Here is a 60,948-nt window from a genome sequence, read left to right as displayed (position 1 = left end):
AAGGATCCAATCCTAGATCCCAGTTGCCTTTCGACGTCTTAGTCTCCTCATTCTGCGATGGTTCCTCAGCCTTTGTCTTTCCTAACATTTTTAAAGAGAACTGCCAGCTACCTAGGTATCCTTCAACTTGGGTTTCTCTGGTATCTGCTCTATCAGATTAAGGCCGTGCATGTTGCACAGAAATTCCAAGGAGATGCCACTCAGAATGTCCTCTGTATCCGTGGTGACTCCATGAAGTCACTGTCTTTTTTAACGACGTTGACTTTGCTCAGTGGGCTAAAGATGGTGTCGCCCCTGTAAAATTACTTTTCTCTTTGTAACTGTTATGTATCTCGGGGGGAAATACTTTGAGATAATGCAAAAATCCTCTTCCCCACCGGTTTTTAGCATGGATCCACGAATCCTGGAGTAACAATCAAAGAGTTGTTTGCTCAATGGTGATCTTCCATTTCCCTCCTTCTGCCTACATGTATTAACCTGAATTTCAGTGGTGCGCCTTAATATCCTTCATTCGTTGTACACGTACTAACTAGAAGAGTTGAAGGGTCAGTCACTTGGCTGGTGAGGGACAAATGGACCCCAAACCAAGAAACCTGTTTCAACTCCTTCAGCCCCAGAACGCTCCTGGGACTTCCAAGCCCCGCCCCAAGATGGCAGCCCGGGTAGGAGGGGCGGGGCCTTTCGGATCACGTGGTCGCGCCCGACGCCGACGTGGCCTCCGCCAGACTCCCTACGTGTCCCTCGCCGCGCTCCGTCCGCCGTTCCTGCCCCCGCGAACCTGATTCCAAGATGGCAGCGCCCAGCGGAAGAAGGAATGGCAGCGGCGGCGCGAACTTGTGGGTCTCTCTGCTCCTGGCGGCCGTGGCGCTGAGGCCGGTGGAGACGGTGTCTGAGCCCACGACGGTGGCGTTTGACGTGCGGCCTGGCGGCGTGGTGCATTCTTTCTCCCAGAACGTGGGTCCTGGGGTACGTACCTCAGACACCCCGGGGGCTTGAGGGATGGTGCTAGCCGGGGCATGGCCTGGGGAGGGGGAGCTGACCGGCGGGGTCGGGGGCGGGACCGGGGGGCGGCCCCGGCGTGGGCAGGGCCTGAGGGTAGGGGGCGGGACTTGAATTAAGAGGAGGTGAGGCCCCTGGGGGCTGGCTTCTTTGAGGGGGCTGGGTTTCTAGCCTCAGTCCCTAACTCATCTCACTTGCCCATCGTGCCCAAGCAGCCCCATCCCTCAGACCGAAGTGTTGTTCTGCAGTCGCTCAGTTGTGTCCGAGTCTCCGACCCCATGGACTGCAACACGCCAGGCTTCCCTTTCCTGCACTATCTCTCCGAGTTTGCTCAAACTCGTGTCCATTGAGTCAGTGATGCTATCCAACCATCTCGTCGTCTGTCGCCCCCTTCTCCTCCTGCCTTCTATCTTTCCCAGCATCAGGATCTTTTCTTATGAGTCGGCTCTTCACATCAGGTGGTCAAAGTACTGGAGCTTCAGCTTCAGTATCAGTCATTCGTCCTTCCAATGAGTATTCGGAGTTGATTTCCTTCAGGATTGTCCGGTTTAGACTCAAGTGAGCCTCTCCTTATTGGAGGGCAGGATGGGCCCAGAGGTAGGGAGAGGAGAGCTGGAGGCCCAGGGGCATATGCCTCCAGACCCCACAGAAAGTCGTTCTGCCTCAGCTCTGACCAGGAAGGGAGTGGACAGATGTTGCTTTTCCTTCCATTGCACAAGGTCCCCCATCTTTTTCATTGAAATCTGAGGCCAGACCCTCCTTATCTAGAGGCAGCAGGCCTAGGTCTAGTCTAGCCCATCCTCAGCTTGTTGGAGAAATTGCTTCCTCTCTCAGTCCCCCTTTCCAGTCTAACAATGATATCAATAGTCACTATTTGTTTATTACTTTCTTATAACCTGATATTTTGCCAGATTCTTTATGTGAGGCCCATTTTCTAGATGAAGAAACAGAAAGCTTTGCCCAAGGCCCACAGCGGAGCAGAGATGTGGACACAGGGACCCCAGGGGTCCCTACTTCCAGATTTCATGTTCCTAAATGGGTGGGTGCTGGAAGAGATGTGATCTCCCCCTTCTAGAAGCCACATGGGTTGTTTGTCCAGAGCCAGGAGCTTCCCAAGCGGGAAGGCTGGTGGGGGAGTTCCAGGCCTCCAGGGACATCAGCCTCCAGGGACATCAGCCAGAAAGCTCTGACTCTACCTCCTCCCCCTAAGTGTAGATACTCAAAAGCAGGATCTTGATTCTGGATCTCAGAGGGACATTCAGAGACCCTGAACCTCCAGCGCTAACAATTATCTACTACTGAGACGTTTTTTCCTTCCATTCTCTAGGACAAATATACCTGTGTGTTCACCTATGCATCTCAAGGAGGGACCAATGAGGTGAGCTGTTCAAAACTCTTGTAGTTTAGTACGATAGCATCCATTGTCATACAGACATGTTCTCTAGAGGACACTGGACTATTCTTGCCTAAGTGATAAAAGACAGTGCTCAAGTCCAATGGTGATGGCAGATTCTACTAATAATTCCCTAGAGTGAACAGACATATGGACAGAAAGAGGGATGTGAGACCTGAATCTGCCATTCTCACGAGCCTCCGTTAGCAGTATCGTGTTCATCTTCTGTGCTGAGTAACATGGACTGAACAGCTTAAAACAGTGCCCAATTATTATCGCATCATTGTTTGTTTGTTTTTTTTCCAGTTATTTGGCTACCCTGGGTCTTCGTTGGGGCACATGGGCTTCTCTAATTGTGGTGCATGGACTCTGGAGCACGAGGGCTCAGTAGTTGTGGCACGAGGGCTTAGTTACAGTATGTGAGATCTTAGTTCCCCAACCTGGGATGGAACCCAGGCTCCCTGCATTGGGAGCACAGTCTTATCCACTGGACCTCAGAGGAAGTCCCTGTCCCACGGTTCTGAAGGTCAGAAGTCCCTGTCAGCTCAGCTGGATGCTTCACAAAGCCAAGATCAAGGTGTCAGCCCAGCTGGGCTCTCACCTGCAGGCTCTGGGGAGAACCCTCTTCCAGACTGATTCAAGTTGTTGGCAGAACCTGGTTCCTTTTGGTGTGTGACTGAGGTCCCCAGTTCCTTGCTGGCTGGTTTCTCCAGCTGATGGCAGAAGATGGAGTGAGAGAGATTGGAAGCATAAGACAGGCATAGTGCACCACAGCTGACTTTGAGGAGGTAGGATGTGTGGCCTCTAGAAGCTCAGAGCAGCCCCTGGCTGGTAGCAGGGAAATCAGGGCTTCAGCCCTCCAATCACAAGGAACTGAACCGCACCACAACCAGGTGCATCGGAAGAGGACCCTAATCTCCAGATCTCTAGTTGGGAATGCAGTCTGGCTTCCACTCTTATTTCATTTATTTCATTGACCGGGCCATGCAGCACATGGGATCTCAGTTCCCCGACCAGGGATCAAACCCACGTCCCCTGCATTGCAAGGCAGAGTCTTAACCACTGGACCACCAGGGAAGCCCCTGGCTGACACTCTGATTTAGCTTGTGAGACTGAACAAACAACGCAGCCCTGCTACGCCCATGCTTCTGACCTACAGAACTGTAAGCTAATGAATGGGTGTCGCTTTCAAGCTATTAAATCTGTGGTAATTCTTCACATAATGTAGTGAGTTGAATGAGGTCCTCCAAAAAAGATGTGTCCACATCTTACTTCCTAGAACCTGTGAATTTAGACAATGTCTAAATGTCCTCCAGTATCCGCTAGAGGACAAAATTACCCCCAGGCGAAAGCCACTGGGCAAGAATGATATGAAGTTGGGGCTTCCCTGGTGGTCCAGTGACTAAGACTCTGTGCTCCGAATGCTGGAGACCTAGGTTCTATCTCTTGTCAGGGAACTAGATCCCACAAGCCCCAACTAAGACCCAGCGCAGCCAAATAAATAAATAGAAAATTAAAATTAAAAAGTGACATGAAATCCACTTTCCTGATTTTGGATACATTCGATTTATAAATAAATGTCCCCCAGCAACAGAATTGTAATGAAATGTAGTGACTGCCTGGTGACACCCTTCCCAGAGGAACCAAGGGTCGTTGCAGCCCTTCCCCCTGCCTCCAGGACCACAGGCATCCTGGGATTGTCCACTGCTCCCTCGGACACCTCCAGGCCTCGCTGCTTCTCCAAGCAGTCCAGTCCACTGTGGGGTGGTGACATGTGGTAGAACATTCTACCCCGGTCCATACCTCTTGGTAGAGCCATGCCCCTTCTTGGGCTCCTTCTCCTCATCAGCGCATTCCTTGCCTGTTTGGTTGTGAAAGTGAAACCGTTAGTTGCTCAGTCGTGTCCAATTCTTTGCAACCCCATGGACTGTAACCTGCTAGGCTCCTCTGTCTGTGGAATTCTCCAGGCAAGAATACTGGCGTGGGTTGCTGTTTCCTTCTCCAGGGCATCTTCCCGACCCCTGGAGCGAAACCCGGTTTCCTGCATTGCAGGCAGATTCTTTACCGTCTGAGCTACCGGGGAAGCCTATGGATGTGTCCATGGTCAGTTCATAGGATAATAAAATCGTGATGTCCCCAACCACCTAGCAGTTTACCAGGCGCCCCAAGCGGTGCTAAGCCAGGCACATGTCGCGTTTCATCTTCAGAACCCTGGGAGGCTGTCATTACCTCCACTTCGCACACGAGGACATGGCAGCCCCTGAGGCTGAGGACCCAGGCCCCCTCAACTGGAATGTGACCGAGGTCCCCAAGGTGCAGACCTTTGACCACTACCCTGAGGCGGGACACAGCCTGCATCACCAGCAGTGCCTCCCTGACAGGACCCTGCGGGTGGACAGTTCACGGGAGAGCCAGGCTCACTCTCGAGACAGAGGCTGGGTCACAGATTCTGAGCCAGCAACAGGCTCAGTTCTTCCATTTCGGATGAGGGAATTCTTCCCAAAGGAAATACCTCAGAGCAGACGTGTCCGGCATGACCTGTTCTAGCAGCACCAGCCAGAACTCTGGTCATCAGAGACCCCGGGCCACCAGCGGAGCATGGAAACACGACAGTGCGACCCACAGGCTCTCTGGCTGCTGGCCCACTGCCCCGGTGGCAGGAAACAGCCCACTGGATCCTCTTTATCTTCCTGTTAGAAATGAGAATTTACGTCCACACAAAACTTGCACGTGACTGTTCGGAGCAGCATGATTTGCCATAGCCAACAAGTGGAAGCTACCCAAGTGTCCCTCAACAGGTGATGAATGAACACAGCCTGGTCCCTCACACACAGGAGCATCACTCTGCAATGGAAAGGGGTGAGGCCCAGACACTTACTACCACGTGGCCAGATCCTGAGAACACGATGCTCAGTGAGAGAAGCAGGCACAGGAGGGCACACACAGTGTGACTCCACTGATGGGAAACGTCCAGAACAGGCCGATCCACAGACACAGTGGTTTCCTGGTTGTCAGGGCCTGGGGAAGAGAGTGCGGATGACTGCTCATGGGTTTAGGACTTCTTTGGGGGATGGTGAGAATTAGATAGGGGTTTCTTTTGTGGCTCAAACAGCAAAGAATCTGCCTGCAATGCAGGAGACCCGGGTTCGATCCCTGGGCAGGGAGGATCCCCGGGAAAAGAGAGTGGCTATACAGGTGATGGTTGCACAGCTTTGAAAGTACGAGGAAACACTGAAGTGTCCAATTAAAAAGAGCGTATTGTGTATTATATAAACTGTTTCTCAATAAAGCTGTTAAAGGTAAGTGAACTCTTGATACACATGCAACCACTCAGATTAATCAGACATGTGTTAGGTGGAGTCAGACTGACCGACTCAGGAGATCGTGGCCTGTGTGATTCCGCTCAGGTGGCATTGTGCAAAGGCACAGCTATGAGGACAGAGCAGATGAGTGATGACTGGGGATTTGCAGGAAGGGACTGACTGCACAGGGGTGGTGAATAGACAGCTGGGGAGACAGAACTGACCTGTGTCACAGTTGGGTAACTCAGAACAGACACAGCGACTTCCCTGGTGGTCCTGGTTAAGACTTCGCCTTCCAATACCGGGGGTGAGTGTTCAATCCCTGGTTGAGGAACTAAGATCCCACATGCCTCCTGACCAAAAAACCAAAACATAAAACAAAAGCAATATTGTAAAAAATTCAGTAAAGACTTTAAAAATGGTCTACATCCAAAAATTAAAAAAAAAATACACAAATGGGTCCATTTCACCATCTGTTACTTATCAATATATCTTAATGAAAAACAATAGCGGTGACCATTTACCTGTATTAATTACACCCGGTCGCTTATATCCTGATCTCCCCAGCCTCCCGGAGAAGGTCACAGAGGCTCTGTCTGAACGGGCTGCCCCAAAACACACCCTCATGTGAGTATCTGATGCCAAAATCTGAGCCTCACCAAGGGCACCTACCGCCCACCCTAGCCTTCAGCCTCAAGACCACAGTCAAGTTCATTTAACAAACCACTCAGAGGGAGGTTGGCCATATTGCTAAGAAACGCTTGGTTTTAATTTAGTTTGCTTTCATAGTCTTAAAAAAAAATGCTTAAAGATTTGCCTGTCATGGAACTTTTAAAAGCTATAGAAGACCATCCCAGATATATTTCACAGCATAAAACTGTGAGCCCTTGAAACTGTGGGCAGGAGTTTTTTTTCTGTTTGTTTTGTCCAGTTTTATTTTTTGGCCACACTGTGCAGCATGTGGGTTCTTAGTTCGCCGACCAGAGATCATATCCACGCCCCCTGCGCTAGAAGTGCGGAGTCTTAACCACTGGACCCCCTGGGAAGCCCCAGTAGTTTTTAAATAGAAAATAAATATATGGGTCCACTTGCCTTGCCTGCCCCACCTAAGTAATTGGCTCCGGCCTTCATGCTGCAAGCAGGAGGCTTCTAAGTGACCATTTATTCCCATCATAATTAACATAAAAACAGCCTTGTTTTTATTAGTGGAAAAGCTCTAGCGTTAAAACAGATTATCAGCAATTGGAATCCATCTTTACTCTTTCAGAAAAACAAGACACTCTCATTTTACTAGTCAAGCTCAGAAACACCTCAGGCCACCAGACGTTGCATTTGGCCAATTTTTTGGAGGCCCTGAAAATGAGAATAAACTGGTAGTGGTATGTTTTGGAACCATCTTAAAGTATGATCTTAGTTCCCTGACCAGGGGTCGAACCTGTGCCCCTGCAGTGGAAGTACAAAGACCTAACTATTGGTCCACCAGGCAAGTCCCTAAAGTATTATTTTCTTAATTTAATTTTTTAAAAAAGCTAATATGTGTCATTCAGAAAGAGAAAAAAAAACCATGAAAAGCTCTCTGGCACCTTCCATCTGCCCAGCCCCCACCACATCCGGTGTGTCGCCATGGTTATCGCAGTCTTGCATCTTCTCCAAGAACTGCTCTGCACTTACACAAGCAAGCAGGAGCATACTGTCTTTCCTTCTTTTATTTTTCCCAACAGACTTTATTTTTTACAGCAAAATTGAGGAGGAGGCACAGGAATTTCCCGTATCCCTGTCCCCCCACCCATCATCCCTGATCACGTGGATTTGTGGGGTCAGTGAACCTGCACTGACACATCAGCACCCCAAGTCTAGAGCTGACATCGGGGTTCACCCCCGGTGCGGTGCAGGTTGTGTACCATGTTAGGCTGTGTGTCCTGGGTTGACCTGTCTGTCCTCTCTCCCCAGAAGTGGCAGATGAGTCTGGGCACCAGCGAAGACCACCAGCACTTCACCTGCACCATCTGGAGGTAAGCCAGGGTCCTGGGGGTGGGATTACCCCCCTCCTCAGATGAGGCACCTTTGCTCTAGGCGGCCCACAGGCTGACAGAGTCCTACGAACCTCCGGGGTGGGGAGAGCTCCCCAGGAGATCACCATGACACTGAGGCTGAGAGGGGGTTGAGGGGGCAGGAGGCAGGGGCTGCAGCCCCCGGGAGAGGGGTCGGGCTCCCCAGACGCCGCCCCCTTCTTTGTCACCCTCAGTTACATTCATCATTCAAGGGCTTAACCTCCTGCCCTGGGGCTGACACCATGCCCACCCTTCTTGTAACCCCACGGCCTGGAGCCCAGCTCGAGGAGCCTGAGAAGGAGGCGGTCAGCCCCCTGATGGGGAGGAGGGTCTACAGTGTCATCGGATCCTGGCCCTTCTCCTCTGGGCCCTGTGGCCTGGAATGGATCACCTGAGCAGAACTGATTTTTTTTAGCTGTGTTGTGTCTCAGTTTCTGCATGTGGGATCTTTGCTGCGGTGCAGGGGCTTCTCTTCTTGTGGCACACAGGCTCAGTAGTTGCACGACGGCTCACTTGCTCCATGGCATGTAGGGTCGAACTGGCATCCCCTGCATTGGCGGGTGGATTCTTATTCACTGGACTGCCAGAGAGGTCCCATAGAACCAATTTCTCAAGCATCGACACGTGTCCAACACAGCAGAAGTCCCAGCCACGCTCTCATCATCAGGGACCGGGGTCAATCCAGGGGACAGATCAAGAAATGGGATATGATAGAGAGCAGGGAGGGTGACATTTAATCAAAGAAAACGCATGCTGGCCTCGGTGCAGTCCCTGTCTCCTGCGAGATACCTTACACACAGCAGCAGTACCCCACTCCAGGGTACCGAGTAGTGTGAGGGTGGGAGCCTCATGTCCTTAACACGCCACCACCAGCCCTGTCGAGACCCTGTCTGTGCCCCTTCCTGGCCTCAGAGGGAAGCATCTAGAGGAGAGGAGCCGGGGTGGGGCCCCCTCGTTACAGGTTAGTCATCCCAGCTGCATCCCCTTGCCTGTAGACCATCATCTCACATGGGCTTGGGAGTGCCAGCCCTCCAGCTGGGCATAGACTTGGGCCTTACCTGCAGCCTCTTAGCTGACTCACCCAGCAGCAGCCCCTAGGGACACACTCAGCTGTAGACACCCTCCTCTGCTACCTAGTTAACCCCTGTACTCTCACCCTCTGGGCATGTTGCCCCACCCCGCCCCCACTGCAAACCTGGGATGTTGTCCAGGGGATGACAAGTGTTCAGCAAATGGACGCAAGTGTTCCTGTCCTCAAACAGCTCCTGTGCAGAAAGGGAAGAGGCGTGTCCATCGTGGAGCTGAAAGAATGTTCTGGCAAAGAGCAGATCATGTTAAGGGCACCCAGTCTGTCCTTCCCCAAAATGGAATCCCCAAATAGATTCTTAGGGAGCGGGGGACACGTAGCCCCAGGCTGATCTGTCTCCCGACCTTTCTTCGCAGGCCCCAGGGCAAGTCCTACCTGTACTTCACGCAGTTCAAGGCAGAGGTGCGGGGTGCCGAGATCGAGTATGGCATGGCCTACGTGAGTGTCGCCTAGACTGGGGGCTGCCTGGCTGGCCCACCATGGACTGTGCCTTGAAGACCCCCAGGTGGGGGGTGGGGAGGCGGCAATAATGAGGAGATGGATACCAAGCCCTTAGAGGGAGGCCTGGGGGTCGCAGGTTGCAGTACCCAGAGGGGATCCCAGTTGGCCCCTAGAGACCGGCCTTCCTCCAGTAAGGCTTTACCAGCCTCCCGCTTATGTCCCCTGCTAGCCAAGCTGGCAGGAAGTGAGGAGGCAGGAGGGCTCAGCCCTGGGGATGGGGCGGAAGTGGGCCCAGGGGGCAGGCTCACTAGGATTGGAAGGGTCCCACGTCCTTTGGCCCCAGTGAGCTGTGGTTCACAGCTCAGCCAGCACCTTCCGCCATGCTCCTGATCCACACAACCCCCTTCAGGGCCCGGCCACTCTGCAGAGCCCATGACTGCTTCTGCATCCGAGTTGGGAACAGTTTGAAAACCACTTTATCAGCCCGAGAAGCAGAACCAACAAGAGACAGACATGAGAGATTCACTTTAGGAACTGGCTTCTGCTGTGGGGGCCTGGCTGTTGGCGGGGATTCGTCCAGGGAAGCCTCAGCTCTTCCCCTAGGCATCCCCAGGTAATCAAGGACTGTCCCTTTGACTTAAAGTTAGCTCAGGATAAACCTCTGTCAGAGCAGTGCCCCCCGCCCCAGCAGCCCCCACCAGGGTCTGATTGCCTAACACTACCACGGCTCCTCCCAGTTGACACATCAGACTGACCATCAGTCTGTTAACTCATCACTCTCTTGGGTCTCTTCTCACTGTGCATGCATTCATGCTCAGTCACGTCCAAATCTTTTGGAACCCCACGGACTGTAGCCTGCCAGGCCCCTCCGTCCATGAGGAGTCTCCAGGCAAGAATACTGGAGTGGGTTGCCATGCCCTCCTCCAGGGGATCTTCCCGACCCAGGGAATTGAACCCACATCTCTTACCTCTCCTGCATTGGCAGGTGGAGTCTTTACCACTCCGCCACCTGGGAAACTCCACTTCTTAAAGAACAGGCGCCTGGCAGGCTACAGTCTATGGGGTCGCAAGAGTCAGACACGACTTAGCGACTAAACAACCACAAAATTGTGTCTAAAGTAATCTATTCTTACTATAAAACTCCATTATTCTAACTGATCTGAGAAAGACACAGTTCTGATTTTTAAAAATTACATTCAAGAGACTGCCATGCTTGTATGCCATTTCCATACATCAGCTAAAGGGAAAAACTGAATTAGATGCCTCCCTCCTTGGATTTGCAGCAAGGCATGAGGTTTGAAGCCAGTTGACGATCTCGTAAGTGGATTAACCCGCCACTTCCACCGGATTCTCTTTTCTGTGCTTAAAAAAGCATCTCGAGTCTGTCGTTTCTGCTGCTCCAGGAAGCAAACCGAGCCGTGTTCTTTTCTGATTAGAAAAGTTTCCACTTGTTCTCTTTCAGTCGAAAGCTGCTTTTGAGAAAGAGAGCGATGTTCCCTTGAAAAATGAGGAGTTTGAGGTGACCAAAACAGCAGGTAGGTGGAGGGGTTTGTGGGGCTGGAACCCAGGTTCTCCAGCAGGGAAGGTGAGAGAGGGGACAAGACCCCCATGAGGGGTCGATCCAGGGACCACTGGTGAGAGGAGGCTGCTATCCCTCCTGTAAAAAGGGCCGTCTGGTAAATATTTTCGGTTTTAGGGGCAGACACCCCCCTTTGAAATAACTTGATCTGCCCCCGCAGGGCCAAGTCAGGCATGAACCACTAGTCAGTGCATGTGGGTGGCTGCATGCTAATAAGACCTTGTTTTGTGAACACTGACATGTGAATGTCATACTACATTCCCATACCACAGGATGCCGTGTTCCCTTTGATTTCTGTTTATAAATGTAGAAGCCACTGTTTGCTCACAGGTGGCAGGCACGCTTGGCCCGTCCCTTGCAGAGAACAGAGGGTGTAAAAGTCTGCTCAGCTCCACAGTGGGGTATGGGGGAGGGGGCATCCTGGGCCCTGTGACAGGTTCAGGTATTGAAGTTGGGACCTCGTGTGCACCGCATGACTGGAGAGGCAAGGGGGTCACATCCTGAGGCTCCGAGACCCCTGTGACCTCTGACCCCTGTTCAGCTATAGCCATGCAGGCCAAATGCAGAACAGAAAGAGTGGGTGCTAGACTTGGGGCTCGGAGGGGTGAGAGCAATGGGGGATGAGTGAGTGAGACAGTAGACATGGAGTTGAGCTGAGTCAGGGAGCCTGAGAGTCCTGAGGGACAGGGGAGAAGTGAGATGAGGAACCCATGTGGCCATGGGTGTCACCAGGCAGCAAAGTGGAGAGTGGGAGGGGAGGGAATGTGGTGGTGTGATTGGGGGTTTTAGGAGGGCCCGGAAGGAGGCCCGCCCTGCCCTCAGGTCCTCCAGGGCACAGGGCCTGTTCAGAGTGGAGATCAAGGACAGAGGGGCCTGGGATGCTGGCAGACCCTGAGCCCCAGGGAGCACCAATGGGGAGGATAGACAGGGAATGGGAGGCAGGCTGGGGCTGCAGAGCAGGGCATGGCCAGCTGTTCTCAACGTGGCAGAAGTGATCACAGCTCTTTCCACCTCAGCCTCTCCCATGGCCTCTCGTTTCCCTCCAGTCAGGCCCTCGACTTCCCCACCTTTCCCTGTCCATCACCCATAAGCCTCTCAGGGCCAGGAGCCTTTCCTTATGGAGTCCACTTGGAGGCCCCTCCACTGCCCTGCCCACATAGTTGCCCCCACCCCACCCCCCAGCTCAGGACCCAGAGGACTTGCAGAGGCGAGTGCCGACCCAGGGTCTCTTCCTTTGCAGTGTTCCACAGGCCTGGGGCCTTCAAGGCTGAGCTGTCCAAGCTGGTGATCGTGGCCAAGGCAACACGCAGCGAACTGTGACCTGAAGCCCCTCTGAGGGTAGCTTTTCCTCCTCTCCCTGCAAGGAGCTGGACCCCAAGAAGGCCCAGTATTTGTTTTCTAGGTTGGATGGGGGGGCTCTTGGTTTTCTGTCCCAGCTGATGTTGCCCTGTTTGGAGGACAGCTAAGGCCCCAGAATGGAGTCTGGAGGGCTAGGACTCACCTGGCTCCCACCTTCCCTCACCCCGAAGATTGTGGGTCTGAGACCCACTGCTCTTCTCATCAGAAGAGACATCAGAACACATGGCCAGGGGAACAGGGGGGCGTCTCCCTGGAATCATGGCTTTTGTGAAGCCAGGGCATCCCCTCCTCCCCGCTGGGATCAGGCCAGGCTCCAGGATGTTCTGCGGGGGAGCCCCCCGCCACCAGAGACCCCACACCAGCCGCCTTCTTCTCACTCCCCAGGGGACCAACTTTCACACTGGGCAGAAATGAAATGTTCTTTCATATTTAAATAAATAAGACAACTAAAGAGCACCCACAGTCTTGGCATCCGGTGCTGGTGCCCCCCCCACCGGCTGGGCTTGCAGGACTGGGGTCCCCTACTTTCCTTTGCTGCTAAAGACGGGCGAACTGAGTCACCCCCAGGCAGAGGGAACCTCCTGGTAGGACTTTCCTGCAGGTGCAGATGTGCTGGACCCGAGGCAGCCTCACCAAGGCTCACATGGCCTCACCTGTGGGGCCACTCCTAGCTGAAGGGGAATGCACCGGGGAAGACTGGCTCTTCTTTTTTTTTTTGGCATGGCATGTGGGATCTTACTTTCCCAGCCAGGGATTGAACCAGCGTCCCCTGCTTTGGATGTGTGGAGTCTTAACCACTGGGCCACCAGGGAAGTTCCCAGACCAACTGTTCTGTGCCCTATAGTTGGCTCTGCTTATTTTTTTGGAAGCTGGATTGCAAACTCAGTGACTTAAAAAAAATAACAAAACACCCACAGGCAAACAAAAATAAATAAATGAAATCCCCAAATGCCTCAGCCAGTCCTAGCAGCAGGGCCTGGGAGTCTGACCCCCACTGGACTGTCTGCCTGGCCTCTGACCAGGAGGAAAGAAACCTGTGGCTGTGAATCGGGTCCTTGATAATCAGAATCACCGCACTGGGCTGGCTGAGGCCTCTCTGGGTCTGTCAGTCACCTGGCCCGCCCCTCGTGCTGCTGAGGAGCCAGGCGCTGCTGGGACCCCGCCCGCCAGAGAAGAAGCTGGCTGACCGAGGGCATGGGGTCCAGCCCCAGGGCTCCAGCACTACTGGTGTAGGAGCCGTCCCAAGGGAGCTGCAGCAAGAAGAACAGCTGCACTCAGAACCAGTAATGACTGACAGGGACCTTGGGCCCACAGGACTTGAGGAAAGAACCAGCAGCCGCAGTGGTCAAGTGCACATGCCCTGTGCTACTTCGGGAGCAGCTCTTTTTTTGTTCAGTTGCTCAGTTATGTCTGACTCTTTGTGACTCCATGTTCCACAGCATGACAGGCTTCCCTGTTCTTCACCATCTTGTGGAGCTTGCTCAAACTCCTGTCCATTGATTCGGTGATGCCATCCAACCATCTCGTCCTCTGTCCTGTCGCCCCCTGGACAGCACAACAGAGCAGCTCTGGACGCACACAAGTCCTAGGGGATGCTCGCTTCACCGAGCACAGCACCCTGCAGGTCTCAACAGGGCCAGGAGACGCTTGCCTGGGGCTGCCTGCAGAAGCTAGGCAGCAGGACAGAGGCAGAGGCAACGGTGGTCCCTGGGCCTAAGCTACATGAGGAGACCCCAGCCAAGAGGGGTACTGAGTTTTGTACGGTCAGTTGGGAATCACTTACCACTTCCACATCCCGGGTGCTGGCAGAGAGGCAGAGCGCTGGGTGCGATGCAGCGGGGCAGGGCAGAGCATCTCTGGACACAAAGAAGCCTCCCCTTTACCCCAAGGGCCTGGTAAGCAGAGCCGCCCCGCCGCAGGTCACAATGAGGAGTGGTACCAAGCCCCCTCTGTGCTGCCAGAGCCAAGCTCTGCCACCTCTGCTAGGGTGTCAAGCCCAGCGGGAATTCAGCCTGCTAGCAGGCTGTGAACCTATGACATTTATGTGCAATCTGGAGTTATTTTTTTTTATTTTGGCTGTGCTGTGTCTTCATTGCCATGCTCAAGCTTAAGTTGCCCTGTGGCAGGTGGGATCTTAGTTCCTGGACCGCGGATGGAGGCTGTGTTCCCTGCATTGGAAGGCAGATTCTCAACCACTGGACCACCAGGGAAGTCCCCAAACTTGATTTTTAATAGGTAGAAACCCCGGGCAGGTGAGAGAAGGCTATCAGATGCTTTTATTTACATAGTTCTCTTTGGTTCTTTTTTAAATTCTTTTTATTTATTTGGCTGCACCAGGTCTTTGCTGTGGTACGTGGGATCTAGTACCCTGACCAGGGACTGAACCCGGGCCCCCTGCGTTGGAAGTGTGGAGTCTTAGCCACTGGACCACCAGGGAAGTCCTGGTTCTTTTTTTTTTTTTCTAAATTAAATCTCAAGTGTATGAAAAGAGTGAAGACAAGTCCAAAGCCTTGTCACGTGGATGTCCTTCAGCCAGCAGAGCAGAGGGCAAAGAATTTCATCTGGGGCTTCTCGGTGTAATCAAAATACCCGTTTGCTCTTGAATTGAGGATCTGTCTCTTGGCACACAAAGGGGGGAAGTTGCTTTGGAAGTCGAAGGTGGAGAGGGGACAGCTGACCGTTGGGTGGAAGCCTTTGGCTTTTTCAGGGCAGCCGAAACCAAACAGAAATGCTGCCCTGGATCTGGGGTCCTAATCTAGCAGCCAGCCCAGCAGGCCATGGAGAGACAAAAGGGAGTGGTGAGGACTGTGGCAGAGCAGACAGGCCGCCTCTGCAGCGTCACCAACCGGCAGTGCAGGCGAGTTTTCTAGAGTTTTCAAGATCCACTGATAGATTGGGACATGCAATTTCCTTGGTTTCAAGTGTTGGCAACTAATTCCAAATGTCTCAAACACTGAATGAGGCTAAGCAAACCCATCTTCTCACCTAATACGGCCTGCAGCCCTCCTGTTGGCAGTGTTTCCCCTAAACAGACCAGGTTCTACAGAAACGGACACTGTTCCCCCTCCCTCGGGGTGCTCAAAACAACCCGACACAGCCAGACCTGCAGGGGGCTTCACGATCTTTTACAACCTGTGCCCACTGCAATTTGACCAACAAATTGCAGATACACCCCCCATACCCCCACGTGTCCATCCACGCCCCAAGTTAAGCATTGTCCCACCTGCTGGGTGTTGCCAAAGCCAAGGTTTGTTGAGCTTTGTCTCTGAGGCCTGTCTTATAAAAACAAGTGTTTATGTGTATTTGTTTTCCAAATATGAAATGATCCTTTAAAAACAGGCATGTGTCTCAGATGGCTTTCCCAACGGCCTTCATTGGAGGTGCACTCTGACCACTCCCTCCTGGGAGTCAGGGCCACGATGCCAAGCAGACAGAGGGGCATCCTCACCAGTAGGCCTGAGCCCACCACAGCCCTCACCACGGCTCCCTGGCCTCATTTCCTGAGCTGCGGAGCAAAGTGCCCAGCCTGGGAAGCTGAGACAACGGAAGCTTGTTTGCTTAGCTCAGGAGGCCCGACATCAAGGTGTGGGCTGGGCCGGTGTCCCAGGCTCTCTCCCAGCTTTTGGTGCTGGCTTGCAGCTCTTGGCATTCCTTGTCTTATAGACACATCCGCCCAGTCTCTGCTTCCACCTTCACATGGCATTCTCCCTCTTGACTCTGTGCACATGTCCCCTTCTCAAAAGGACCCCAAGTCATGGTGGATTAGGGGCTGCCCGGCTCCAATATTAACTCATTGCAACCAATTACATCAGCAATCACCTGATTTTCAGATCAGGTCACATTCACAGGTCCCAGGGGTTAGGACTTCCATCCGGGAAATGGGAGGTGGGGTGGGGTGAGACAGTTCACTCTGTAACACCCCCTTTCTCCTGGTTCCCTGTGACCCTCTCTGCGGGAATGAAAAAGCCCAAGTAACACTGAAGTGAGAAGCCCCCAGCTGTCAGAGACACCTAGTGATTTGAGGGGTACAGACGGTGGCTTAAGGGGCATAGTTCAGATGGTGCCAGAGCAGGCAGGGGTCTCCAGGTGCCTGGGAGAGGCCGCAGGCACAGGCAGACTGAGCCGGGCTCTAAGCCTGGTGAGATTGGGCCCGAGGACAGGGGACCCGGGTCTTTGGAGCTGCACAGTCACCTGTGTGTGTGTGTGTGTTGTGGGAGGGGTGGTTGGCCAGAGTCAGACAGGAAGGAAAGGGTTAGCTCCGTCCCACTTCAAGCTGCGCCCCCTGCAAGCAACCGCAGCGGTGTCGGAAGTCGTCATATGCTGTCCTCATCCAGCATCCGGGTGAGGCCGTCGCAGATCCGGCGCAGGTGGGAGCGGTAGGGCTCAGCGGGGCCGTAGAGCGCCGCCAGGAAGTCGCAGTCGGCCAGGTGGCCGAACACGTGGTTGATGCGGCTGTGGGACTTGGCGGTCAGGTGCGCGCCAGCCGCCTGGTGCAGCAGGTCCCGGCACTCGAGCAGGGCGGCGGCCAGCACGCGCCGGTCGAAGGTGAAGTCCACCTGGTGGAAGCTGACAGCGGTCATGGCCAGGCGGCGCGCCTGCTGCCGCAAGCGCTGCAGCCGCGCCAGCTCCTCGGCGCCCAGCTGCCCGGCGCGCAGCAGGACGCCCAGCTTCACCGCCACCTTGACCAGGTTTTTGACCAGCTTCTGGGCCTCCTTGCGGCTGCGGGTGAACTCCTTGGTGGCGCGGTACAACTCGTCCAGCACCTCACTGCTGGTGTCGTCGATGAAGGCGGACGCCACTGCCCGGGAGGCCATCTTGCTCAGGAGCTTCTTCTGGGCCTGGAGGGCCAGGCTCTTGGTGCTGAAGGTGTCCATCTTCCCTGAGAGGGGAGACACACAGACCTGCCGTCAGCCCGCGGGGCCCAGCTGTGTGGGACTTTCAGGGGCAGGCAGCTAATGCTGGAGATCTGTCTTCCCCATCCGAGAAATGGGCGCGCGCCACCAGCCTATCCCCAGGGGAGCCCATGTACCCACACCACAGAGGTACTGGGTGTGCAGAGCTGACTGGGAGACCTTTCCTCCCCCCTGCACCAAACACAGCAAGTGCCGCCATCTGCGATGCTGCAAGAGCCCTTAGCAGGGGCTCCCCAGCAGGTCAAGAAGGTCCTGGACAAAGGGACAGGTAACAAGATGGGGAGGAAATCCCAGGCAGGAAGATTACGGAGCTCCAAGGCCTGGGGAAGAGAAATTCAGAGTTGTTGGAGAACCGGATGCAGAAACTTGTGAACAAATAGCAAAAGCTATTTTTAGGAAAAGCTTGTAAAAACAAACAACATTCACACTGAAGAGATAATGACCCAAGGGACCCTAAGGGACCTAAGGGAATTTGTTTCTTAAAGGAATTAATGTGTAGTGGTGAAATCTGGGCAGGGCCTTCTGTTATGGTTTATTACAGAATATAGATCCCTGTGTTATACCCTAGGACCTGTGGTTTAGCCATTTCTGTATACAATACTTTGCACCTGCCTTTCCCAAACTCCCAACTAATCCCAGACTTGCAAGTGCAAGTCTGTTGTCTGTGTCTTTATTTTTGGCTGTTCTGGGTCTTTGTTGCTTCGTGGGCTTTCTCTAGTTGTAGAAGGTAGGGGCTACTCTAGTTGCAGGTCACAGACTTCTCATTGTGATGGCTTCTTTTTTTTCTGAGCTTGGGCTCTAGGCACATAGGGTTCAGTAGTTGTGACAGACAGGCTTAGTTGCTCCATGGCATGTGGGATCTTCCAAGATCAGGGATTGAACTTGTGTCTCCTGCATTGGCAGGCAGATTCTTAAACTGCTCCACCAGGGAAGTCCTGTTCTCTATGTCTGTGGGTCTGTTTCTGTTTCGTTCAGTTCAGTTCCTTCACTCACTCATGCCCCATCTTTGCGACCCCATGGACTGCAGCACTGCCAGGCTTCCTTGTCCATCACCAACTCCCAGAGCTTGCTCAGACTCATGTCCATCGAGTTGGTGATGCCATCCAACCATCTAATCCTCTGTCATCCCCTTCTCCTCCTGCCTTCGATCTTTCCCACATCAGGGTCTTTTCCAGTGAGTTAGTTCTTGCATCAGGTGGCCAAAGTATTGGAGTTTCAGCTTCAGCATGAGTCCTTCCAGTGAATATTCAGGACTGATCTCCTTTAGGATGGACTGGTTGGATCTCCTTGCAATCCAAGGGACTCTCAAGAGTCTTCTCCAACACCACAGTTCAAAGACATCAATTCTTCCACGCTCAGCTTTCTTTATAGTCCAACTCTCACATCCATACATGACTACTAAAAAAACCATAGCTTTAACTAGACAGACCTTTGTAGGCATAGTAATGTCTCTGCTTTTTAATATGCTGTCTAGGTTGGTCATAGCTTTTCTTCCAAGGAGCAAGCGTCTTTTAATTTCCTGGCTGCAGTCGCCATCTGCAGTGATTTTGGAGCCCCCAAAAATAGTCTGTCACTGTTTCCATGTTCCCCATATATTTGCCATAAAGTGATGGGACGAGATGCCACGATCCTAGTTTTCTGAATGTTGAGTTTTAAGCCAGCTTTTTCACTCTCCTCTTTCACTTTCATCAAGAGGCTCTTGAGTTCTTCATTTTCTGCCATAAGGGTGGTGGTATCTGCGTATCTGAGGTTATTGATATTTCTTCCGGCAATCTTGATTCCAGCTTGTGCTTCTTCCAGCCCAGCATTTCTCATGATATACTCTGCATATAAGTTAAATAGGCAGGGTAACAATATACAGCCTTAACGTACTCCTTTCCAGATTTGGAACCAATCTGTTGTTCCATGTCCAGTTCTACTTGATGCTTTTTGACCTGCATACAAGATTTCTCAGGAAGCCAGGTAGGGTGATCTGGTGTTCCCATCTCCTGAAGTATTTTCCACAGTTTGTTCTGATCCACACAGTCAAAGCATAGTCAATAATAGCAGTAGTAGATGTTTTTCTGGAACTCTCTTGCTTTTTCGATGATCCAGTGTATGTTGGCAATTTGATCTCTGGTTCCTCTGCCTTTTCTAAATCCAGCCTGAACATCTGGAAGTTCACAGTTCACATACTGTTGAACCCTGGCTTGGAGAATTTTGAGCATTACTTTACTAGCATGTGAGATGAATGCAACTGTGTGGTAGTTTGAACATTCTTTGGCATTGCCTTTCTTTGGGATTGGAATGAAAACTGATCTTTTCCAGTCCTGTGGCCACTGCTGAGTTTTCCAAATTTGCTGGCATACTGAGTGCAGTACTTTCATAGCATCATCTTTTAGGATTTGAAATAGCTCAACTGGAATTCCATCACCTCCACTAGCTTTGTTTGTAGTGATGCTTCCTAAGGCCCACTTGACTTCACATTCCAGGATGTCTGGCTCTAGGTGAGTGATCACACCGTGATTATCTGGGTAATAAAGATCTTTTTTGTATAGCTCTCCTGTGTATTCTTGCCACCTCTTCTTAACATCTTCTGCTTCTGTTAGGTCCATACCGTTTCTGTCCTTTTTTGTGCCCATCTTTGCATGAAATGTCCCCTTGGTATCTCTAAATGTTCCCTTGGTATCTTTGTTTTGTAGATAAGTTCATTTGTGCCATAGGTTCCACATATAAGTGATATTGTACATGGTATTTGTCTTTCTCTGACTTAGTCCTCTTAGTAGGAGAACCTCTAGGTCTGTCCATGTTGCTGCATATGGCATTATTTCATTCTTTTTATGGCTGAGTGATAGTCCATTGTATATGTCCACCACATCTTTATCCACTCATCTATTGATGGACATTTGGTGGCTCCCATGTCCTGGCTGCTATGAACATTGGGGTGCATGTATCTTTTCGAGTTATAGTTTTGTCCAGATATGTGCCCAGGAGTGGGATTGCTAGATCATATGGCAGCGCTATTTTTAGATTTTTGAGGAACCTGCATACTGTTCTCCATAGTGACTGCACCAATGTCCATTTTCACTAATAGTATGGAAAGGTTCCCTGTTCTCCACACCCTGTCCAGCATTTGCTATTGACCTTTAACGATGGCCATTCTAAGAGGATGACAGAGGCTGAGATGGCTGGATGGCACCACTGACTCGAAGGACATGAGTTTGAGCAAGCTCCGGGAGTTGGTGATGGACAGGGAGGCCTGGCGTGCTGCAGTCCATGGGGTCACGAAGAGTTGGACAGGACCGAGCAACTGAACTGAACTGATTCTAAGAGGTGTGGGGTGATACCTCATTGTATTTTTGGTTTGCATTTCTCTTCTACAGCGATGTTGAGCATCTTTTCTTGTGCCTATTGGCCATCTGAATGTCTTTGAAGAAATGTCTATTTAGGTCTGTCCATTTTCTGATTGGGATGTTTGTTTTTTCTGTTACTGAGTTGTATGAACTGATTATATATTTTGGATATTAATGAGTAGGGCCTTCTGAATCCCACTACACGTGGGCCCTGGCTCCAGCCTCACAAACCCACTGTAGCCTTGCTGTGAGCTGAGAAGGGCTCAGGATGAGTGAGTACACGGGGTCCTGGCCTCATTGCACAACTCCATGAAACAGGGTCCCAGCCCCAGCCTCAGGCTGTTCAGGGAGGAGGAGGAGCGCAGTTAGCAACCCCCATCTCCCCAACCCCGTGAGTTTACAGCAGACATCCCTGAGGCCTTAGTCAGGCCCTGGATGAGTCAGAGGGCAGCAGCTGGCTGGGGGTTCCCCAGGGCCATTTGTGGGGTTTTTGGAAGCACAGCGTTCTGATGACTCCTCTGATACAGAAACACTGACATGCATCAGCTTCCGCCCAGGAAAGGACCGGGCAGGTGGCTGAGGTGAGTGGCAGGCTGGTGCTCTTGGAACAGCAGCCACGCCTCTGACTGCAGAAGCCTGGATTTCTGCCTGTCCCTTATGTCCTGCCTGCCATGGCCATCTTCCAGATTTCTCAGGCTCTGAAGCCTCCCCCTCAGCACCAGAATTCTTCCTAAACTGAACATCTGAGCATAGTCCTTTCCTTCTAAGAACCAGCTGGAAGCTCCTCATGGCTTTTGAGACCAAGCCCCACACTCCATTTGGGTCCCTGCCTCTTCCCTGGTGAACTCCTATACATCCCTCAATACCTTAGCCCCCAAACCCCTGCCTCTTCCTTGATGGACTCATATATATGCCCCAAAGCCCTGGCCTCCAAGCCCCTGCCTCTTCCCCTGGCAGCTTCATCCCTCAGCTCAGCCTGGACACCACCTCTAGGAAGCCATCCCTGAACAGCCAAACTGACAGTGAGGCCTCTCCTATGAGTCACCCAGTACCCAGGCATCCCGTCTCTGCTGCACACCCTGGCTTTGCTGCCTCAGTGATCTGCCTCACCACAGGTCCCAGGGGACATAATGGCGTGATTCCCTATCCACTCTGTTTCTGGAGACTCCAGAAACATCTGCCCAATGAATGAGGTAGCCTGAGACCCACCCCCAACCCTCCCCCGCTGCTGCCCCAGGCTCTGGTCAGAATCCACCCCCACCCCAGCTGCAGGCCAGCCAGACCAGGAATGCCATGTGGGTGCCCACTCAGCCACGGGAGCCCCCACAAAGCCCCTCTTTGTGTGAGCTCAGACGCCGGGAGGAGTCCAACCCTCGGCCGCCCTCTTGCTGCCCACAGAGGTCAGGATAGGCCTGGTGATGAATGACCTGGGCCTCCCTGCCCCCTACACCAGTTTCAGACCCTGTCCACAGGCTGGGGCCAGAGAGGGGTGCGAGTGACTCAGCATCACATGGCAGGCCCTGAGCAGTGGCTGGTGCCTGTCTCACAACTTCTGCCTGGTATTCTACTGAGCTTGCCCATTTGCAGAAGAAACCAGGCTCAGGGAGGCTTAGCCATTTCCCCAAGGCCACACAGCAACACAGGGACCACCTGCCCCACCCTCTCTGCACCCCAGCTACCTCTGCCTTCCCTCGTTGGTGCCTGGGAGTCAGCCTCAGCCTTGGGGCGCTGGGAGATATCCCCTGTGACAAAACCAGCCCTGATATCTGAGGCCTGCTCCTGGCTCTGACCATGTGGCCAAGCAACATAACTGCCCTATGCTTCCGTTTCCTCTGTAAAATGGAAGATGGTGACTGTCAGGATGGAGAACTGACTCCATCCCAGGGCAGAAACTTGTGGCCAACCTGAGAGCCCCCCCCCAACCCCCAGGCTGTAAGCTTTCCCTGGGCAAGAGGCTCGACCACTGTCCTGACTTCTGACCTTCACGCTCTGTGTCCTTTAGCTCTCTGAACAGACCTATTTCTCTATATTCTCAGCAAGGATGCCTTCTCAACAATTTCTCTAGAACAGTCTATTCTTTTTCTTTTTGATCACACTAGGTGGCATATGGGATCTTAGTTCCTGGGATCAAATCCACACCCCCTGCATTGCAAGCACAGAGTCTTAACCACTGGACTGCCTGGGAAGTCCCTAGGGCATTCTGTTCTGTTCCCTCTATGGGGACCCCTCCTGCTCTCATCACCTGTAAACTCCTGCTCCCCATTCAAGTCTCAGAGTTACTGTCACCTCCTCCTGGAAGACTCCCGGATGTCCCAGGCTGTGCCGGGTGCCCCGTTGGCGCCCATGGTTCCCTGGGCATCCGTCCTCCATTGCAGCCCTGAGCGCTTGGTTTCAGTGTCCATCACGCCAGGCCTGAGGGTGTGGGCAGGGGCTGTATGTTTCTTGCTCTGGCGGCCAGCCTGGGGCCTAGTACCCAGCAGGCACCCTGTAAGTGTTTGTTGAATGAATAAGGGGAGGGATGTCTGCAGACATTGGAACCCAGAGGGAACTCCCAACACCCTGGGTCCCCCAGTTTACAAATGAACAAACTGAGTCTCAGAGACAGGAGAAGGCCTTTCCCCAGATCCCAAGAACCCTGGCCCTCAGGTCTTCCTGCCCTATTCCTTTACTGTGTGACCCCAGGCAGGGCTCTGCCCCTCTCTGGGCCTTGACCTTCCAGTCTGCAAGTCCTGAGCTTGTGCATGTTGGTTCAGAGGGGAGGCTGGTCCTATTTACTGGCTTCGCCCCACCCCACCCTGCCAAGCATAGGAGGAAGAGGGGTGGGGGGTGGAGTGGGAGACCCCATACTCTTAGCCCCTCCGGCCAGTCCCCAGATCTGTGACACCTGGACCAGCCCAGCTGCATGGTAGCCCCCCCGTTCTCCTCCATCCATTGTTCTATCAGAAACGCCACCCCCTCCAAGCAGCCAGACAGGGAGATGACTACTCTCCCGGGGGAGCACTCTGGGGACCAAAATAGACCCCAGCCTTCCTTCCTGCCAGCTGTGCTCATCCAGGTCCAAGGGCAGGCCAGCCGGGAGGGGCCTGGCGGGGGCAGGGCCTTCCCAGGGTCTGCCCAGCGGACCCAATGCCAGATCACCCCACTACCATCATGAGCCAGAAATGCCCAATGAAGCCAGGGCTCTACTGGAACGCTCATTCAGGTCCTTAGTGAGTGTTTATTCAGCACCAGCTGTGTCCCAGGGCTGGGGATATGTGTGCTAAGTCGCTTCAGTCCTGTCTGACTCTTTGTGACCCCGTGGACTGTAACCCTCCAGGCTCCTCTGTCCATGGGATTTCACAGGCAAGAATACTGGAATGGGTTGCCATTTCCTCCTTTAGGGGATCTTCCTGACCCAGGAATTGAATCCGGTTCTCCTGCTCGTCAGGCAGATTCTATAGCTGGACCAGAAGAGACTGGGTCCCTGCCTCCCCAGGGGTCCTGGCCTGCTAGATCCCATGCCACCTCCTTGTTCCAAAATAATGTGGGTGCCCTCACTTCCCTGAAACAGAGTCCACAGGCAGCATTGTCCACCCACCAGTATAAAAATAAAATTAATAGGTGGTGAGAACAGTGAGCAGGATTGTACAGGCGAACTCTGGAATATTTCATTAAAAAAAAATTTATTTTTTTTTTTTTTGGCCATGCTGCACAGGATGCGGGATCTTAGTTCCCCAAACAGGGATTGAACCTGTGCCCCCAGCATTTGGAGTTGGGAATCTTAGCCACTGGACCACCAGGGAAGTCCCGGGAGTGTTTCAGGTTCTGTGCCTCCATCTGGGTTTACACGAATGTAAAAAGTCATTACAGTGGGTGGTTGCAAAGCAATGTGAATACACTAAAACCCAGCAAATTGTAAACTTTCAAGGGGTGAATTTTATGGGGTATGAATTAGATCTCGATTTAAAAAAACCCAACATTTCTCCAAAGAAGGTATATAAATGGCCAATAAGCAGGTGAAAAGATGCTTAACATCACTGGCTAGGAGGAAAATGGAAGTCGAGCTCATAATATAATACCTCACCCCATAAGAACGGCTACTGCCAGAAATACAGACAATACACAGGGCTGGCGAGGTTGGGAGAAACAAGCCCTCATCCAAGGCTGGTAGAAACAGAAGACGGCGCAGCTACCATGGGAAACCGTTTTCTGGCAGGTCCTCGAACAAACAGTCACCACATGACCCAGCGATTCTGCTCCTAAGCATCAACCCCGCCCAAGAAGTGAAAATATATGTTCGCATAGAAACGTACACACACGTGGGCATAGATAGCAGCACATTTGTACTAGCCAAAACACGGAAATGACACAAACACCCACCCACATACAGATGGACAATCAAATGTGGTCCCTCCACACATGGGAGCATCACTCAGCCCTGAAAAGGGGTGAAGCCATGACACTCGCTACCACGTGGATGGACCCTGGGAACACGGTGCTCAGTGAGAGACGCAGACACAGAAGGACGCACAGGGTGTGACTCCACTGACGGGAAACGTGCAGAGCAGGCCGATCCGCAGACACAGTGGGTCCCTGTTGTCAGGGGCTGGGAGCACAGAATGGAGAGTGATTGCTAATGGAGACAGGATGTCTTTTGGGGGTAGAAGAATGTTTTGGAATGTGAACACTTTAGTGAATTTTACAATACGTGAATTATGCATCATCAAGCTGAACACTCACTGCACCTGTATCCAGTGGACATATTTTATACCTTTGTGCCCCTTACTATATACTTGTTGTTGTTTAGTCACTAAGTCGTGTCTGACTCTTTGTGACACCCTGGACTGTAACCCGCCAGGTGTCTCTGTCCATGGGATTTCCCAAGCAAGAATACTGGAGTGGATTGCCAGGAATCAAACTGGCATCTCCTGCATTGACAGGCGGATTCTTTACCGCTGAGCCACCAGGGAAGCCTATATAGATATAATGCCTCACTTTAAAAATGTTAAATAGGGTTTTCCTGATGTCTCAGTGGTAAAGAATCTGCTTGCCAATGCAGGAGAAATGGGTTTGATCCCTGATGTGGGAGCAACTAGGCCCACGTGCCACAACTACTGAGCCTGTGTTCCAGAGCCTGGGAGCTGCGACTACTGAGCCCACGAGCCACAGCTACTGAAGCCCATGCGCCCTAGGGCCCGTGCTCTGCATCGAGAAGCCGCCGCAATGAGCAGCCTGCGCCTCAACTAGAGAGTAGCCCCTGCTTGCCCCAACTAGAGAAAGCCCACACAGCAACAAAGGCCCAACACAGCCAAAAATAATAAATAATTTTAAAAAAATGTTAAATAAATTGGGACTTCCCTGATGGTCCAGTGGTTAAGACTCTGTGCTTCTAATCCTGGAGGTGTGGGTTCAGTCTCTAGCTGGAGAACTAAGATCCCACATGTCTCATGGCCAAAAAAAACCCCCCAAAACATAAAATAGAAACAATATTGTAACAAAATTCCAACAAAGACTTTAAGGGCTTCCCCTGGTGGCTCAGTAATAATAAATCTGCCTGCCAATGCAGGAAACATGGGTTTGATCCCTGATGTGGGAAGACCCCACATGCCGCGAAGCAACTAAGCCCGTGAGCCACGACCATCGAGCCTGTGCTCTGGAGCCTGGGAACTGCAACTTCTGAAGCCCGAGCGCCCTACAGCCCAACCTCCACAACAGGGGAAGTCACTGCAATGAGAAGCCCAAGCACTAGAGCAACTAGAGAAAAGCCCACGCAGCAACGAAGACCCAGCACAGCCAAAAATAAACAAAATTATAAAATAAATAGATAAATGAAAATGGTCCACATAAGAAAACAAAAATCTTCAAAAAAGAAAACCTCAGGCCCACTGCACTCAAGGATGGAGTGAATCTGTCAGAGGTTTGCCCCTTAATGAAGCATCGCAGTGAACATGTAGATACAAATTTCTATCAAAAAAAGAACTCCAAAGGTACCATCTGTTTGTAGGACATATGGCAGGTTAACCTTAAAAATGCATTCTAGTATACATCAGGTGCAGACAAATACTGTTTGACTTCACTTATACCTAGAATAGTCAAATTCATAGAAAGTACATTGGTAGATGCCAGGACGTGAGGAAGTTGTGAGCTGAGGGGCCGCCCTGAGCATGGCTGGATGCCTAGTGTCCCTGGTCCCTGCCTCCGAAATGCAAGCACATCCTGTTATTATCACAAGTGGGGGGAAAAGCCCTCCGAATTTCCAAAACAGCCATCTAAGAGGGGTCACCGCTGCTGGAAGGAGGAGACAGCAGGAACCAACGAACGTGGAATAAACAGGATAATTTCAGACAAATAAGGCCTGGGTGGGAAGCAGTGACAGCCAGGGATGGCAGGTGACCTAGGCCAGCGGTCAGGAAGTTTTCCTGGAGGAGGAGCCCCTGCAGCTGGGACTGGAAGGGCGGGGTCTGAGGAAAGGTGAGCCAGGCAGAGGGAACAGCAGGTGCAAAGGCCCTGGGGCAGGGCAGTGCACAGAGGAGACGGAAGGCTGGTCCCCAGCATCTTAGGAGCCCACTGTCCAAGTCCTCCCACAGCTCTGAGGTCTCCCCACCAAGACCCCAGACTAGCCCCAGCCCCTGAGGGCAGCTTTCCCATCTGTGAAATGAGTGTCCAGTCCCTGACTCTGTCAACTCCTGTTCTCCATGTTCTTCTCAGAACCCTGGCCTTCCATCCCTACCTCAGACTTTTGCCCTCTGCCAACCCCACTTTGTCTCTTTGGCTCTGACCTTTGTCCTTGCCCCCATTTTGGACACTCCAGCTCCTAAACTGACCAGACATTGACCTGGAGCCTCGGGCTGCTCTAGACATGCAGCATCCTTTCCTTGCCCAGGCAGGGGCGGGAAGGCAGGACTTGGTGAGCCCTCCCAGAGGGGAAGGGCACCCGTCCCGGCAGATCTGTTCCTCCCAATCCTCTTAGTCCCCAAACTCTGCAGGAGGGCCAGCCCCAACCCCTGCCCCATCAGTGACCTTCCCCAGTTCATCTCCTCTCTCACTGTCCCTGCAACATGCTAGGCACGGTCCAGCCTTAGGGTCTCCACCAGGTGGGGAGACTCTCCCCACGGCCCTCCCTCCAACCTGAACTGAGCACGCTGCGGGTGGCCTCTCCATGCACACATTCCCAGTGCTGGACGCTGGGCATGGGGATGATAGGGATTCCGCCCCAACTCCCAGGGGCCCACTCTGCTCCCCGGGCGCACTGGGAATGCTACATCTCAACCCATTCACCACCTGCTGGAAAGTTCTTAGCCACCAGCTCTCCGGGGTGGGGGGCGGGGGGTGATGTAGGCATGTAGGTCATACGTATGTTTTCCATAAACCTTCCTGACATAAGGGATGTGTACCATGCAACTTAAGAAAATAGCAAACCTCGCTGTAAATTTCATGCAGCCAGTTGATACTCGATAAACACTCTCAGTGAGTTTTGCCTAATGTGGTGGTGGTGGTGGTGGTAAGTCGCTAAGTCACGTCTATTTTGTGACTCCATGGACTACAGCCCATCAGGCTCCTCTGTCCATGGGATTTCCCAGGCAAGAATACTGGAGTGGGTTGCTGTTTCCTCCTCCAGGGGATCTTCCTGACCCAGGGATCGAACCCATGTCTCCTGCATTGGCAGACGGGTTCTTTACCACTGAGCCACCAGGGAACCCCAATTGTAAAACTGGTACCAATAGCCAATCTATGGCTGCTGTGGATAAATGAAAGCAGTTCTGACATGGATGTCGCTGGATCTTCTCTTTCATACAAACAGAGAAAACTTGGACTTCACTTACTCATCGGCCAGGTGACAGACTTTTTTGCAGAATCCAACAGTGGTTTTCCTATAGTGAGGGAATATCCCTTCAAGGTTTTTTGTGCTATTTGAAAGCAAGCAACTAGAGACACACCACCCTTTAATTTTCATTATTGACATTACCTGGAATTATACCAGGGGTGGCAAACTCTGGCCAGCTGCCTGTTTTTGTAAAGTTTTATTGGCACTCAGCCATGCCCATTTGTGTACACATTAAAGCACAGCTTTGAATAGAGGCAACAGAGGCTGTACGGCTCGCAAAGCCAAAAATATTTACTATCTGGCCCTTTATAGAAAAAGGCTGGCCAACCTCTGGATTAGATGATGACTGAACAATACATCAAACCCTGATTTGTAGCATCTGCCAATATCCATGGTGTAAATTCTCTTGCCATGGCCAGTTTCAAGCTTCCAACTTGACCACAGAGTTGGAACAAACTGCTCACCATTTCCACCAAACAGAAATAACCTCGAGAGCATAGAGGTCATTGCACAATGCAGTAAAATAATTAGAAAGGATATATTTTTTCTTTTTTTGGCTGCACTGCCTGGCATGAGGGATCTTAGTTTCCAGACCAGAGATGGAACCTGTGCCCCCTTCACTGGAAGGTCGGAGTCTTAAGCACTGGACCACCAAGGAAGTCCTGAAAGTATTTTTGACCATTTATGACCTTTGCTTTTTTATAAGTTATTTTGAAGTATTTAAGTCACATACCATAAACTCCATGCTTTTAAAGTGTACAATTCAGTGGGTTTTATATATTCACTGACCTGGGTAACTATCATCACTATTTAATTCCGAAACATTCTCATCCCTCCAGAAAGAAACCCCAGCCCTTGAGCTTCCCTGGTTGTCCAGTGGCTAAGATTCCAAGAATGGGACCTAGTTCGATCCCTGCTCAGGGAACTGGATCCCGCATGCATGGCATATAAGAGTTTGTAAGCCACAGCAAAGTTCAAAGATCCCAGTGCAACCCAGTAAATAAAATACATCTATATCTATATATTTTATTTATTATTCTTTGTTGGGGGAAGGAATGATGGGTCTGCATTGTTGCACCTGGGCTTTAGTTGCGCCAAGTGGGGCCTACCCTTGGTTGCAGGGTGTGGGTTTCTCATTGCAGCGGCTTCTCTTGGTGCACAGAGGCTCTAGGTGCTTGGGCTTCAGTAGTTGCAGCACATGGGCTCAGTATTCGCAGCTCACAGGCTCTAGAGAGCAGGCTCAGTAGCTGTGGTGCACAGGTTTAGTTGCCCTGAGACATACGGATCGTCCTGGACCAGAGATCAAACCAGTGTCCTCTGCATTGCAAGGCAGATTCTTAACCACTGGATCACCAGGGAAGTCCCTTTTTTTTTAAATAAAGAAATCCCATCCCCATCAGAAGTCACTCCCCATCCCCTCCCCCAGGCCCTGGCAACCACTAATTTACTTTCCATCTCCATGAATTTGCCTATTTTTTCATATAAATGGAATCACACATTCTGTGTCTGGCTTCTCTCACTGGGCATCCCATTTTCAAGGTTTATTTGCCTTGTAACAAGTGTCAGGCCTTCACTCCTTTTTATGGCTGGATAGTATTCTGTAGCCCTGTGGGTGTTTTTCTTCTTTTTGGCAGTGCCATGCAGCTTGTGCCATTAATTTATCCACCAGGGATGGAACCTGGGTCCCCTGCAGTGAAAGCTGGGAGTCCTAACCACTGGACTGCCAGGGAATTCCCATCCATACCTTTGTTTTAAATATAATGTATTTGTAAGTTCACAGCCTGTCATTATTTAAAATTTATTTTTTCTTCCAGTTTTATTGACAGTCTGTCATTTTTAATAACGACTGGGTGGCAAAATTGGGATATTAACAACTGGGTGGCAAAATTCCCAACAGTACAGCAAGTGACTCCGATGATTGGGGTGAGGCTGGCTCCGGCATGCCACAGGTCCACGGAGCAGCCTGCCCTCCACATGAATTCTTCATGTCCCAACAAAGGGCATCAATAATTGATGGGCCTGCTCACTGGGGCCAGGGCTGCCGCCCCACCTCTCTCCCTCAGCCCCCCACTGCAGGGGCCCAGGGCAGCCTGGGGTTGGGGTAGGGGCTCCGGGCCTCCGCCCTCCATGGTAAACGCCCCCACGGTCCTTGTTCCCATTCCATACCCTCCACCAACACCAGAGCACCTGCTGTTTCCAGCCAACACCAGGGTACCCGCTGCTTCCAGCCCTTTATCAACCATCACTCAGACCTCACATTTGGCGCCCATTTGGATATGTAGAAAGCGGGGTTGGGGGCTACCTGTTTGAGGTGGGGGTTGGGGAGGGGATACCAGTGGTTCTCAAACCGGGTTTCCCAGAGCCTTCGGGGGCCACCCCAAGGATGGGCAGGCTCTGCCTGCCTGCCAGGCTGCGGCAAAAACTGAGACACTTTCCACAGTGGTCAGATCTCCACTGAAGAAAGAGCTGGGATTGGGCGAGGGACGGGGGTTGGGGGTAAAGAATGGATGGGCAAAAATGAATGTTGGGAGACCGAAGCCCACCCCACTGCAGAGAAGGACAGGATAGACTGGGACTCAGTCTGATTTTTAACAGCAAGTGGCAGAGGTTCGAGGGTCACCCACCGGGAAGGACTGTGGACACAGCCCTTTAGAGTCCGGCTCCACCCACTTCTCACCTCTCCGCAGCCTCCATCCTGTCTCTGGTCCCCGTCCCCTGTCCCGGGTTCCTCTCCGGAGAGGCCGCCAGATGGCGCCAGTGAACACCCGAGTCCCTCTCCTTTGCCCACAGCCCTTCAGGGCTCCCACCTCCCTCAAAGTAAAATCCCAAGTCCTCCCGTGGCCCACAAGGCCATGCACGACCTTCTCCGTCCCCTCCCTGTGCTCCCCTCCTTCCTCTCTCCCCCTCACTCACTTTGCTCCGGACACAAAGGCCTCCTGGTTGTTCCACCAGCACATGGAGCCTGGTGCTGCCCCAGGGCCTTTGCATGGGTTGTGCCCTCTGCCTGGATTGCTCCTCGTCTCTGCATGGCTATTTCTTTCTTGCCATTGAGCTTCAATTCAAATGTCACTTTCTCAGGAGTCCCTCCCAAATTCCCCACCTCAACTAACTTCCCCATCCATCTGTCTCTCCAGTCCTTCATGCAATTACAGCTATGGCTAATGACTTTCTCTGGATGAATGTCTGTGAGCTGAATCCGGGTGGGAGGGAGGGGTGCACCACATGGACTTGGGTCATTGTTGGGTCCTAGGCACCCTGCACCAGGCTTGGCTCACAGTAGGCACCCAGAACCAGTTTGTTCAATGAATAGATGGCTTTCAGTGCCAGAAAGGAAGTCAGAGATGTTGTCCAAGGGCCCCACTATCCAGCCAGGGAAACTGAGGCAAAGAGAAAGACAGATATCCTAAGGTCACATAGAAGCAAAACACGAACCCTTCTGGAAGGGTCTCTTCCAGGTGGACACTCCCCAACCTCCACCGCCCCTTTGGACAGAAGGGGAAAGTGAGGCCGGGAGGATGGAGCCTTGGAAGATCCCAAGGACTTGGCCAGAGGTGCCTCCTGAATGCCTCACGTGGTGAGATTCTGGAGGAAGTCGTCTGATGGAGGGGTATACGTGGGGGATTCCGGGGTGAAAGCCCGAGTTCTCTGTAAGGCCAAGTCCTGCCTGTCTCTAGGTCATCTCAGTCTGTAACACCTGGGGCTGAACCTGCACAAGCATGAGTCATTTCTTCAGCACCTGCCTCTGGAGCTATTTCCATGACAATAGCAGGAGTTCTGTTCTAGGCACCCATTTGACAGACAGGGACATTGAGGCCTTCTGAATCCATCACATCAGATCACCAAGCAACCAAAAGGCCCCTCCCGTCCCCAGGCCTCAGCTGAGGAAACAGGCTCAGGCAGCCCCTGACCTGCCCAAGGCCACACAGCAGAAAGGGGTACCACAGGGCCTCCAATCTGTACCTGCCTGACTGGTCTTTTAACTTAGGGACCCCCACCCTCCATCAGAGTGGGGTTCGAGTCCCCAGTTTGCCTCCCCTCAAGAGATCTAGGCACTCACCCACCACTGGCGTCCCAGGCCACTGGGCCTGCCAAGTGGGAGAAGCTCAGCCCAGGTGTTCCTGTGGCTGGGACAACAGTTCTTTGTTCTGGTTTCCATAGGTACAGCGTCCCTGGATCGGCTCCTCCTCCGCCCCTCCCAGCCACCCAGCTGCCCAGCCCTGGCCCCGCCGGCCCTTGGCCCGGCCCATCTAGGCAACTTGTTATGTTTTAAAGTTGGCTCCTGGGCACCTGGCATTCAGGTAGAGGGAACAGCTCCTGCAAAGGCCCTGAGGCAGGAGGATGCCTGGTGCGTTGGTGGAGTGTGGCTGGCGGCTGTGTGGCTGGAGCAGAGTGAGTGAGGGGGGTGAGAAGGCGGAGGTGGGGACCAGGGGAGAGACATGCAGGGCCCATGTTCCTGCATTTAATCCTGCAAGCTGCCCTCACCCCTGGGGGGGTTATTATGTCCCTCAGACAGGAAACTGAAGCTGGGAGAATGGAATCAACTTGTTCAAGGTACTGGTGGTGAGTGGCAGAGCAGGAAGTCCGGTTTGTCTTATTCCAAAATCTGAGCTCCCCAACCACTGGGCTGAACTGCCCTCGCCCTGCTATGCTACCCACCCACCCCCAAACCCAGGATGTTCACCTCCCCCAGCTGGGCTGAGACCTGCTCAGGAAGTAACCTCAGAGGCCTGTTTACAGATGGGGCTGCCCCTCCTCCAGATGAGCCCCCTCAGATAGAGGGAGTGGTGATGCACACAGATCTGGGTCAGGTCAACTGCCAATTACCTCAATGACGAAGCCCCAATTCACAGCTGACAAAACTGAGACCAAGGCTTCAGGCTATTGGGGAACTCCCAGGTGGCCAGTCTGGGTGGGCCTGGCTCCGGACTCCCTCAGCTGCCTGGATCAGCCAGAAGTCACACACATCCTCACCTCCACGTCTTTGGCCTGGCTGCCCACACCTGGAATGCCCTCCTGGCTCTGGAGTCTGGCCCTGGGACCTGGCACCCTGCACTGGGAAACGGGCAGAGTCCATCAGAGTCCTTGTTGTTGGGTGTGCTCTGGTCTCAGAGCACTACCCATGCGGGGGGTGGGGAGGAGGCAGATCAGATCTGCCTCCCCTGACCCACACAGCAAGAGAGACAGAGGGAAAGAGAGAAGAGAGAGGGAGATGGAAACAGAGGCAGGAATACTGATCGAAGGGGGATTGTCAGGGCAGAGGGAGCGAGAGAAACAGAGAGACCGACCACGTGGCCCCCGAGATATGCTGAGATGCGGGGCGGCCCAGCACCGCTCGCTTACCTGTTCTCTGGGATTCAGTCGTTGGTTCGACCGTCGAAGTTCTGTCCGGCCGCCTCGGAGAGGCTGTTGCTGTGGCTGCGAGACTCGTGCCTGAGAACTGGGACCCGGCGGGGCGGGGCAGGAAGCTCGGTCCCGCCCTCCAATTGCCCCGCCCTTCTGTGCGGCCCCGCCTCGCCCCCGCCCTCCCGAAAAGGGCCGCAGTGGGGCCGACGGAGGTGGGGGCGAGCGAGGACATAGGCTCAGCCAATGGCAGCGCGGGCGGTGTACGAAGAGCCCAATGGGAGAAGGTCGCCGCGCGGGAGGGGTGGGGCCTGGGGCGGGGCCAGGCGGCTCGGGGGATTCCTCCGGAATCTCGAAAGGGGCCGGATGCCAGCGGAGAGGCCAACCCCGGGCCAGTCCAAGAAAGGAGAGGAAGGAGACTTGAGTCAAAAACAGAGATATGAGGGCCATGGAGACAAAGCGAGCCAAAAAGAAAAACAGAACAACTCTGTGGCTCTGGGACTGCCCCTTTCTCCCACTGGGACTCCGTTTAAAGAACGGCCCCGGGGAACCCTTTACTACAGAATGACCAGGGAGGGAGCCCATTAAAAATGTAGATTGTTGTACCTTCCAGACGGGCTGAATCTAACCCAAGGTTGAAGATACATCTTTCTGGGTTGCAGATAAATTCTCCAGGTTAGGTTTCATGCAGTCGCTACGCGGATGGACCCTGGAGATCCCACCAGGGGACTTCCCAGACCCAGGCACGATGTCCGTGGGAATGAGCCAGGGAGATCTGCAGGAGCCTCCAGGCCGCTGGCGGGTGGGGCGGTGGGGCCAGCTGGGGCCCCCGGAGGATGCAGCTGTGAGTCCTGGGAACTGGACCCAGGAGCAGCTCCCAGAGTCCCTGCCGCTCCATTTCCTCCCGGAATCTCCAACCCTGGGTCCCAGTTGCAGCTAGGACCAGGGGGAGCCAGAGCAGGCTGCACAACCTGTGCAGGTTGAGTCCTGTCCTCTACATGGGGCACACACAACCCTGGCACAGACTTCAGGAGGCAAAAAGAGATGAAATGTCTCTTTATCCCATCCTTTTTTTGTTGTTTGTTTTTTTAAAATCAGGGGACTGTGACCCAGAGAGTGGAAGTGACTTGCCTGAGGACCTGCAAGCGAAAGTGGCAGGTCCAGGATTTTAACCCAGTAATTTTTGTCCCACATCCTCCCATTCACAGCCAGGTACTAGTTTCTCATCCGGGACACTGTGTATTGGCATACCTATGCACTGACATGGAAATAATAATAGAATTTGCATCCTACTGTTGTGTGGAAATTGTATAAATCTTAATTATGTTGAATTGGTTCATAGTGATTTTCAGGTCTACTATATCTTTCTACAGGGGCTTCCCTGGTGGCTCAGACGGTAAAGCGTCTGCCTGCAATGCGGGCGACCCAGGTTCGATCCCTGGATTGGGAAGATCCCCTGGCGAAGGAAATGGTGACCCACTCCAGTACTCTTGCCTGGAAAATTCCATGGACAGAGGAGCCTTGTAGGCTACAGTCCATGGGGTCGCAAAGAGTCGGACACAACTGAGCAACTTCACTTCTTCACTTCATATCCTTCTACTCTTCTGTATATTCATTCTATTAATTTTTGAGAGTTTGATATTGAAACTCCAACTAAAATTCTTTATCTACTTAAAAAAATTGTAATATATAGTGGAACTATACGTAACCTTGTTCTGCATTTTCCAAGTCTCCTATAAATGTGTCATCATACTTTTGTAATTTAAAACAATAAAATTTTAAAAAATAAAGCCTACAAGCCCACAAATAAGAATGAATAAAAGGAATTCCTTGGTGGTCCAGTGACTAGGACTCCATGCTTTCACCAGGGAGGACACAGGTTAAATCCCTGGTCAGGAAACTAGGATCCCACAAGACACGAGGCCAAAAAGTAAAAGAATGAATAAGAAGTGCCCAGGAGGGACTTCCCTGGTGGTACAGTAGGTAAGACTCCATACTTTAACTGCAGGGGGCATGGGTTCGATCTTGGGAAACTAAGATTCCACATGCTGGGCAGTGCAGCCAAAAAAGAAAAGTGTCCTGGAGGATATGAAGAAATTAGAACCTTCACACTTTGTGGTAGGGATACAAAATGGTGAAACTTCTGTGGAAAATAGCTTGGTCATTTCTCAGAAAACTAAACCTAGAATTACCATATCATCCAGGAATTCCACTCCTAGGTATATACCCCAAGGAGTTGAAAGAAAGGACTTCAACAAGTATATTTTTTCATAACAATTTTAATAGCAGTATGATTTACACTAGCCTAAAGACGCTTTTGAACTGTGGTGTTGGAGAAGACTCTTGAGAGTCCCTTGGACTGCAAGGAGATCCAACCAGTCCATCCTAAAGGAGATCAGCCCTGGGATTTCTTCGGAAGGAATGATGCTAAAGCTGAAACTCCAGTACTTTGGCCACCTCATTCGAAGAATTGACTCATTGGAAAAGACTCTGATGCTGGGAGGGATTGGGGGCAGGAGGAGAAGGGGACGACAGAGGATGAGATGGCTGGATGGCATCACTGACTTGATGGACATGAGTCTCAGTCAACTCCGGGAGTTGGTGATGGACAGGGAGGCCTGGCGTGCTGCGATTCATGGGGTCGCAAAGAGTCGGACACGACTGAGCAACTGAACTGAACTGAACTGAAAGACAAAATAATCCAAATGTCCATCGACAGAGGAAGGGGTAACAAAATGTTATCCATCCATATGTTGTTGTTCAGTTGCTAAGCCTTTGCGACCCCATGGACTATAGCTTACCAAGCTCCTCTGTCCATGGACTTTCCCAGGGAAGAATGCTGGAGAGGGTTGCCATTTCCTTCCCCAGGAGATCTTCCCTGCCCAGGGATCAAACCCACGTCTCTTGCATTGGCAGGCAGGTTCTTTACCACTGAGTCACCTGGGAAACCCAATCCACCCATACAGCGAAATGTGGTGGTGGTGGTTTAGTCACTAAGTCGTGTCCGACTCTAGCAACCCCGTGGACTGTAGCTAGCCAGGCTCCTCTGCCCATAGGATTCTCCAGGCAAGAATACTGGAGTGGGTTGTCATTTCCTTCTCCAAACAGTGAAATATAATTCAGTCATAAAAAGGAAGGAAGTTATTCATGCTAACACGCTGCTGCTGCTAAGTCGCTTCAGTCATGTCTGACTCTGTGCAACCCCAGAGATGGCAGCCCACCAGGCTCCCCCATCCCTGGGATTCTCCAGGCAAGAACACTGGAGTGGGTTGCCATTTTCTTCTCCAATGCATGAAAGTGGAAAGTGAAAGTGAAGTCGCTCAGTCGTGTCCAACTCTTAGCGACCCCATGGACTGCAGCCTACTAGGCTCCTCCGTCCATGGGATGTTCCAGGCAAGAGTACTGGAGTGGGGTGCCATTGCCTTCTGAACCTTAAAAATAGGTTTAAGGACATCTGCTACTGGAACACATGTTGTATTTCTTTCTTGTTTGGAAATATTAAAAATATTACCATAACAAAGATTTCAGACAAATAAAAAAAAATAGGTTTAAGATGCCGATCGTAAGATGATCAACATTCGGTACTTCCTTGGTGGTCTAGTGGTTAAGACTCCTCGCTTTCACTACATGGGGCACAGGTTCGATCCCTGGTCAGGGAAGATCTGCATGCCGTGAGGTGCAGTCACAATTTAAGAAAAAAAATAGATGATAAATATTATGTGATCCACTTATATGAGGGACCTCGAATGAGAGAATCCACAGACAGAAAGTAGAATAGAGGTGACCAGAGGCTGGAGGGACAGGAATGGGGACTTAGTGTTTCATGAGGACAGAGTTTGTGTCAGGGTTGATGGAAAAGTTCTGGAGATGATGGTGGGGATTCACGACATTGTGAAGGTACTTCATGCCACTGAATTGTGCATTTAAAAAGGCTTACATTGGTAATTTTTATTATATATTTGCCATAATTTTAGAAAATGAATACTGTAACATACCAAACCACTGAATTGTATGCTGTAAGTGGGTTAATTGTGTGGTATATAAATTATGTCTCGACAAAATTATTTTTCTTTTAAAGTGCCCAGCAGTATATCTGGCAATAATAACAATACTATAGTTGATGACTTCCATGGTGGCTCAGACCATGGAGAATCTGCCTGCCATGCAGGATACCTGAGTTTGATCCCTGGATCAGGAAGATCTGCTGGAGAGGGAATGTCTACCCACTCCAGTATTCTTGCCTGGAGAATTCCATAGACAGAGGAGTCTAGTGGGCTACAGTCCATGGAGTCGCAAAGAGTCGGATAGGACTGAGCGACTGACACTATTACTACTATAGTTAATATTTACTGAGTACCTACTATGTTCCAGTCCCTAAGCACTTTACATACATTAACTCACCAAATTTTCAAGGCAACCCTACAATACTGTGACACCCTACAGGTGTTTCATTTCACAGATGATGAAACTGAGGCTCAGAGGAAACAAGTAACCTGTCCCAGGGCACTCAGCCAGGTCATGGCAGAGGTGGGATTAGTGAGTCGGGAGTAATGGATACAGCTCCTCTAGGTGGTCGGACATCCTTAGGGGTCTCGCTAGGGAGTGAGGGTCTCAACAGACCAGGGGCTCTATCCCGGGTTGGAGGCTAAGCCTGAAACCAGTGACTTGGGGTCTAGAGCTTAGCTCAGAGTTGGGGCTCAGTGCAGCGTCGGGAGCTCTGTATCAGGGGTCAGTTTCAGCCGGGGAGCGGGGAGCTGGGTGGGTGTTCAATTTTGAGTGGGGGGTTCCATCCAGGGTACCAATGTTCGTAGCTGCGCGGATTCCGGCCGTGCCCAGCAGGGGGCGTGCTCCGCCCACAGCCAGGGCCGGCTGAGCCCTGGCTTTCCTGGGAATGGTCGCCCTGGTGGGCGGGATACGCAATGCACGACACAGGGTCCCCAAGTCTAAGTCAGCCCAGATCCTAGACCCACCCAGCGTCATCTGCACCCCGAGATCAGACCTCGCACTCGGCGGTGCTGTGTGTCTCGCGACGGCCGACCCCCTTCTCTGGGGTCTCTTCCTCGCGCCTGCGCAATGGGACCACAGTAGTGGCGGCCGCGAGGCTGATGGAAGGATGGGAGGTAGGAAAGCCTGTTTTCCAGGAACCTCCGGGAGCCCCTTCTCCTCCTCCTGGCGGCTTCCTCGCAGCCGGAGCGCTCCAGGGCCCGATGGTAGCGGTGACCAGCGCGCCACCCTCCCCCACTCCAAGTCCAGGCGTAACTCCCACGTGCCGCGATCCATCTGTCCCCAGCCCATCAATCTGTCCCGCAAGACCCCTCCCAAGGCCACTTAGGAAAGGGAGTGGGTGGTTGGACACAGATGGAGGACGGGAGGAGGGGCGGACCTTACTTGAGCCTCCTGGCCAGGCCAGGAAGTCCCGTGGAACTTTTCCAAGGGCACTGAGTGTGGAGAGCTGTCTTCATCCCAGGGTCACGGGCTCAGCAGGGAGTGGGGGCTCAGGGCCCGTCGACCCCATCCCCCCCGCCTCCCCGCCCAATCAGGGAAGCAGAAGGAAAGTGGGACCGCAAGGTCCTAAGAGCCAATATTACAGCCCTCTGCCTGCGTCTCCCCCCCCCCCCCTCCCCGCCCTCCGCATTCCCCACATCTCCCTCCCCGTGGCAGTGAAGGAGCGCAGGAGCGAGTCGGTCCCAGCGCTAGAATGTGTTTACAAGCGTCCGCCGCACAGACGCCAGTCGGCCGCCTGCGTGTGGGAGGCGGGCGTCTGCGGAGATAAACGGTCAGGTGTGGGTCTGTGGGTTCGCGTGTAGTGGGGGAGGGGCGGGCCGGATCTGCTGCTGCTTCTGAGGGTAGTGAGCCCCACTCTCCCTCCGTTACTCCCGGCTGGAGGAAGCTTCACTTCTTACCAGAGTCTCAGTTGCTCCATCTGGAAGATGGGTGCACAGAGTCACAGCAACGGGCCATCATGTCAGAGCTGTGATGGGGAAAGCACAGGCAGCTTTGGGGGCCCAGAGGAGATACCTGACCCCATCTGGCAACCAGGGTGGCTTCCAGGGGGAGGTGGCCGCTGAGCTGAAACTTAAAGAGCAGAAGTCAGTCACAGGGAAGAAACTGGAAGGAGGGTCTCTTTTATTCTTGGCTTACTGATTTTGGGCATCTCATAGGTCCACTCTGAGCCTCTGTTTCTTTTATTTTCTTCCCACCGCCCCCGTTTTTGTTTTTGTTTTACTATTCATTCATTTGTTTGGCTGCTTGGGTTCTTAGTCCCAGCCTGAGCGATCTTCATTGCCCCATGCAGGATCTTTTGTTGGGGAACAGGACTCTAGTGGTGGCCTGAGGGCATAGTAATTGTGGTGTGCAGGCTTAGTTCTTCTGCACGTAGGATCTTAGTTCCCCAACATCCCCCGCATTGCAAGGCAGATTCTTAACCACTGGACCACCATGGAAGTCCCTGAGCCACTGTGTCTTCATCTGTGAATCAGACTCATGATACCCACCTTGCAGGACAGTTGCAAAGACTGTCCTGAGAGGATGTAGGGAAGTGCTCAGCCCAGTGTGAGGATGGGTTATTATCATCTGCCCCCAGGAACTCCCAGGCTCTGGAGGAATAAGGACAGTAGAAGGAGCTGAAGTGCTGATGATGGAAAGCTCCCCAGGCGTGAACAAGGGCGAGGGGGTTGGGAAGGTCTAGGGGATGACAGGGAAAAGTGTCTGTGCTGATGGGACCACAGAGACCTTCAGGACATCAAACGTTGGATATAAAAATCCAGAATTCAGGTCTTCCCTGGCAGTCCAGTAGTTAAGACTCCTCGCTGCCAAGGAAGAGAGCACATGTTCGATCCCTGGTCCGGAAACTAAGATCCCACATGCCACGTGGATGGCCAAAAGATAAAAAATAATAAGAAGAATCCAGAATTCATCCTGAGGGCAATGGGGAGCCTCAGAAGATGTCAGAGCTTGGATGAGATGAGAATATTGGAATATCTCTCCACTGGCCAGTGTGGGTAGACAGCAGTGTGCAAGGCTGGAGTTGGGACGCCAGGGAGGAGGGGGTGTAGGGAAGGAGGGGGCAGCCCTGGGATGCCCTGCCCCCATTGCACCCCAGAGGGGAGGAGGAGAAGCTGTTGGAGATCTTGAGGAGGGTAGCCGGCAGGCAGCACCAGGGTGCGGAGGCCAGTCTGAGATGTCTCTCCTGGGAGAGATAGTTGGGGTGAGGGACAGTTGGGAGGTCATTGGCAAGATTTGGAATCCAGATGTTTGAGGACATGACTGGAAGTGAGGATATGGTAAAGGCAGAGAGAGGTGGGTAAAGAGTGGAGTTTAGGGCTCAGCCTGTTTCCTCTGTGATTTCCGCTCCCCGCCCCCCAACACTCCTGGTCCCAGACTCTAGGGATCCCAGATTCCACAGTCTCCCCAGGATTTACCTCTTCCGGATTGTCGCAGGCCACCTACTTCCCTCCTGGGGCTGTGTCAACCCCACATCCAAAGAATCTGCCTCCCCGCCCTCCCTTTACCCCCTCCTCCCACAGATCTAGACTGGCCCTGATCATCGAGAAGATAAACTCCCAAGATACCCCGCTCTCGTTCAGACCATCACCTGCAGCGGATCTAACGGGGTCCTACAGACCTTATCCCGGAGTGCCCGGCGCATCGCCTCCCCTCCCCCCACCCGCCACCCCATCACCCTGCCGCCTGATAGTGTTCTCCTGGTTTGTCGAGGACACACTGCTACACCAGTGTTCATGCGGTTCTCTCCACCTTCAGAACCCTCCTCGCACCCTTCTCAGCGGGTGAGATAGCTCCGCAAGGGAGCAGGTGTAGCTCCTGAATCATCACACAGACCCAGCTGTTTCTGGCTCAGACTGGAGTGACTGCCTATCTGTCGACCAGCTTCAGTTTCTTTCTTTTCCTTTTTTTCCAGTGGCGTGGGGAGGGGGAGGGTGGCCATGGAGAACTTCTATGACTAGGGATGGAACCCGTGTTTCCTACATTGGCAATGTGGAGTCTTAACCACTGGACCCCTGGGGAAGTCCCATCAGCCTCGGTTTCTTTTATCCACCGCCTTCACAAAGCTGACTTCCCAGAGGGGCTTGAAACAGCGATAATGCAAATCATTTCAAAACTGCAATCGTAGGCTTCACTGGTGGTCTAGTGCTTAAGAATTCACCTGCCAGTGTAGGTGACACGGGTTCAATCCCTGGTCCAGGAAGATCCCACTTGCTGGTGCAACTAATCCCGTGCCACAATAAGAGAAGCCACTGCAACGAGAAGCCTGCGCATTGCTCAGAAAATAGTCCCCAATCTCTGCAACTAGAGAAAGCCCGTGGGCAATAAGGAAGACCTAGCACAGCCAAAAATATAAATAAATATATCTTAAATAAAAAAACTGCATCGTGCAATTCTAAAAGGGAGTGAACATTCAGTGTGATGTGGGATCCTGGATTGGAACCTGGAACAGAAAAAAGGGCACTCATGGAATAAAGGGAGACATCCAAAGGACATCGGGAGCATCTGTGCATCTTAGCGTGCCCAGGCTGCTTTGTTCATTGGGACAGATGTTAAGGTTTTAACATTAGGGAAAGCTGAGTGAAGAGTAGAAACTGTCTGTACTATCACTACAACTTTCCCGTAAATCAAAATTACGCCAAAAGAGAAAAAGAAAGGCAAAGAGCAGGGGGCCGTGGGTGCTATTAGCAGAGCACTGGTGTGGTTGGGGTGGGGAGGTAGGTGTGACTCTGAAATTCATCAGATGATCTCTCTCCTGTCCTGGCACAGCCTCAGCTTTCAATGTCAGCTGCTCCTCTGGGACCTCCGAGCCTCCCCACATCCCCTGATCTGACCAGTCCATGTCCTGACATGTCTCTGGAATGGGCTGGATATGAGGCTGGAAGTGGCCTGTGTGCACACACGAGGGAGTGTCACATAGCTGGTGTGTATGTCCCCGTGTCCATGCCCTGCCTCCAAGCTGACTTCTGCACTTGTTGGCAGGAGGGCCTCAATTCTTTGCCACTTGCCCATCATCACGCGCTGCTTGAGTGTCCTTTCAACATGGCAGCTGGCTTTCCCCAGAATGGATGATCAGAAAGAGAGCAAGAGAGAGCCAAGAGAAAGCTCTGGCTTTCTGTGTGTATGACCTCATCTCAGAAGTCACACTGTCACTTCTGCCATGTTCTAGAAGTGAGTCACTCAATGCAGCCTACACTCAAGAGGAGGGGAATTAGGCTTCCCTTTCTGAAGGGAGGTGTGTTAAAGAATTCCAGGGCATTTTTAATTTATTTTAAAAGTAACTGTGTATTTTAATATGTTTATTTATTTATTTGGCTGCACCGGGTCTTAGTTGCAGCATGTGGGATCTTCAGTTGTGCCATGCGAACTCTTAGATGTGGCTTGCAGGATCTAGTTCTCCCACCAGGGGTAGACCCTGGGCCCCCTGCATTGGGAGTGTGGAGTCTTAGCCACTGGATCACCAGGGAAGTCCTTGTGTGCATATTTTTAAAACACCACCATCTCCCAGATAAACTACACGTGGCCTTGTCTTGGTGTCTATTCAGCACTAGTAGGAGAGTAGAAAATTAGATAGAGAGGTCAGTTGACATATGATTTGTCATGACCCACTTGAGGTTCAGTCGTGCTGAGCTTCTGGAAGACAGTGTAGACTACCCCACAGAGTTGTTCCACCCCAAGAGCGAAGGAGCTGGGATAGTCATCCTCCAGCCCTAAACCAGCATTGCCTGAGGCTGCTCCCAGGAATGATGGCTCTGGGCAGAGTGAAAACTCCAAGATGAGTCTTATAAGTGTTTGCCAGTGCCGCGGAGACACAGGGCTCCAAGGGCATCTGCTGTAGCACACAGCTCAGTATCAGTCAAGGGGAACCCGCCCTGGGACGTGATTGATAATTATAAGACAGGAATCTCTAAACTGGGGAAACAAGAGCTGGGAGCTGCTAAAGATCAGCTGAGAGGTCGGTCTGCTGGACACAGAAGTCAATGGAGGACAGCAGAACCAAGGCAGAGAAGGAAACTGAGTTCTGAGGCTCTCGATCAAACTATGCCTGAAGCCCCTGGACTTTCTAGCATCTAGAACCTGTAGATCCAGCCAAGGACATCTTCTTGGCACTTCATAGGATGTATGTATAGGGTAGAGGGCAGGAGCTGTGAATCAGGGGAAAAGTTCGTAGCACTATAGACCTCCAGAAAAGAAAACCTTAAAACTGTCTTTATTCATTTCATTTTCACACTGTAAACTCCCTTTCTCTTTATGTGCCCAGCCTTGTACTAGGAGATCACAGAGCCAGAGTGGCTTCATTCTCCAGACATAGGCCTCAAAGATTCCCCACTCTTGGGGAAAACAGAGCTCTACTCAGACTCTTCCTGCAGAGGGAGGCTCCAGAGCTCAGGCAGTAGAAGGGAGAAAGAGTTTGCCTGTGAAGGTCCTAGTGGGCTGCATGGAAGCAGGGGCATGGGAGCTAGGGTTTTGATGGTTGAATAGGAGTTTTTGAAGATAAACTAGAAGCAGAAAAGGAGAGTGTTCCAGGAAGAGGGGCCATCCCAGGCAAAAGGCTTAAAGGTGTGAAAACAGCAATTCACTCACAATGGTTGAGTTAAAGGATCCACAGGAACCATAGAAATCTTGACCTGAGATTTAATCTTCACATTAGGTGACCAAAGCATTCAAGCTTCAGCATCAGTCCTTTCAATGAATAGTCAGGATGGATTTGCTTTAGGATTGACTGGTTTATCTCCTTGCAGTCCATGGGACTCTCAAAAGTCTTCTCCAACACCACAGTTCAAAAGCATCAAAGCTTCGGTGTTCAGCCTTCTTTAGGGTTCAACTCTCCCATCCATACATGACTACTGGAAAAACCATAGCTTTGACTATATAGACCTTTGTCAGCAAAGTAATGTCTCTGCTTTTTAAAATGATGTCTAGGTTGGTCATAGCTTTTCTTCCAAGGAGCAAGTGTCTTTTAATTTCGTGGCTGCAGTCACCATAAGCAGTGATTTTGGAGCCCAAGAAAATAAAGTTTGTCACTGTTTCCATTGTTTCCCCATCTATTTGCCATGAAGTGATGGGGTTGGATGCCATGATCTTTGGTTTTTGAATGCTGAGTTTTAAGCTAGCTTTTTCACTCTCATATTTCACCTTCATCCAGTAGCTTTATAGTTCCTCATCACTTTCTGCCATAAGGGTGGTGTCATCTGCATATCTGAGGTTATTGATACTTCTCCTGGCAATCTTGATTCCAGTTTGTGCATCATCCAATCCAGCATTTTGCATGATGTACTCTGCATGTAAGTTAAATAAGCAGAGTGACAATATACGGCCTATCATACTCTCTAACACAAAAGGGAGCCTCAAAGGAGTTCCAATGGAAGTAGAGCCCATAATCATTTAGAGGCTCTAAATGGACATCAAGTACCTCCCATAATCACCATGAACTCATTATCATTTCTTCACTGAACAAACCGTCTTTCAGTTCAGTTCAGTTCAGTCGCTCAGTCGTGTCCGACTCTTTGCGACCCCATGAATCACAGCACGCCAGGCCTCCCTGTCCATCACCAACTCCCAGAGTTCACTCAGACTCACGTCCATCGAGTCAGTGATGCCATCCAGCCATCTCATCCTCTGTCATCCCCTTCTCCTCCTGCCCCCAATCCCTCCCAGCATCAGACTCTTTTCCAATGAGTCAACTCTTTGCATGGGGTGGCCAAAGTATTGGAGTTTCAGCTTTAGTATCAGTCCTTCCAAAGAACACCTGGGACTGATCTCCTTCAGAATGGACTGGTTGGATCTCCTTGCAGTCCAAGGGACTCTCAAGAGTCTTCTCCAACACCACAGTTCAAAAGCATCAATTCTTTGGCGCTCAGCCTTCTTCAGAGTCCAACTCTCACATCCATACATGACCACTGGAAAATTATAGCCTTGACTAGATGGACCTTTGTTGGCAAAGTAATGTCTCTGCTTTTGAATATGCTATCTAGGTTGGTCATAACTTTGCTTCCAAGGAGTAAGCGTCTTTTAATTTCATGGCTGCAATCACCATCTGCAGTGATTTTGGGGCCCAAAAAGTTAAAGTCTGACACTGTTTCCACTGTTTTCCCATCTATTTGCCATGAAGTGATGGGACCAGATGCCATGATCTTTGTTTTCTGAATGTTGAGCTTTAAGCCAACTTTTTCACTCTCCACTTTCACTTTCATCAAGAGGCTTTTGAGTTCCTCTTCACTTTCTGCCATAAGGATGGTGTCATCTGCATATCTGAGGTTATTGATATTTCTCCCGGCAATCTTGATTCCAGCTTGTGTTTCTTCCAGCCCAACATTTCTCATGATGTATTCTGCATATAATTTAAATTAGCAGGGTGACAATATACAGCCTTGACGTCCTCCTTCTCCTATTTGGAACCAGTCTGTTGTTCCATGTCCAGTTCTAACTGTTGGTTCCTGACCTGCATACAGGTTTCTCAAGAGGCAGGTCAGGTGGTCTAGTATTCCCATCTCTTTCAGAATTTTCCACAGTTTATTGTGATCCACACAGTCAAAGGCTTTGGCATAGTCAATAAAGCAGAAGTAGATGTTTTTCTGGAACTCTCTTGCTTTTTCCATGATCCAGCAGATGTTGGCAATTTGATCTCTGGTTCCTCTGCCTTTTCTAAAACCAGCTTGAAAAATAAATAAATAAATAAATAAAACCAGCTTGAACATCTGCAAGTTCATGGTTCACATATTGCTGAAGCCTGGCTTGGAGAATTTTGAGCATTACTTTACAAGCGTGTGAAGTGAGTGCAATTGTGCGGTAGTTTGAGCATTCTTTGGCATTGCCTTTCTTTGGGACTGGAATGAAAACTGACCTTTTCCAGTCTTGTGGCCACTGCTGAGTTTTCCAAATTTGCTGGCATATTGAGTGCAGCACTTTCACAGCATCATCTTTTAGGATTTGAAATAGCTCAACTGGAGTTCCATCACCTCCACTAGCTTTGTTCGTAGTGATGCTTTCTAAGGCCCACTTGACTTCACATTCCAGGATGTCTGGCTCTAGGTGAATGATCACACCACCGAGGTTATCTTGGTCATGAAGATCTTTTTTGTACAGTTCTTCTGTGTATTCTTGCCACCTCTTCTTAATATCTTCTGCTTCTGTTAGGTCCATACCATTTCTGTCCTTTATCGAGCCCATCTTTGCATGAAATGTTCCCTTGGTGTCTCTAATTTTCTTGAAGAGATCTCTAGTCTTTCCCATTCTGTTGTTTTCCTCTATTTCTTTGCATTGATCGCTGAGGAAAGCTTTCTTATCTCTCCTTGCTATTCTTTGGAATTCTGCATTCAGATGCTTATATCTTTCCTTTTCTCCTTTGCTTTTCGCTTCTCTTCTTTTCACAGCTATTTGTAAGGCCTCCCCAGACAGCCATTTTGCTTTTTTGCATTTCTTTTCCATGGGGATGGTCTTGATCCCTGTCTCCTGTACAATGTCACGAACCTCCATCCATAATTCATCAGGCACTCTAACAGATCTAGTCCCTTAAATCTATTTCTCACTTCCACTGTATAATCATAAGGAATTTGATTTAGGTCATACCTGAATGGTCTAGTGGTTTTCCCTATGTTCTTCAATTTAAGTCTGATTTTGGCAATAAGGAGTTCATGATCTGAGCCACAGTTAGCTCCCAGTCTTGTTTTTGCTGACTGTATAGAGCTTCTCCATCTTTGGCCGCAAAGAATATAATCAATCTAATTTCAGTGTGGACCATCTGGTGATGTCCATGTGTAGAGTCTTCTCTTGTGTTGTTGGAAGAGGGTGTTTGCTATGACCAGTGCGTTCTCTTGGCAAAACTCTATTAGCCTTTGCCCTGCTTCATTCTGTATTCCAAGGCCAAATTTGCTTGTTACTCCAGGTGTTTCTTGACTTCCTACTTTTGCATTCCAGTCCCCTATAATGAAAAGGTCATCTTTTTTGGGTGTAGTTCTAAAAGGTCTTGGAGGTCTTCATAGAACCATTCAACTTCAGTTTCTTCAGCATTACCAGTTAGGGCATAGACTTGGATTACTGTGATATTGAATGGTTTGCCTTGGAAATGAACAGAGATCATTCTGTCGTTTTTGAGATTGCATCCAAGTACTGCATTTTGGACTCTTTTGTTGACCATGATGGCTACTGCATTTCTTGTAAAGGATTCCTGTCCACAGTAGTAGATATAAGGGTCATCTGAGTTAAGTTCACCCATTCCAGTCCATTTTAGTTTGCTGATTCCTAGAATGTTGATGTTCACTCTTGCCATCTCCTGTTTGACCACTTCCAATTTGCCTTGATTCATGGACCTGACATTCCAGGTTCCTATGCAATATTGCTCTTTACAGCATTGGACCTTGCTTCTGTCACCAGTCACCTCCACAACTGGGTATTGTTTTTGTTTTGGCTCCATCCCTTCATTCTTTCTGGGGATTTCTCCACTGATCTCCAGTAGCATATTGGGCACCTACTGACCTGGGGAGTTCCTCTTTCAGTATCCTATCATTTTGCCTTTTCATACTGTTCATGGGGTTCTCAAGGCAAGAATACTGAAGTGGTTTGCCATTCCCTTCTCCAGTGGACCACATTCTGTCAGACCTCTCCACCATGACCCGCCCATTTTGGGTGGCCCCACAGGGCATGGCTTAGTTTCATTGAGTTAGACAAGGCTGTGGTCTGTGTGATTAGATTGACTAGTTTTCTGTGAATATGGTTTGTGTGTCTGCCCTCTGATGCCTCTCGCAACACCTACCATCTTACTTGGGTTTCTCTTACCTTGGACGTGGGGTATCTCCTCACTGCCGCCCCTCCTGACCTTGAAAGTGGAGTAGCTCCTCTCGGCCCTCTTGCACCCGTGCAGCCACCCCTCCTTGGACGTGGGGTAGCTCCTCTCAGCCGCCGCCCCTGACCTTGGGCGAGGGGTATCTCCTCTGGGCCATGCTTAGGGCAGCTGAGGGGAAACCGTCATTAGATGGTTCAAATCCCTGCTCTGCCAGCTACTTGCTGTATGACTCCAGACAAATCATTTGTACTCTCTGAGCCTCACTTTTGTCATCTGTACAATGAGCACTTAGTGTGCTAGGCCTGGTATTGGCTGGAAATAGTCTCTGGGGACAGAGCTGGGGACAGTCCCTGTCCTTGGCAAGCTCACAGCCTAGAAACCAGGGCTGCTGCTGTAAGCTGGGGACTTGAGGATGATCTTGTTTAATCTGCCCCGTGAGGACTTCCCTGGTGATCCAGAGGTCAAGAATCCACCTTCCAAGCCAGAGGATGTGGGTTTGATTCCTGGTCTAAGGAACTAAGATCCCACATGCCATGGGATGTGCCCCAACGAAGACCCAGTACAGTCCAAATATGTATATATATATCTGTCCATGACCAGGCACAACTTCATCCACTTCTCTTCCAGGTACGTTCACATCACCACATCATGCAGAACTTCTCTCTCTTCTCCAGGCCTTTGCCCATGCTGAGCCTGGTGCCAGATACCCTCTTCTGCACCCTTGGCCTGGAGAACTGTTCACTCCCCAGGGGTCATCTCAGAAGGAGCTTTCCCCCCGATCTCCCTCCCCAAGCTGAATCTGGTCCTCCTCTGGGCTTCACAGAACCCTAGGTGCCCCCCACCACAACCATAGTCCCCCTGTATTTTAGCAGCCCAGTGACATGTCTGTCTCTGCCAGCCTGAGAGCCCTGGGAAGGCAGAGCTGGGTCTATCTTGTTCACTGCTGTGTTTCTGGTGCCCAAAACAGGGCTAAGTACACAGTAGGCACTCACTAAATATTTGTTAAGCTCCTTAAGGAGGCTTTTCTCTCCACTTTGTGGCTGAGAAAGCAAGAGTCCAGAAAGGACTGGTCTAGAGTTTCAAAGCGAATGAGTCTGAACTAGGATTCTAACTCAAACCTGCCTAACTTCCGATCCTGCTTTCCCGCACATTCTGGACACTTCTCGCGGTCCTCTGACTATCCTTTCCCCCATCTGACCAGCCTCTGGGTCCCTACTGTTTCTCTAAGATCCTCCCCCTAACAGCTCTCTGCAAGACCCCTGAGAGTCAGGACAACTGGGAAGGCTTCCTGCAGGAGGGGTCTCCTGGGCAGCGAAGTGTGCTGAGTGTTGCGTCTCACAGCCTGTGGAGTGTGATGTTCCCCTTGGTTTGCTCATCCTCACCTCTCCGGCAGACACAGGGCGCAGGTGGGGAATCTATTTCCGCCGCTGTCCTTACACCCACCCGTCTCTCTTGGTGACTTCATCGGGGCCTGAGCCTGGGGTGCCGCTGACCTCATCCTCCCACCTTCGGGAGGGTGTGTGAGCCTAACCTTGACACCCTAAAATAACTCAGCGGCAGCACACTCAGCCAGAATCTGGGGCAACAGGCACCTTCTGCGCGTTATCTGAGTCCCTGCCGCAGCCCCAGGAAGGAGGAGTTGTTATGGTCCATCGTTAGCAGATAAAAACTGAGCCCAGAGAGGGATTTCACTCCCCTGGGGATACAGAGCAAATGAGAGACAAAGCTGGGACTGGTCTCCCCTCGGCCGTTGCGCTCCCTCTTCAATGCATTTTCCCCGCGCCTGCTAGAGGGCGCCCATGAGCACCTGAGTGAGGCCGCACCCCTCCTCTGCCCACAGCCCTTCAGGTCTTCCACCTCCCAGAGATCAAAGCCCAAGCTTTCTGCTCCTTCACCCCTCCCCTCCTGGAGAAAAGACCTTCAGCCCACCAGTGGGTTGTGATCATAGGAAGTCCTTCTTCTTTCTCAGGACTCTCTTTTTCAACCTGTAAAATGGACAGGTTGTTGTTCAGTCGCTCAGCTGTGTCCGACTCATTGCGATCTCATAGACTGCAGCACACCAGGCTTCCCTGTCCTTCACCATCTCCTGGAGTTTGCTCAAACTCATGTCCATTGAGTCAATGATGTCATCCAACCATCTCGTCCTCTGTCATCCCCTTCTCTTCCTACTTTCAGTCTTTCCCACCATCAGGGTTTTTTCCAGTGGCCAAAGTATTGGATCTGTGATAGGGTTAAAGCAAAGTGAAGTCGCTCAGTCGTGTCCAACTCGTTGCAACCCCATGGAAAGTAGCCTGTCAGTTTCCTGCATCCATAGGATTTTCCAGGCAAGAATGCTGGAGTGAGTTGCCATTTCCTTCTCCAGGGCATCTTCCCAAGCCAGGGATCGACCTGGGTCTCCAGCACTGCAGGCAGACTCTTTACCGTCTGAGCTATCAGGGAACCCCTAATATCAGATCAGATCAGATCAGTCGCTCAGTAGTGCCCGACTCTTTGCGACCCCATGAATCAGAGCACACCAGGCCTCCCTGTCCATCACCAACTCCCAGAGTTCACTCAGACTCACATCCATCGAGTCAGTGATGCCATCCAGCCATCTCCTCCTCTGTCGTCCCCTTATCCTCCTGCCCCCAATCCCTCCCAGCATCAGAGTCTTTTCCAATGAGTCAACTCTTCGCATGAGGTGCCAAAATACTGGAGTTTCAGCTTTAGCATCATTCCTTCCAAAGAAATCCCAGGGCTGATCTCCTTTAGGATGGACTGGTTGGATCTCCTTGCAGTCCAAGGGACTCTCAAGAGTCTTCTCCAACACCACAGTTCAAAAGCATCAATTCTTTGGCGCTCAGCTTTCTTCACAGTCCAACTCTCACATCCATACATGACCACAGGAAAAACCATAGCCTTGACTAGATGAACCTTTGTTGGCAAAGTAATGTCTCTGCTTTTGAATATGCTATCTAGGTTGGTCATAACTTTCCTTCCAGGGAGTAAGCAGCTTTTAATTTCACTGCTGCAGTCACCATCTGCAGTGATTTTGGAGCCCAGAAAAAGAAAGTCTGACACTGTTTCCACTGTTTCCCCATCTATTTCCCATGAAGTGATGGGACCGGATGCCATGATCTTCATTTTCTGAATATTGAGCTTTAAGCCAACTTTTTCACTCTCCACTTTCACTTTCATCAAGAGGCTTTTGAGTTCCTCTTCACTTTCTGCCATAAGGGTGGTGTTATCTGCATATCTGAGGTTATTGATATTTCTCCCGGCAATCTTGATTCCAGCTTGTGTTTCTTCCAGTCCAGCATTTCTCATGATGTACTCTGCATAGAAGTTAAATAAGCAGGGTGACAATATACAGCCTTGACGTACTCCTTTTCCTATTTGGAACCAGTCTGTTGTTCCATGTCCAGTTCTAACTGTTGGTTCCTGACCTGCATACAGATTTCTCAAGAGGCAAGTCAGGTGGTCTGGTATTCCCATCTCTTTCAGAATTCTCCACAGTTTATTGTGATCCACAGAGTCAAAGGCTTTGGCATAGTCAATAAAGCAGAAATAGATGTTTTTCTGGAACTCTCTTGCTTTTTCCATGATCCAGCGGATGTTGGCAATTTGATCTCTGGTTCCTCTGCCTTTTCTAAAACCAGCTGGAACATCAGGAAGTTCACGGTTCACATATTGCTGAAGCCTGGCTTGGAGAATTTTGAGCATTACTTTACTAGCGTGTGAAATGAATGCAATTGTGCGGTAGTTTGAGCATTGTTTGGCATTGCCTTTCTTTGGGATTGGAATGAAAACTGACCTTTTCCAGTCCTGTGGCCACTGCTGAGTTTTCCAAATTTGCTGGCATATTGAGCGCAGCTATGGACAGGTAACATTTCGCAAACCTACGCCAATGACTTCTTACATATTCAATTTTCCCTACACCCATAAGTGTTTGATTAAGATTTTCCTTTACACCTGCTCACATCGAAACATCAATACCTGTATGGATTTTTTTAAGGTTTCTTTTTTTAAAAATGTGTTTGTTTAATTTGTTACAGTATTGCTTCTATTTTATGTTTTGGGTTTTTGGCTAGGAGGCATGTGGGGTCTTAGCTCCCTAACCAAGGATCGAACCAGCACTCCCTGCATTGGAAGGCAAAGTTTTAACCACGGGACTGCCAAGAAATTCCCTGTATGAGTTTTTCAAAGTCCTTTTCTCTTAATCACAAACATAAAAGAAAGATCAGCATTTCTCATCATATCTAGAAGGTAACTGAAAATCCAGTTTAATCTGAATCTCATTGGTTACCGATGCCTGCAGGAGCACTGATCCTGTGGCAGAATTAGCAGGTAGAAAATGTGTAACAGACACCCTCTCCCCCAGGACCCAACTAAGACTTGGGGAAGATGGAAATGACATTTAAGAAGAGTCTCTTTGCAGCTGGAGTTTGAGGTTATTTCTGCTGAGCACCCTCTGAAGTCATGTTGTTCTCGAACAAGGGGCATGCAGCTCTGGGCAACACTGACTCCCCATTCTAGGGTCAGGTGCCAAGATATCACTCCCTCGGGCAGACTCATCCTGGTAGCAAACATCAGATATTCTGTCTGCTTTCTTGACTGTGTTTTCTGTCTCTCTCAGTGAGCTTATGTTTCATGAAGGCCAGAATGGTTGTCTGCCTTGTTGCCTGCTGTCTTCAGTACCTAAGACAGCTTGGCATACAGTAGGTGCTCAATAATGTTGGTGGAAGCAATGAATGTATCCACATCTACATCTCTTTGTGGTTGGCAGGATAATAACTCCCCCTCAAAAAAAGAGGTCCCCATCTTAATCCCCACAGCCTCTGCATATATCAACTTATGTGGCAAAAGTGACTTTTTGAAGATGCAATTAAGTTAAGAATCTTGAGATGGGGAGGTGATCCCGGATTACCTGGGTGAGTTCAGTGTCACCCCAGGAGGGAGGCAGAAATGCCAGAGTCTCAGAACGAGATGTGATAACAGAAGCAACAAAGGCAAAGTGAGAAAGAGAGCAATAGTTTGAGAGAGACATGATCAGTCTTGGCTGGCTTTGAAAATGGAGAAAGAGGCCATGGACCAAGGAATGCAGGCAGTCTCTAGAAGTTGGGAAAGCCAGAAAGTGGGTTCTTTCCTAGAGCCTCCAGAAGGAGTAAAATCCTTAATATCAGCTCAGGGGAGCTCAGGATGGATCCCAGTGGAAAGAGAAGAGGAGTCAGGACCGGGGAGAGCTCCACCCAGATCTGGTGTCCACTCAGCCAGTGTTTACTCCCAGGCGTTGTTCTGGATGCTGGGGCTGCAGCAGTGGAGGAAACAGAGATAAATCCCTGCCCTCAAAGGGCTGACCTTGCAGTGGGGAAGACATATAATCAACAGTCCAATAAAACACATAATACAATGGCAAGTTCTTTCATCAAACATGAAGCCGATTGCTGGAGGGACAGGGTGATTATGGAAGGCTTCTCTGAGGAGATGACATTTGAGCAGAGACCTAAAGGAAGTGAGGAGGAAGCTGTGTAGATATCTGGGCAGAGGCAACACATGTGCAAAGGCCCTAAGGCATTAACGCTGGTGAGCCGTGGATTTGGAAAATGATGGAGGAGAGTTGATGTTGCCAAGTGCATCCACCCAATGACCTGCTGATTCCATATTTAATCATAGTCCTCGGGGAAACACTTTGCCTAATACATAAAGAGATATGTGTGTGCTAAGTCATTTCAGTTGTGACTGACTCTTTGCAACTCTGTGGACTGTAGCCACCAGGCTCCTCTGTCCATGGGATTCTCCAGGCAAGAATACTGGAGTGGGTTGCCATTTCCTTCTCCATTAATCAGCTATACTCCAATAGAAAAATAAAAGCTTTAATAATAATAATAATAAGGGAACTTCATATAATTAAAACAACAACAACAGAAAAGCAGGAATTGACCTAAAAAAATCCATAGTGTAAATTAGGGCATATTCTAACAATGCAATAGTGTAGAATATTCAAAAAGGACATAATTAAATCCATACAATAATGATTTCTAGGGACTTCCCTGGTGGTCCAATGGCTAAGACTCCATGCTCCCAGTGCAGGAGGCCTGGGTTCAATCCCCGGTCAGGAAACTAAGAGCCCATATGGCACGGCAAAGACCTGGCACAGCCAAATAAATTCATTAAATAAATAAAAAGAATTTTTAAAAAATAATGATTTCTAACATTTATTGAGCACCTACTATGTACCAGGTACTGTGCTAAGCACTCTATGTGTGATAACACACAGCAACTCTTAGAACGCAATCCTAAAACGACTACTAAAGAGTACCCACTGCAAAGGAGAGAGTATCAGTATCTGTATTTTCCCAAATGTGGCAATTTTAAAAGAAGTCCCTGAATTCTTTGACAGTTTATTCAACAGGTGGAGCCCAGTTCTCCTCTTTCTGAGGGTGAGTGGACTCAGCGACTGGTTTTTCACGCATAAAATAAGGCAGGAGTGACTAGGAAGTAAAAGGCTCTCTGGCTTCCTTCTTGGTGTCTTTCTTGGATCACTCAGTTGATGGGGGCAGGGAGGGAGGAGCCAGCCACCATACTGTGAGGATGCTCAAGCAGCACTATAGCAAGGTCGAGGTGGAGAGGAACTGAGGCCTCCTGCCAGCAGTGGGGTGCATGGACTGTCTTGAAAGTGGCTCCTTCAGCCCCAGTTGAGCCTTCAGATGATCCAGCCCCAATCAGTGTCTTGACTGCAACCTCATGAGGGACCCCGACCCAGAACCATCTGTCTAAACCACTTTCAGATTGCTGACCCTTAGAAATGAGACAATAATAAGTGTTTATTGTTTTAAACTGTTATGTTTCAGAATATTTCATTATTCTGCAATAGATGGTGAGGAAACTGAGACACAGAGAGGTTAAGGAACTTTCCCAAAGTCACAGAGTCTTCACATGGCAGAGCTTGAATTCGAACCCAGGCAGTCAAAAATACAATGTTAGTAAAATAATAATAATAAGTTGCACAATTATATATGCCATGAGTACATTAATGTCTTTTTTTTTTCCTGCAGCACTGCACAATTTGTGGGATCTTAGTTTCAGCCAAAGACTGAACCCAGGCCCTTGGCAGTGAAAACGCAGAGTCCTAACCACTGGACCCCCAGGGAATTCCCTGCATTTTTTAATGCACAAAATAATCCTATTCACTGTTCCTGGATATGATTGTGCTTGAGAGAACATACAGATATAAGCACTCCCACATTTTGTTTGTTTCTTAAAAAATGAAAAACAACCTGAAGCAGATATGGCAAACGTTAACCATTCATTGTCAGCCCTGGGTGGGAGATACACAGGTGTTTGCTATATTCATCTTTGCACTTTTCTCAAAATGAGAAATAAATGATTATAAGGAAGAGAAAAAGTTAGTGGTGGAGGACTTAAATGGGAGGGGAGGATGTTCCAGGCAGAGGCAGCAGCTGAAGCTGGTGAAGACCTGAAGGCAGCGGTGAGCTCGGTCTTTTGGGGAAATGAGGAAACCAGAACCTCTCATTCTACACCCTGGTGGCACCTTTGGATCATGTATGCAGCCCCCACTTCCGACCAATTAACTCAGAACCTGAGGGCAAGCAGGGACGGGGTGGAGGACAGTGGCAGGGTTTAGTATGTCCCAGGTGATTCTAGCATGCACACATTGTTGGGAACCATTGAATACACTGTCTAGGGCAGTAGCCACTTAGCACCTGTTTGCTGAGCGTCATAGAGAAGCTGAGGGGGATGGACAGGCCTCTGCCAGCCTGTCATTTGGACTTGGGGGAGACCATCATCAGCCTAAGAGAATCCCAGGTGACAACGCGTGCTGTAAAGGAAATGCAGATAATAATGAAATTAATTATATCTTCTTCAGTGTCTGTTGATAACATTTTTAATAATAAATTGTTCTTGTTAAATTGTTTGACAAAAGAAATAAAGAAAATGCAAGAAGATGATGAGCTAGGAAGCAGCCAAGCAGCCTTTTGAGCCAGCTGGTCAGGGAGGGCTTCTCGGAGGAGGTGACACTTGAGCTGAGACCTGAAGGGGGAGCTGGCCCTGGAGGTGGGAAATGTGTGCCAGGCAGAGGGAACAGCAAGGGCAGAGGCCCTGGGGAAGCAACAAACATATAAACAGGTGGTTTGCAGCACAGGGTGAGCAGGGCCGTGCTGGGGGTCTCTAGGGGTGGCAATTCAGCCCACCACAGCAAAAATGCCCCCCTCCCACTTCCCCACATCCTTGAGAGAAATAGCACCTGAATAGAAGCGCTTATTTTTTTTCCCCCAAAGGAGAGCAAGCGTGAACATGCTCACCCTATATCCATCTGATTTTAAATTTAGCCCAGTGCACATGGAACGCAGTTCAGGGGAAAAACAAGGAGTTACAAAAATATAATTCCATTTTCCGTCATGGGCAGCGGCAGAGGGAGTGGAGCAGGGAGAGATGGGGGTGGGGTGGGGTGGAGGATGAGGAAGATGCAAAACTCCCAGAGCAGCTACACGATATGGCCTGCTGGGACGGAAGGCTTCTGGGGTCCCATTCTGGGTTCCCCACCTTCTCCAGTGCTGCCCCCCGACAGCTCTGTCCCTGCACAGACATAACGAGTAATGAGAATGGCCAAGTTAAAATCCAGCTCCATCCCATCCCACGCTGCCCCCAAACGCCCATGGGTCCCCACTGCCCTGCCAGCAAGACACAGAGTCCTCTCTCCTTGCCCCATGCTGTGTTCCTGCCCGGGTTGGGAAAACCGCCTTCCAGCCTAAAGAAACCACACATGCTGGCGACCAAGAAATGACCCCAAATGTAAAGACTGTAAGCAACGCACGTCACTGCCCATCGTTTCTGTGGGTCAGGAACCCAGCTCGGCTTAGCCAGATGCCTTTCTTCAGGGTCTGGTGAGACTTGGTTCAAGGAGACACCTGAGGACCCCATCTCATCCGCAGCACAACCGGGGCAGGCTCAGCCCTACAGGCTGGCCGCATGCTGCTAGTGGCGCTCGGAGTCCTGCCGGGTGGCCTTCTCTGTCGGGGCAGGCTTGTGGGGAGACAGAAAGAAATAGCAAAGCTGAATTTACAATCTCATGTAATTTAATGAACTTCAGAAGTACCATCCCATCATATTTTGCTATACTCTGTTGTTTAAAAGTGGCTAAGACTCCCACTCTCCCAATGCAGGGAGCACAGGTTTGATCCCTGATCAGGGAACTAGATCCCGCATGCTACAACTAAGTGTTTGCATGCAGCCAAAAAAGATCCTGCATGCTACACTTAAAACCCAGCACAGCCTAATTAATTAATTATAAAAAAAAGAAGCATCAGAGACCCCGTTAACACCCAGTTGGAGGGAACTGAACAAAGTGTGATAAAGGAGGAGGTGGGGATCCTTGGAGGGCCATTCTAGAACTGGGGCTTCATTAAGGGTATCACTTCAGGCTCATGCTGTGGAACCCTACACAGCTGTTAAAAGTGATAGGGGAGTTTTGAGTTAGAATGTTATTCTGTTGGACTTTCCTAATGGTACAATGGATAAGAATCTGCCCATCAATTCAGGGGACACAGGTTCGATCCCTGGTCCAGGAAGATCCCACATGCTGCCAGGCAGCTAAGCCCAGGTGCCATAACTACTGGAGCCTATGCACCTAGATTCCATGCTCTGCAGCAAGAGAAGCCACTGCAGTGAGAAGCCTGTGCCCCACGATGAAAAGCAGCCCTCGCTGTCAGCGACTAGAGAAAGCCTGTGTGCAGCAGTGAAGACCCGGCACAACCGAAAATAAATAAATAAAACTAGAGAGAAGAGAAGAGAGGTGAAAAATCTGCAGAAAAGAAGAAAAAAGGAATATTACGCTGTTACTATTACCCTGTTACTATCCGTCATAATCTAGTGATGGTCCTGCCTCAGGGCCTTTGCAAGTGCTTTGCCCTCTCCCTGGAATGCCCTCTCCTTCATATCTTTGTATGGCTCCCTCCTTTATCTCTTTCAGATCTGTGCTCAAACTTGGAGAGGCCCTCCCTGATCACCCTCTGTTAAAATAGCACCGTTCCATCCCCTATCCCCCTACTTTGTTCAGTCCACAGCTCAGCTCACCATTTGACTTTACATATTTATCTTGCTAGTTCTCCACTTCCCACCAGAATAAATATCAGCTCCACAGAAGCGGGGACTTCTGTCTGTTCTGTTCACTGCTGTGTTCCCATCACCTGGCACACAGTAGGTGCTCAATAAAAATGGATTGAACAAATGAATTTAGACAAACATGCCCCTTGCCCACAGATTCTTTGCTTAATGTCTTCTGCCTGATGAAAATCCTGAATGTCAACTCTTTTCTTATATGCCACCTCCACCCCCAGCCTCAGACTCTGGGACATCAGTGGTCTTGATCCTGTCTGTCAGCTTCATCTTTGTTGCTAGGCAACCCAATGCTCTTGACTTCCCCACCCCCAGCCCCTTGATCCACATTCTTTTCTTGGAATAGAACAGACTAGCTTGTCCCACCAGCCCACCTCCTCCCCACTAGCCCCTATATCCCTGGCCACCCTTTCTGAACCAAATCAGCTTCTGAATGAGGGTCCCAGTGCAAACCAGCCCTTCCCTCATCTCTCTCCACTTTCCCAGGATCATCCAAGTCTATAGTGATCCCTCTGACTCCATCTTTCATGTGTTCTAAGCGCTTTCTCTGCGCAGATTTGCTTAATCATCACCCACTGAGATGACACCCTCATCTTCCCCCATACAGATGAGAGAGCTGAACTGTCAAAGAGCGGGCACAGCAAGCAAGAACCAGTGGGACTCACATCTGAGGCTTCAGGGGGTCCCAGGCGAGGTACTGTGTGACCTTGGGGAAGTCTCTTTCCCTTTATTGTCCCCCACCCCGACTCCTAGCCAGGCAGTGAGGAGAGAGGAGGCTCTGGTTTAGGTGGGAGAATTAAGGCTGCACCAAAGAGGGACTTGGAACAGGGGCACTAAAAGATAAATTGGTGACCAATCACTAGGAAGAAAAGATTTTGGGGGACAGGCATCCTAGCAGACAGCACAGCAGGTGCAAAGGCCCTGGGGCAGGACCCTGCTTGGTGTGTTAGAGGAACAGGGAGGAGACCTGTGTGGCTGGAGCAAAGTGAGAGAGAGGAGAGAGGGAAGAGGGGAGGGAGGGGATGGGGCAGGTCACCCAGGGCCCTGTGGGCCATGGAGAAGACTTGGGTTTTTTATCTCAAGGGAGGTGGGAGCCCTGAAGGGCTGTGGGCAGAGGGAGGATGGATCTGACTTAGATTTTAAATTGATCATTCTGAATTATTTCACAGAAGAAAAACAAAAATCTCAGGCAAAAGTAACAAATTGGGAGAGTAATATTGACATATGTACTCTGCTGCTGCTGCTAAGTTGCTTCAGTCGTGTCCGACTCTGTGCGACCCCATAGACAGCAGCCCACCAGGCTCCCCCATCCCTGGGATTCTCCAGGAAAGAACACTGGAGTGGGTTCATATGTACTCTACTACGTGTGAAATAGTTAGTGGAGACCTGCTGCATAGCTCAGGAAGCTCAGCTCAGGGCTCTGTGACGACCTAGAGGGGAAGAATGGGGTGGGGAAGGGAGATTCAAGAGGAAGAGGATCTATGTGTACATACATAATAGCTGATTCACCATGTTTCACAGCAGAGCCTAACACAACATTGTAAAACAGTTATACTACAATAAAAAAATACTGACTCAGTGAACATAGAATTTTATCAAACTTTAGGAGATAGCAGAGGACGGAGGAGCCTGGCGTGCTACAGTCCACGGGTTGCAAAGAGTTAGACATGGATTAGTGACTGAACACAACAAAAGCAAAATAATAGGTGAAAAAGAAAAGTGACGAAACAGTAACTTCGATCCTTAATTGAGGTCGGTTCTTATGCAATAGTATTCTCTGGACTTTATGTTTAAAAAGAGAGAAAAAAAGTCCCCAAATATAAACCAACTATTAATAATACATGAACAACGACAAGTTGAATTTGATTGGTGGGTCTTCACCTCCAGGCCCAGCTGGAGCCACTAACCGGGACGTCCAAGGCCTCCCTCTGGCACAGTTGGCCATTTCCTGGGGCTGGGCACCCATGCCACTGCCCACGCACCTTAGTCTTTCTGGCGGGGAGCCTAGCTTCTTCTCTGAACTTGACGACGAATTCCTCAGCTCTGAAGGCCTAATTGTGCGTAAATCCAATCGAGTTATCAGGCCCTGATGAGCAATTCCGGAGATTATTTAGCTCAGTGAAGTAAATAATGACATTAGCATCTCCTGCGAGTTCCTGGAGCCCCCGTCCCCCACTTCAGTCTTGTATTCATTTTCTGCATGGTCTTTTGAGTGGTGGAAATAAAGATGTGGAGGTGAGGGTAGAATCTTCAGATGTTAGCATAGGAGGGACTCAACACTTTCCTACAAATGGGGAAATTAAGGCCCAAAATAGGACATGTCACACAGAAAGTTAGGGCCTCTGGAATCCATCTGCACCTCTTCAGCCACGGCTGCAGACACTGACAACCCACATGGGCATCTCCCAGCTCACTTCCATCCTTGGGTGTGCCAAGGCAGGACTCAA

General features: G+C 50.7%; 2 protein-coding genes and 1 long non-coding RNA gene across 3 annotated transcripts; 1 reads left to right on the top strand and 2 right to left on the bottom strand.

Moving 5' to 3' along the window:
- The first annotated feature begins 730 nt into the window (after nucleotides 1-730).
- Nucleotides 731-12,667, top strand: MYDGF (myeloid derived growth factor). The gene is made up of 6 exons (XM_006067115.3): nucleotides 731-966; nucleotides 2,327-2,377; nucleotides 7,645-7,706; nucleotides 9,189-9,270; nucleotides 10,736-10,808; nucleotides 12,093-12,667. The coding sequence occupies exons 1-6, from the start codon at nucleotides 790-792 to the stop codon at nucleotides 12,170-12,172; spliced, it is 525 nt and encodes a 174-aa protein (XP_006067177.1). The 5' UTR covers nucleotides 731-789; the 3' UTR covers nucleotides 12,173-12,667.
- LOC102399928 lies at nucleotides 3,935-6,054 on the bottom strand. The gene is made up of 3 exons (XR_328321.3): nucleotides 5,919-6,054; nucleotides 4,905-5,410; nucleotides 3,935-4,253 (listed from the first exon to the last, which is right to left on the bottom strand). It is a non-coding gene; the product is annotated as an uncharacterized LOC102399928 (long non-coding RNA).
- Nucleotides 12,668-13,767: 1,100 nt separating the features above from the next.
- TNFAIP8L1 (TNF alpha induced protein 8 like 1) lies at nucleotides 13,768-33,751 on the bottom strand. The gene is made up of 2 exons (XM_006067116.4): nucleotides 33,601-33,751; nucleotides 13,768-17,090 (listed from the first exon to the last, which is right to left on the bottom strand). Exon 2 carries the CDS (start codon nucleotides 17,083-17,085, stop codon nucleotides 16,525-16,527), a length of 561 nt encoding a protein of 186 aa, XP_006067178.1. The 5' UTR covers nucleotides 17,086-17,090; nucleotides 33,601-33,751; the 3' UTR covers nucleotides 13,768-16,524.
- Between the last annotated feature and the right edge of the window lie 27,197 nt (nucleotides 33,752-60,948).

Source organism: Bubalus bubalis, chromosome 9 (assembly GCF_019923935.1).
Source record: "Bubalus bubalis isolate 160015118507 breed Murrah chromosome 9, NDDB_SH_1, whole genome shotgun sequence".
Lineage (NCBI taxonomy): Eukaryota > Metazoa > Chordata > Mammalia > Artiodactyla > Bovidae > Bubalus > Bubalus bubalis.
This window is presented reverse-complemented; position numbering and strand designations above follow the sequence as displayed.

Coding starts and splice junctions, on each gene's coding strand:
- MYDGF (XM_006067115.3), top strand. CDS start 790: ATGGCAGCGCCCAGCGGAAGAAGGAATGGCAGCGGCGGCGCGAACTTG. Junction 967..2,326: donor CCCAGAACGTGGGTCCTGGG/GTACGTACCTCA, acceptor TCCATTCTCTAG/GACAAATATACCTGTGTGTT. Junction 10,809..12,092: donor TGAGGTGACCAAAACAGCAG/GTAGGTGGAGGG, acceptor CTTCCTTTGCAG/TGTTCCACAGGCCTGGGGCC.
- TNFAIP8L1 (XM_006067116.4), bottom strand. CDS start 17,085: ATGGACACCTTCAGCACCAAGAGCCTGGCCCTCCAGGCCCAGAAGAAG.